At 45.5% G+C, this 72,089-nt stretch overlaps 1 protein-coding gene across 1 annotated transcript; it reads left to right on the top strand.

Annotated features, from left to right (window-relative positions):
- The first annotated feature begins 13,291 nt into the window (after positions 1–13,291).
- Positions 13,292–47,083, top strand: LOC136609541 (opsin-5-like). Its single transcript, XM_066589159.1, has 4 exons — positions 13,292–13,409; positions 31,016–31,309; positions 37,072–37,403; positions 45,699–47,083. Exons 1-4 carry the CDS (start codon positions 13,334–13,336, stop codon positions 46,056–46,058), a joined length of 1,062 nt encoding a protein of 353 aa, XP_066445256.1. The 5' UTR covers positions 13,292–13,333; the 3' UTR covers positions 46,059–47,083.
- Positions 47,084–72,089: the final 25,006 nt, after the last annotated feature.

Raw genomic sequence — 72,089 nt, 5'->3', positions numbered from 1 at the left:
AGTTGTAGTACCTCAGTATTGCACAGCAGAGCCTGCGTGCAGCCTTCATTTAAACATTTTTCTGTCTGCACTTTGCGTTGCGTCAGCTCAGTCTGCCTTTAAATGTACGCCAAGAAACAGCAAATTTTCTACACCGCTCTGTGTTATACGCGTGCTGTCTTGTCTGACAATTGCATGGTGTGTCAGGCGCCCATACATTGAAAGTGCAATACACACTGCATAGCCTCAGCCTGCATTGCCTAGAAAAAACAGGAGATTTAAAAAAGAAATCCTTTTTACGGCTACCAGTGACCCAGTGCATGTGCCTGCGTGGCCTGTGGAACTTCACGTCCATCCAAACTGCATAGTTCACAGCTAGGCCTAAGTGCAGCCTTCATTTAAATATATTTCTGTCCGCACTTTGCATTGCCTCAGCTCAGTCTGCCTCTAAGGGTACGCCAAGAAACCACAAATTTTCTTAATTCACAAACATTTGTACACCGCTCTGTCTCTGCTCGATTCTTAATCCAGCATGCTGAGGGGTAGGGGTAGGGGTAGAGACGTGGACGCGGTCGCGGTCGAGGACGCGGAGTCCCAAGTGAGGGTGTGGGCATAGCACGAGTTCCTGGTCCAGGTGAATCGCAGCCAGCTGCTGCGAGAGTAGGAGAGAGGACAGTTTCTGGGGTCCCCAGCTTCATATCACAATTTTTGGGTCCACGTCATAGACCTTTATTAAAAAATGAGCAGTGTGAGCAGGTCCTGTTGTGGATGGCAGAAAGTGCATCCAGCAATCTATCCACCACCCAGTCTTCTACGCCGTCCACTGCTGCAACTCTGAATCCTCTGGCTGCTGCTCCTCCTTCCTCCCAGCCTCCTCACTCCATGAAAATGACACATTCTGAGGAGCAGGCAGACTCCCAGGAACTGCTCTCGGGCCCCTGCCCAGATTGGGCAGCAATGGTTCCTCTCCTACCGGACGAGTTTGTCGTGACCGATGCCCAACCTTTGGAAAGTTCCCAGGGTCCGGGGGATGAGGCTGGGGACTTCCGGCAACTGTCTCAAGAGCTTTCAGTGGGTGAGGAGGACGATGACGATGAGACACAGTTGTCTATCAGTGAGGTAGTAGTAAGGGCAGTAAGTCCGAGGGAGAAGCACACAGAGGATTCGGAGGAAGGGCCGCTGGACGATGAGGTGACTGACCCGACCCAGGCGCGACAACTTTTCAGCGACGCGGTCACTGGGAAGGTGCATATAACCATGGACACGGGGACAGGACATGTACTGCCTCAAAAACATCCCCCTCCTCGTCCAACAATGAAAGCATTCTTGGCCGAAGCCCACCTGTATTCACATTAGGGAGTTGTACCTGCCTGTGTATACTTATAGAAAACCCCAGTCTGACTGGGGCATGCAGTGTGGGCCGAAGCCCACCTGATTTTAATCTGACGTTAGCTCTGCTGTCCAGGGCACTGCAAAAACTCCAGTCTGACTGGGGCATGCAGTGTGGGCCAAAGCCCATCTGTATTTTATCTGACGTTAGCTCAGTTGTGCAGGGCACTGCAATGGGATTTATTTATGTACCGCCGGTGGCTTCCTGGGACCCACCCATGCTGTCGGTCCACATGGACTTCACATTAGGGAGCTGTAACTGCCTGTGTCTACTTATAAAGAACCCCAGTCTGACTGGGGCATGCAGTGTGGACCGAAGCTCACCTGTATTTAATCTGACATTAGCTCTGCTGTCCAGAGCAGTGCAATGGGATGTATTTATGTACCGCTGGAGGGTTCCAGGGAGCCACCCATGCTGTGGGTCCACAGGGACTTCACATAGGGGAGTTGTTCCTGCCTGTGTCTATGTATTAAAAACCCTGGTCAGACTGGGGCATGCAGTGTGGGCCGAAGCCCACCTGCATTTAATCTGACGTTACCTCAGCTGTGCTGGGCAATGCAATAGGATTTATTGATGTACCGCCGGTGGCTTCCTGGGACCCACCCATGCTGTGGGTGCACACGGAATTCCCATTGCGGAGTTGTACCTGCCTGTGTATACTTATAAAAAAAAACAGTCTGACTGGGGCATGCAGTGTGGGCCGATGCCCACCTGCATTTAATCTGACGTTACCTCAGCTGTGCTGGGCAATGCAATGGGATTTATTGATGTACCGCCGGTGGCTTCCTTGGACCCACCCATGCTGTGGGTGCACACGGAATTCCCATTGTGGAGTTGTACATGCCTGTGACTACTTATAGAAAACCCCGGTCAGACTGGGGCATGCAGTGTGGGCCGAAGCCCACCTGTATTTAATCTGACGTTAGCTCTACTATCCGGGGCACTGCATTGGGACAAACTACAGAAGCAATTCAGCGCTAATGAGATGTGCACAGCTACGCTAGCATTGGAGTCTGCTGTAGGCCCGCGATTGCGGAGGGTTTGTGTAGAGGCCTATGTCCTGGGTGCAGTGAAAGTCCGCTCCCTGCCTAGGATTGCTGAAGCTGTGGGCCGAGGCCTATGTCATGGGCGCGGTGCAAGTCTGCCATGTTTGGCCGCTCAGATCAATTTTTGGTTCATGTCTTGGGTTGCCTAGGACCCACCTATGCTGTTTGTGCAAACTTAGTTCCCATCGCGGTGTTTGACCTGTCTGGCACAAAGACACTGACTGACTTGGGCAGAGGGCAGAGCGCAGATGGCTTTCCCCTTGCAGTGTCGATTGAGCTATGCGACACCTTGACAGAATGAATACTGTGTGGCACATGGATTCCCCATTGCTATGCCCACGTTTGCAGTTCCTGACAGAGGTGGCACAGGATTGGATTTCTCATTGCTTCTGTACAGCATTGTGGGCTATCGCCCCGCCCCTTTTAAAGAGGGTCGCTGCCTGGCCCTGCCAACTCTCTGCAGTGTGTGCCTCCGGTTCCTCCTCATGGCAGACGCACTTATAAATAGACATGAGGGTGGTGTGGCTGTGAGGCCAGCGTGTGGCATGAGGGCAGCTGAAGGCTGCGCAGGGACACTTTGGTGTGTGCTGTGGACACTGGTTCGTGCGGGGTGGTTGGGCAGCATGTAACCCAGGAGAAGAGGCAGCGGTGTGTCCCGCAGGCAGTGCTTGTGCTTTGTTGGAGGTAGTGTGGTTCTTAGCTAAGGTGTGCCTTGCTAATGAGGGTTTGTCCAAAGTAAAAATCGTTAGGGGGGGGGGCACTCTTGCCGCTATTGTGGCTTAATAGGGGGACCTGGGAACCTGAGATGCAGCCCAACATGTTGCCCCCCGCCTGCCCTATCCGTTTCTGTGTTGTTTCCATCACTTTCTTGGGTTTTCCAGATTTTCACCAATGAAAACCTTAGCGGAGCATGGGTGATATACAAAAATGCTCCAGTCGCCCATTGACTTCAATGGGGTTTGTTACTCAAAACGAACCCTTGAGCATCGCGGAAAGTTCGACTCGAGCAACGAGTACCCGAGCATTTTGGTGCTCGCTCATCTCTAATCTTTATCTTATACATTTTGTCTGTTTTGTTGAAAGAATGAAATATACAAAAATAGTAGACATTGAGAAATGCATTTTCATGTCACTGTATAAACGCTGTTTTATGTTTATATGTTTTCTTGTATTCATTTGTGCTATTTTTGTAGGGTAACATTAACAGAGTTGAGCCTGAAATATCCGGTCACGTCAATAGGCTTTATTTAGAGAATAATAGATGCACAGAAGTGGTTTCTACATTAGTCTATTATAGACAGAAGCGACGGCTCGGTATTCATTACTACGGGTACAACTGAGTTTCCTAGGAGGCGAATAATCATGAAAACCATAGTAATTGACTTGTAGAGAGGAACTTAACCACAAGCAGTTTAAGGTCTACGTATAAGAACAGTAAAATAAATTCTGATGTGTAATTCGGAACAACAGGAAGCTTTTATACCTTCACTCAATACAAATGTGTTTTTGCTATTGTTATATGTTTTTGATTTTTGTTATATAAAAATATATATATTTCCCAGCGGCCCTGGCTGTGATCCAGGCTCAGGGCTAACGTCCATGGCCAGATTTCTGTAACGTTTCACGCAGCGGAAATCCACGACGTTATGCCGCAGCTATTAGGTTCTATTGAACCTAATAACTCAATGTTCATGCTGCGGAAAGAAACCGCGGCATGTCCTATTTGCCGTGGGAATACACGGGGCCAGCTTCCATTGTAGTCAATGAAAGCCGTCCGTCACGATATACTTCTGCTGTAGCACAGCGGAAGTATCGTGTGAATACGCGTCCCTGCCAGCCGCGTCATCCCGCACTGCCGATGCGTCACACGATGTACTGTGCATGTGCGCCAGCCCACCAGGCGGGACGCGTACAGCGGATCCGGAGCGGTGAGTATGGGGTCTTTCGGGGGCGCCGTGATGGACTCCGCTGCAATATTCCGCTGGAGGAGTCCATCATGGCCATGAGCATCAGACCTCACACTGAGTCTGGTGGGTCTAGCCACAGTAGTGGACCACAAAAATACTGGGTTAAGTCCACTGAAGCAGTATTCTACTTTGCCAAGATGGTGGAGTCCCAAGCCAAGGACACTAGGGGCGCTGTTTCTGAAAAAAATGTAAGAAATAAAGGCAAACCATTATTTCTAACCTCATTTAACAGCTAAATACTCAATGCTAGTTTAGGTTTTCATTATATTAATTCTTTCCATGTCCTTATCTTAATGGAGTCAACAACCCCATCATCAAAAGAAGGCATACCCTTCTTCCATCCCCAACTAGCACTATGGTCTGGTTGGTGAAACCCACTGGTTGTTACAATGATGCGGCAAGAAAAATGTATTATTACACAATGATCAACCAAGTAATTCATGCTCTGATTGAGCGCACTAGAGAGCAAGTTTATCTTTGCTCTGTGTAAGGCCTGGTGCCCACGGCCGTGACTGGCTCCGCAAGCGGAATTTGTCAGGGCGCCCCCCCCTTAGAGACTCCATACTTACCTCTGGATCCGCGGCCCGACGTCCCGCATGATGCTCCGCGCCGGCAGCATCATATGACACTTCCACAACGTCACATGACGCGCTGGCTACCGCTGTGCAATGGAAGCCGTACGCGCGTGGCAAATAGAACATGCCATGGGTGATTACGGGTGAATTCACAGGGAGGAATTCCACTGTGGAATTCTGCACCGTGAGCATTGCGCTATAAGGTTCAATAGCTGCGGGGCAGCGCCGCGGATTTCGCCCGTGTAACACGCGGCGGAAATCCGCGGCATTGCCCCATGGGAATAAGGCCTATGTATGGCTTCTCTGGGGGCACGCCGTGACGGACTCCGCTGCGGAATTCCGCTTGCGGAGCCCTTCACGGCCATGGGCACTAGGCCTAATAGGCAAGGTTCCAGAACAGTGAACACTATGTGGGACATCTATACACCCCAACAGGACATTTGTAAAGGCGTTCACCTGATGTAACATCATTTGAATCTATTTTAATCTGCTTTGTCATTCACTGGTGATCATTCACAAAGTTCATAATTAGAATGAAAATAAAACCATCCTAGGATCTATCAACAACAGCTCGCCTGCTTGTTGATGGTTTCCACATAGCAATATTTTTCCCCACTGCAAAAAGCACATGCGGATTTATTAATATGCTAATTTCTACAAATATTAATTACAGAGCCAATGTCAAGTGCGGTAAATGTCTTCACCTGACCAATGAACTCTCCATTGTCATGCTATATTAGAGGCTCAGCTAAAGAACAGGGATATAGCTATTTGGAGAAGTTCTGAAGTGGAAGGAACTCTATAAGAACCTTATTAGAGGAAGGAGGGCCATTGGTTTCACTTGGCTTACAATGCTGTGAATAGGAATCCTTCAACCGGCAGTTACACAATAGCCAACGAGGAGCTTATTTGTTGAGTGAAGATGTTTTTCATGTTATTTAGTAAAGAATTATAGTTTCAGATCCAAGGCCACTGCAGCTGCCGCATGAAAGGGGGCCCATTAGGACTAATCATGTCTTACAGAGAGAGTCCATTACATTGAGAAGATACTGTATTCTGCATTGTATATGTTGAGGAGAATCTGGAAATACCTAATAGACTAATTACCACTACTAGACAAATGTACTTGAAAATGTAATAGAATAAGGAAGAAACTTGGCAGATGGCCACCTCTCTATTCCAAGGTTGTATAGTAGAGGCAGACTGTGTGGCTGCTATAGGGCCCATGTAGAGAGGGTGTCTAGCGATATTTGGTTCCACCTCCTTTTCTGTTGGGTGGCTGAAACCAGTGCAGGACTCCCATCTCCAGGGGAACTGAATTGCTCAAAAGCAAAGGAGTTTGCAAATGTCTTAAGGATCATGAAAAGGGAGTGAAAGAAAAAAACAAAACCCAAATCCTTCTGTCCGTGGTGCAAAAATTCAGCACCTTAATAATGGTTCCATTTTATTGTTTGATATGGGCCCCTCTCTTTTATGCATGCCACTGCTCCATTTAATCTTCTCTGGTATGCAGCATTTGTAGGCCATATTACCTGTCTGGAGAGGGACAGCTCAGACCCCAGCTTTCCTGACCTGACCCTTTTATTTGACACTAGCTTACCCGTCGCACGTTGCTGCGAAGACAGACATACATACATACATACATTCGTTTTTATATATCTAGATAACAACCAATCACAAGGCAGCTTTCAAGTTACCTCAGCGGTATAATATATAGCAACCAATCACAGCACAGCTTTCATGTTACCTCAGCAGTATAAGAAATAGCAACCAATCACAGCACAGCTTTCATTTTACCCCAGGATTCTCAATATCCAGCAATTGTCTTGTGAAACGTTCGGCAGATGCATCATTTTGTAGTTGAACGCGCTTGATCGTAATGCCTTTTGCTTTCGTGCTTGTGATGGAAATCAAACGATCTTTGTCTGGGGGGCATAACTGTCGACGATGCTCGCACGCGCATCTATCGTAGGATAGATGTACTATGCCTATAATCTTCCCAGGAGTGTACTCAGCAACTTTCCAAAGTTTCATGGCGATTATATGAATGGTGTAGTAATGCATAAAGGACAGACAGACATACATTCATTTTTATATATATAGATGACATCAGGAAGTGAGAGAATTAGATTACGTACATAAAATTTGGAAGCTAAATCTTTTGCTTTTAGAATTGAATAATCGAGTTGGGCCCCTATAGCTTTTCCTATTTATGACATAATCAATGCTCGTGCCAAATGTCATGTTTCTATTACATTGGGAAGTGAGAGAATTAGATTCCGTACGTAAAATTTGGATGCTAATTGTTTGGCGCTTAGAATTGAATAATCGAGTTGGGACCCATTAGCTTTTCCTATTTAGGCATAATGAATGCTCATGCCAAATTTCAAGTTTCTATTACATTGGGAAGTGAGAGAATTAGATTTCGTACGTAAAATTTGGACGCTTATTTTTTTCGCTTAGAATTGAATAATCGATTTGGGACCCTTTAACTTTTCCTATTTATGACATAATCAATGCTCGTGCCAAATTACATCGGGAAGTGAGAGAATTAGATTCCATACATAAAATTTGGACGCTACTTCTTTTGCGCTTAGAATTGAATAATCAAGTTGGGACCTATTAGCTTTTCCTATTTATGACATAATCAATGCCTGTGCCAAATTTCAAGTTTCTATGACATTGGGAAGTGAGACAATTAGATTCCGTACGTACAATTTGGACGCTAATTCTTTGGCGCTTAGAATTGAATAATCGAGTTGGGACGCATTAACTGTTTCTATTTTTGACATTATCAATCCTTGTGCCAAATTTCAAGTTTCTATTACATTGGGAAGTGAGAAAATTAGATTCCGTACGTAAAATTTGTACGCTAATTCTTTGGCGCTTAGAATTAAATAATCGAGTTGGGACCCATTAGCTTTTCCTATTTATGACATATTCAATGCCCGTGCCAAATTTCAAGTTTCTATGTGAGAAAATGACATTCCGTACGTAAAATTTGGACGCTAATTCTTTGGCGCATAGAATTGAATAATCGAGTTGGGACCCATTAACTTTTCCTATTTATGACATAATCAATGCCCGTGCCAAATTTCAAGTTTCTATGACATCGGGAAGTGAGAGAATTAGATTTCGTACGTGAAATTTGGACGCTAATTCTTTGGCGCTTAGAATTGAATAATTGGGTTGGGACTCATTACCTTTTCCTATTTATGATATAATCAATGCTCGTGCCAAATTTCAAGTTTCTATGACATTGGGAAGTGAGAGAATTAGATTTCGTACGTAAAATTTGGACGCTTATTTTTTTCGCTTAGAATTGAATAATCGATTTGGGACCCTTTAACTTTTCCTATTCATGACATAATCAATGCTCATGCCAAATTACATCGGGAAGTGAGAGAATTAGATTCCATACATAAAATTTGGACGCTAATTCTTTTGCGCTTAGAATTGAATAATCAAGTTGGGACCTATTAGCTTTTCCTATTTATGACATAATCAATGCCCATGCCAAATTTCAAGTTTCTATGACATCGGGAAGTGAGAGAATTAGATTTCGTACGTGAAATTTGGACGCTAATTCTTTGGCGCTTAGAATTGAATAATTGGGTTGGGACTCATTACCTTTTCCTATTTATGATATAATCAATGCTCGTGCCAAATTTCAAGTTTCTATGACATCGGGAAGTGTGAAAATTAGATTCCGTACGTAAAATTTGGACGCTAATTCTTTGGCGCTTAGATTTGAATAATTGAGTTGGGACCCATTAACTTTTCCTATTTATGACATAATCAATGCTCGTGCCAAATTTCATGTTTCTACGACATCGCGAAGTGAGAGAATTAGTGGCAGTGATGGAAATCAAACGATCTACGCGCACCATTTATCATAGCATAATTGTACTATGCCTATAATCTTCCCAGGAGTGTACTCAACAACTTCCCAAAGTTTCATGGCGATCGCATGAATGGTGTAGTAGCGCATAAAGGACAGACAGACAGACAGACACGCAGACATACATTCAATTTTATATATATAGATTCTGTACATTCTAGCTCTGTGACTTATTGCCATGCAGTAACCATGTGACTTCAGACAGTTACATGTTAATCTGAGATCTGCTACATCTGTAAATTCTTTCACAGTACAACCATAGCAGATTATATTATGATGCAATTGTAGTGACGCAGAAGTAGCACTACATAATGGTAATAGTTCTAGGAAAGTGTATACGTGTTTTTTTAATATCTTGTGGAAGGTCTCATCTTGAGTGGTGGCTGACAGAGAGTTTAGTTTAGATAAGGATAAAACAGTCTAGTAATACAGCCTCAAACCCCTCAGCCAATCAGCACTAAGCTGATGGGAGGAGCTAAAGTTATATAAACTGTTGTAATATTCTAGAAAGGTCATAAGAGAGTAGAAAGTCATGCCGCATAGTGTCAGCTAAGACAGCTGGTTTAGGGGACAAATCCTAACAGTCATTAGTGGATTTGACTCCTGCAGTAAGGCAGCAAATAGAGAGGCAGCAGCACTTACAGCCACCATCTTCAGGAAACAACTTTGGAAACTTGGACTGTCATCGTCATTTGAATGTTGAATAAATGAGAGTTAACTGTTAAGGCCCATTTAGACACAACAATTATCACTCAAAATTTGTCTTTTGAGCAATAATCGTTGTGTCATTTACGGTGGATGCAGAAGACTGCTTTTGAGCGATAATCGTTGCGTCTAAATGGGCCTTTACCCTTTCTGTCTCCTTGGATTCTGCTCCACTGGGGGAATTAAGCTACACTGCATCAACATCACACCAGGGAGCAGAGACCACCTCTTACCATCAAACCCCCAATCTCTCACTGTAGTGCAGCCGCGTGGGAGAGGGATATATTCCATCACTCTGACACACCGCACAACAATGATTGGAGCAGCGTATGGGACATGTTGGGTAGAGGGTATGTGGTGGTAACTGTGTGGTAATTAAGGTGTGTATTTTAATGTAATAACTAAATGTAATTACGGCCATAAATACAAATAACTATGCAACAAGAAGCTGAAGAAATACAGCATTGATCCACAGCAGTGGGGCGTTCAGCACATAAGAGATTTCAATCCATGCTACTATTCATATTGAATAGCTGTGAATATAAATGTAACACCAACAGGGCCATACATATAACTCCTGGGTCTTTACAATAAAACCCAGAATTGGGTCTCCCAGATCTCATTCAGATGGTAACATTTTAAGCGCACAAAAGAAGTGCACCTAAAACGATAGGGCATGTGTGAGTGAAATTCAGCAACTGAAATTCCCAGCTGCGTTAAAAGAAAGGACCTGGCTAGAGATGAGCGAACCTACTCGGCCACTCCCCTTTTACGCCCGAGCGCCGCGATTTTCGAGTACTTCCGTACTCGGGCGAAAAGATTCGGGGGGCGCCGTGGGTGAGTGGGGGGTTGCAGCGGGGAGTGGGGGGGGAGAAGGAGAGAGTGCTCCCCCCTGTTCCCCGCTGCTACCCCCCGCTCCGCCACGCCGCCCCCTGGCGCCCTTAAATCTTTTCACCCGAGTACAGAAGTACTCGAAAATCGCGGTGCTCGATCGAGTAATTACTCGAAACGAGTAGGTTTGCTCATCTCTAGACCTGACCTATCTTTGGTGCACTAAGAGCAGGAGTTTCCATAGACTCCTATGGGAACTGGATAACAAGCACATTTTAAATGATCCGCTGTAAGCTTCTGTTAGTCCCTGCGGGAGACATTTAAAATGTGCTGTTCAGCTGTTCGGGAGAGGGGGAATTCCTCTGCCGGGAACCTCTCTCTCTGCAGCAGGGAGAAAGAGATGAGAGAAAGCCCCGGGGAAACCCCATACTTTGTGGGGCTTCCATTCATCTCATCTGGGCTGGAGTGACATTCCCTCCACTGCAAGCCCAGGGTTTGCCTACAGGGGAGAATCTAGCCCCACCCTCTCTATCCCTGTTCTCAGGGAAGGCCTGTAGCCCTGACCCCTCTCTCTCCTTGCTCTCGGGGATTCCCTCGTTCTCCCCTTCAGGGGAATTCCTTCTCTCCCAGCTGCTGGTGAAGCCCTTCTCTTCCTGCTGCTGGTGAAGCCCTTATTCACCCCTGCAGGGGAATGCTGGAATCGCACTGCCATGAAGGGAGTCCCGGTGATGAAAGAGGTTCCCCGGGGACTCCCTTCATTTTTCTTCCCAGCAGGGAAATTCCTCCAGCTCAGCAGCTGGGGAAACCCTCCATCCCTGCTGAGATGAAGGGAGTCCCCAGTGATGAAGGAAAGCCCTTCTCTCTCACTCTCCCACCTCGGAGCAGCAGCGCCCATTTTCTGCATTGTACACTGCTATGCTTTTAGCCGTGCAAATTCCCTTGTGTAAATGGATGAATTTTATGCAAAGCAACTTTGCAGAAAAACTTCCATTCATGCTATTTTTGCGCAGTTGCCCACAGTTTTTTCTGCGTGGCTAACTTTGGCATACTTTTTGCGATCGTGTGAACAAGGCCTTAATGACAGCTTAGATACAGCGACCCATCTCTAGTATACCTCTGAGTAATGCTCAAATATCAGTTCTGCACAGTGATAGTGATTATAGTGCAGTTACCTCCAATGATAATAATTACAGTGCAGCCATTTCCAGTGATCACAGGTAACGTCTTTGATCGGAGTTGTTTTCTTTTCCTTCTCTTCTCAGATCCAGACCACCATGACTGATTTCTCTCAGCTACAAGACATTTCTGCACACACTCCAGGTCTTGTTGGTACCCTAAATCCCCTTTTCAGTACCCCTCCAATAATACTAGTTCCCCTTCTGTAGCTTCGCAAAGTAATAGTGAGTATTTAAAAAAAAAAAAATGAGGAAGATTTACTTAGACTGGCCAGTTTAAAAAAAGATTGCACTGGGATGAAGTGTAATAAATGTATTAGGCTGCGGTCACACGGGGCGTAAATCCTGCGGAGATTTCCCGGATTTTGAAGCGGCTTCGCCACCTGCATTCCACTGCAGCCATCTCTCCCCATAGAGAGGAGAGAGGCCGCCGTGAAGACGGAGATACAATTCACATGCCGCGGCATGTCAGCTTCAGTGCTTACCATCTGTAAAGCAGAATATGAAATCTATACCCACTATGGTCTAGCATAGACTTCAGCTGAAATTTACAGTGGATTCTGGTGTAAAATATAGTAAACCTGATGAATTGTTGCTCCATCAGAAGTGATGAGAAAAGATATCGCACATCTTACACAAAAGTTTGTGACTTTTTGAATGTACGCTGACATGTGCCACTTTTAGAGCTCATGGCTTGTCAGAAGGAGTCTGCCCAACACGGATTATGCAGCGGGCATCTTTCTATTAATTACAGGTAAGTGAGCGGAGTATGTAATATGGGAAGAGGAAGACTCCTTGGCTAATGCCCACGGACGGATTTCTGCGACGTTATACCCAGCAGAACTCCGCGGCGTTATCCCGCAGCTATTAGGGTCTATTGAACCTAATAACTTTCTGCCTTTCAATTTTCACGCTGAGGAATTCTAAAGCAGAATTCCGCAGTGTTCTAATTGCTGCGGACAAACGTGTGGCCGGCTTACATTGTAGTCAATAAAAGCCATCCGTCACGAGCACAGTGGAAGTATTGCGTGATTACACGTCACCGCCCACCCATGGCGTGTCATGCGCTGCACTGCGCATGTGCACCTGCTTGCTGAGCGGGAGTCGCATGGCGGATTTGCAGAGGTGAGTATGGGATCTTTGGGGGGTGCCGTGTCAGACTCCGTTGCGATATTCTGGTGGCAGAGTCCGACACGGCCATGGGCATGAGGCCTAAGGGTTGGCTGCCTTCACATTTGCGGCGGGGATTACCTTTTCCTGCTCCGTTCGGGGGACAGAAAAGGGGAATCCCCTGGCCGAACGGGTCCTTATGACGTAACTGAACAGTGCTGAACAGAATCCATTGACTATAATTTATGCCAGAAACTGACATCCTGGCTGATGTAGATTTCTTTTCAGGCACACGGACGGCCCGAGATACACCTAATGTACAATATGAAGAGCTGTGCGTCTCATACATTTAGAGAACTGTGTGCTGCAGGGATTACATTAAGACTGATGTTTTAAAAACTCCCCCCTTTTATATCCCACCCTATAAACTGCAGAACCATATGCTGCCTCTGTCAGGATAGGAGTTGTAGTACTACACCAGCTGTGGGGCGGCCCCATCATGGTCTACACCTCCTCTTGTAGTGGATTCATTCTCTCCAGCCTCTGCACATCCCTCAGCTCCTTCAGTCCCTGAGCTCATACATACATCACCCGCAGGACCATGAATGCCATCCCAGAGCAGACGGAGTAAGGTTTCCTGCAGCAGCAGCCTGGATGATGGAGGACAAGTATGCTTCTACCTTACATCCTCTGGTGGATTATGCAGCTGGCATCTTTCTACTAATTGTAGGTAAGTGATCGGAGTATGTAATATGTGGAGAGGAGGACTCTGTGCGAAGGGTCAAATATGAGTTTGGCTGCCTTCACCTCTGTGGCGGGGATTACGGTTTTCTGCTACGTTCGAGAAGCAGGAAAGGGGAATCCCCTGGCCAAACGTGGGGACGGAACAACATTTTACCAGGAGAAAAAGCCGTAAAAGCTGTATTTTGTGCCAGATCTGAGACAGAACCTCCGAGCAGAGGATCCAGCACAGATGTGAAGGCAGCTGTGTAACTTTATGGTGTTGTTTTTATTATTGATACTTTTACTATTGTTAATACTATCTCGTATTTTTGTAATTAATAATCGTGAATTACTTCATTCTTATAATTACTGTCAATATCATTATGTTTTCATGTTTATTCTGTGATATGGACAGTAGTGCTAATTGTAATGATCAGGTTAATATTTTAAGTACTGATAATATTTGCAGCAATAATGCAATTAGAATAAACGATAATCACGAATCAATAAAATAAATCATTGTTATTCCCATCGGGTTATACTACAATCTGCCTGTCTACAAATGTAGCAATGTTAAATTGACAGTGATAACTTTCTGCAATAAGTTATCAGAAACCACTGAAAAGCAATTATTGTTAAAACAACAAAACACTGAAAAACTATTGAAATGTCAATTAACATTTGGCACAAAAAGTCATCCGAATATGTAGAGTCGAGTTAAACTTTGTAACATCTATCTATTTATCTATCTATCTCATATCTATCTATCTTTCCATCTTCTTTATGTCTATCCATCCATCTATCTCATATCTATCTATCAATCTATCTATCTCATATCTATCTATCTATCTCATATCTATCTGTCTATCCTTCTATCTATCTCATATCTATCTCTCTATCTATCTATCTATCTATCTAGCTATCGATCTATCTCATATCTATCTATCCATCTATCTATCTCATATCTATCTATCTCATATCTATCTCTCTATCCATCTATCTATCTCATATCTATCTCATGTCTATCTATCTATCTATCTATCTATCTATCTATCTATCTATCTACCTCTCTCATATCTATCTATCTATCCATTAATCCATCTATCTATCTCATATCCATCTATCTATCTCATATCTATCTATCTATCTCATGTATATCTATCTATCTCATATCTATCTGTCTATCTATCTATCTCATATCTATCTATCTTTCCATCTTCTTTATGTCTATCCATCCATCTATCTCATATCTAACTATCTATCCATCTATCTCTCTCTATATCTATCTATCATCTATCTGTCTCATGTCTATCTATCTATCTCTCTCATATCTATCTATCTATCTATCTATCCATCTATCGCTCTCATATCTATCTATCTATCTATCTATCTCATATCTATCTATCCACCTATCTATCTCATATCCATCTATCTATCTCATATCTATCTATCCATCTATCTATCTCATATCTATCTCATATCTATCCATCTATCCATCTATCTATCTCATATCTATCTATCCATCTATCTATCCTCATATCTATCTATCTCATATCTATCTCATGTCTATCTATCTATCTCATATCTATCTGTCTATCTATCTATCTCATATCTATCTATCTTTCCATCTTCTTTATGTCTATCCATCCATCTATCTCATATCTAACTATCTATCCATCTATCTCTCTCTATATCTATCTATCTATCATCTATCTGTCTCATGTCTATCTATCTCTCTCTCTCATATCTATCTATCTATCCATCTATCTCTCTCATATCTATCTATCTATCTATCTATCTATCTATCTATCTATCTATCTCATATCTATCTATCCATCTATCTATCTCATATCCATCTATCTATCTCATATCCATCTATCTATCTCATATCTATCTATCCATCTATCTATCTCATATCTATCTATCCATCTATCCATCTATCTATCTCATATCTATCTATCCATCTATCTATCCTCATATCTATCTATCTCATATCTATCTCATGTCTATCTATCTATCTCATATCTATCTGTCTATCTATCTATCTCATATCTATCTATCTTTCCATCTTCTTTATGTCTATCCATCCATCTATTTCATATCTAACTATCTATCCATCTATCTCTCTCATATCTATCTATCTATCTAACTATCTATTTCATATCTATCTATCTTTCCATCTTCTTTATGTCTATCCATCCATCCATCTCATATCTAACTATCTATCCATCTATCTCTCTCATATCTATCTATCTATCTATCTATCTCATGTCTATTTATCCATCTATCTATCTCTCTCATATCTATCTATCTATCTCTCTCTCTCATATCTATCTATCTATCTATCTATCTATCTATCTATCCATCTATCTCTCTCATATCTATCTATCTATCCCATATCTATCTATCCATCTATCTGTCTCATACCTATCTATCTATCCATCTATCTATCTCATATCTATCTATCTATCCATCTAACTATCTCATATCTAGCTATCCATATATCTATCTATCCCATATCTATCTATCTATCTATCTCATATTTATCTATCTCATATCTATCTATCTCATATCTATCTTTCTCATATCTATTTATCTATCTATCTATCTATCTATCTATCTATCTATCTATCTAATATCTATCTCTCTCATATCTATCTATCTATCCATCCATCTATCTCTCTCATATCTATCTATCTATCCATCTATTTATCTCATATCTATCTATCCATCTATCTATCTATCCTCATATCTATCTCATGTATATCTATCTATCTATCTCATATTTATCTGTCTATCTATCTCATATCTATCTATCTTTCCATCTTCTTTATGTCTATCCATCCATCTATTTCATATCTAAGTATCTATCCATCTATCTCTGTCATATCTATCTGTCTATCTATCTATATATCTATCTCATGTCTATCTATCTATCTCATGTCTATCTATCTCTCTCATATCTATCTATCCATCTATCTCTCTCATATCTATCTATCTCATATCTATCTATCTATCTATCTATCTATCTATCTATCTATCTATCTAACCATCTATCTATCTCCTATCCATCTATCTATCTCATATCTCTCTATACATCTATCTATCTTATATCTATCCATCTATCTATCTTATATCTATCTATCTATCTATCTCATATCTATCTATCTATCTATCTATCTATCTATCTATCTATCTATCTATCTATCCATCCATCAATCCATCTATCTATCTCATATCTATCTATCCATCCATCCATCAATCCATCTATCTATCTCATATCTATCTATCCATCCATCCATCAATCCATCTATCTATCTCATATCTATCTATCCATCCATCCATCAATCCATCTATCTATCTCATATCTATCTATCCATCCATCAATCCATCTATCTATCTCATATCTATCTATCCATCTATCTATCTTATATCTATCTATCTCATATCCATCTATCCATCTATCTATCTCATATCCATCTATCCATATATCTATCTCATATCCATCTATCTATCTCACATCCATCTATCCATCTATCTATCTCATATCTATCTATCCATCTATCTATCTCATATCTATCTATCCATCTATCTATCTCATATCTATCTATCTATCTCATATCCATCTTTCCATCTATCTATCTCATATCCATCTATCCATCTATCTATCTCATATCCATCTATGCATATATCTATCTCATATCCATCTATCTATCTCATATCCATCTACCCATCTATCTCTCTATCTATCTATCTATCGATCTATCTCATATCTATCTATCCATCTATCTCATATCTATCTATCTATCTATCTATCTATCTATCTATCTCATATCTATCTATCTTTCCATCGTCTTTATGTCTAGCCATCCATCTATCTCATATCAATGTATCTATCCATCTATCTCTCTCATATCTGTCTATCTATATATCTATCTCATGTCTATCTATCTAATGTCTATCTATCTATCTATCTATCTATCTATCCATCTATCTCTTTCATATCTATCTATCTATCTATCTCATATCTATCTATCCATCTATCTATCTCATATCCATCTATCCATCCATCTATCTCATATCTATCTATCCATCTATCTATCTCATATCTATCTGTCTATCTATCTATCTATCTATCTATCTCATATCTATCTATCTATCTCATATCTATCTATCCATCTATCTCTCTCATATCTATCTATCTCAAATCTATCTATCTATCTCATTTCTATCTATCCATCTATCTATCTCATATCTATCTGTCTATCTCATATCTATCTATCCATCTATCTATCTCATATCCATCTATCCATCTATCTATCTATCTCATATCCATCTATCCATCTATCTATCTATCTCATATCCATCTATCCATCTATCTATCTATCTATCTCATGTCTATCTATCTCATATCTATCTATCTATCTATCTATCGATCTATCTATTGCATATCTATCTTATATCTATCTCTCTCATATCTAACTATCTCTTTTCTATCTATCTATTTATCTCTTAGCTATCTATCTATTCATCTATCTCTCTCATTTCTGTCTCTCTCATTTCTATCTATCTATCTATCTATCTATCTATCTATCTATCTCATAGCTATCTATCTATTCATCTATCTATCTCATATCTATCCATCTATCCATCCATCTATCTATGTCATATCTATCTATCTCTTTCTCTCTCATATCTATCTATCTCATATCTATCTCTCTCATATCTATCTATCTATCTATCTATCTATCTATCTATCTATCTATCTATCTAATATCTATCTCATATCTATCTATCCATCTATCTATTTATGTCATATCTATCTATCTATCTATCTATCTATCTATCTATCTATCTATCTATCTCATATCTATCTATCTCATATCTATCTATCTATCTATGTCATATCTATCTCATGTATATCTATCAATCTCATATCTATCTATCGATCTATCTATCGCATATCTATCTCATATCTATCTCTCTCATATCTATCTATCTATCTCATATCTATCTCATGTCTATCTATTTATCTTTCTATCTCATATCTATCTCTCTCATATCTATCTATCTCAATCTATCTATCTATCTCATATCTATCTATCTATCTATCTATCTATCTATCTATCTATCTATCTATCTATCTATCCATATATTTATGTCATATCCATCTCTCTCCTATCTATCTATCTATCTATCTATCTATCTATCTATCTATCTATCTATCTATCTATCTATCTCATGTCTATCTATCTATCTATCTCATATCTATCTATCTGTCTCATATCTATTTCATGTCTATCTCTCTATCTATCTCATATCTATCTATCTATTTATCTCATTTCTATCTATCTATCTCATATCTATCTATCTTTCTCTCTAATATCTATCTCATATCTATCTATCTAATATCTAACTCATATCTATCTATCTATTCATCTCATATCTATCTATCTTTCCATCTTCTTTATGTCTATCCTTCCATCTATCTCATATCTATCTATCCAATATCTATCTAGCTATCCATCTATCTCATATCTATCTATCCATCTATCTATCTCATATCTATCTATCTATCTCATTTCTATCTCATGTCTATCTATCTCATATCTATCTATCTCATTTCTATCTCATGTCTATCTATCTCATGTCTATGTATCTATCTCATGTCTATGTATCTATCTCATATCTATCTATCTATCTCTTGTCTATCTATCTATCTCATGTCTATCTATCTATCTCATGTCTATCTATCTATCTATCTATCTATCTATCTATCTATCTATCTATCTATCTATCTATCTATCCTGTTACAAAGCAGATTTTTAATATTCAAGGCATGTCAAAGCTGAGTAATATCCCCTTATGGGCATTGTAGTACCGTAGTAAGCGGACTGCTTTATATGATATCCAGAAGCTCTAAAAGCGATTTTTACAAAACCGCTTAGAAATGAGCATACGAGGAATCTGCCCGTAAGTTCTTCATCAATAATTTGTCACTTCTTATTTTTGGCTGTTTCTGGGGGCGCGCTTTTCTGGTAGTCTATATTTTAACCTCACTTTTGGGACTTTCTCTCAACTTTATCTCCTAACCTCGCTGCTGTCTTACTTTATATGTACATTAAAGGGTTTTTTGTTGCATTTACCCTCTTGTAGACCTCTGTTTTCTCTATAAGTAGTGTTCTTAGAGAAAGGGCCCCCCTCCTTTCAGACATTTAGGAGTGACCCCCCGTTTCCTTGTTGCTTGCGTCCCTAGTCAGTGAGATCTATACTTGAGGACTGGAAATAAAGACCCTCCCCTGTAAGATATAAACAAGGCTAAAAGTGATATAGGCTCACAGTCCAATCTTAAAGGGCTATTCCTGGCATTTAGCCTTTTTTAGTACTGATGACCTATCCTTAAAATAGGTCATCAGTGGTTGATCCGCGGGGGTCTGCTTCTCAGGACCCCTGGTGATCACCTGATCTCAGCCACTGCCCTCACTACAGCAGGCTTTGGGGTCAGAGCCACAAGTGCAGTAGAAGGTATAATTCCCTTTGAAATCAGTAGGAGTTATACCTTCTATTGCTCCGACCCCAATATGGACGTCCGATCTCACTACAATGAGTGCTGGGGCTGAGGTCAGATGATCACTGGGGGCCCTAATAGCAGGATCCTGAGAATAGGTCATCAATACATCAAGGGGTTAAATGCCCAGAATACCCCTTTAAGATCTGACTGTGAGTATCCATCACTTTGTCTACATCTTTCAGTCCTTGAGTATGGATCTCAGGGACTAGGGCAGCAAGCAACAAGGAAAGGGAGATTCACATATAAATGACTGATAGTATTGGGGTCCCATCTCTGGGGATGGACAGTAAATGTTTAAAGTGTTGACGCTAGTTTATACATTTTTATTAAAGTTTTTGCCGTGAAAATGACCATTCCCGTACCGAGGGTCTTTTTGTTTATTTTTATTCTGACCTTTTTGGTGACAATTTTCACATCTCTCCATACATGTTGCCTTGGGATTGTGGTCTGTAACTGGGGGGCTTGTCAACGTGGCATTAGTCATCGGTGCTGACAGAATCAGTCATATATCTGTCAGAAGATAAATAACTGATGGTATCTGAGCAGCTCCTGAGAGAGATAAGTCCGGAGAGAGCAGAAAGCACACAGAAGGGAGGAAATCAGTAAAACGCAAACCAATACAACAATACTTGGCTATTTGGCTAGTTCCACACGGGCGATCGCGATTTTGCTGCAAGAAAATCACGGCAAAATTGCTTCTTTGTTCTCACGATTTTTGAGCATCAGCGATGCATCGCTGCCCACCCGCAATAAAATCGCGCAGTTTTTTATCGTGTAAGACAATAGGACTTTCTAGTGTTAAAATTGCGATGCGATAAAAAGGAGGCTCCCCAGGGGAAACATGGGAGATAAAAAAAAATTAAAAGCCCACATCGCAAAAAGGTCAACATCACATGAGTGAAAACATCGCAGATGGGAAGGAAACCATTGTAAGGCCTCATGTCCACGGACACGCACAGATTCCCAGTGCAAAATCCCGCAGCCATGAGGAAAAAAAAGGCATTTTCTCACCTGTCTGGATGTGGCGCGGGTCTCCTTCGTCGCAGCCAGATCTTTTTTCTTCTGCACAGCAGATGCGCTCGGCATGCTGTCCGGTGTTTTGCGTGCATGCGCAGTGTTTCTTTTATTTTTTAAATCTCCTGCTTTCCCGCGGATTTGTGGCACAGCCGCAGTATCAGCTGTGCCTGTGCCGCATATTGGATGGCTGCTATAGACTTCAATGGAAGCCGTACGTGCGGGAAACCGCAGAAAGTGGATCATGCTGCATTTTTTTTCATCGCACGTGTGATCCGCACGCTGGGGAAAAATTAAATCCGCAGGTAGCGGTATTTAGTTACCTGCGGATGGCCAATGACTGTCTATGGGCACATTGAACTGCGGATCATCAGCGCGGATTCCACAATTCAAGTTTGCCCGTGGACGTGAGGCCTCAATCCTTTGTTTCACAATCTGCGTTTATTACTCACTCTTGCATCGTGCAAAAATTGCACGATTTTCTCTCTTGTGTGAAATTACCCTTAGGCTACATGACTATTATACCATATGTCTATTATACTACATGATTATCCGGATTCGTGCTCATCTACATTAGAAGTTCCATTCGGCGTCTCTGTCAAAATACTGCACTATATCATCTGTGAAAATGCTGGTGGGCCTGATGGATGCCGGATGAGGTCTATTAAAGAACATTTCAGTCTTGTGATGAAGAGGGCTTTCTGTCTTCCTGCTCCCATAACAGAACAAGAACACGGAAAACACATTTTTCCTCATTCATTTAAATGTTTTTTTAAACGGAAAGTAATGCAGAAAAAAACTGAAGCGTTTAATTCCGTTTCTCCGCTCCAAAATTGCGCCAGATCTAAGGCCTAGTGCCCACGGCTGTGACGGGCTACGCAAGAGGAATTCCGCAGCGGAGTCTGTCACGGCACCCCCCAGAGACCCCATACTCACCTTCGGATCCGCTGTCCGAAGTCCCGCATCCCGTGCCGCCCCGCATGCGCAGTACAGCGCATGACGTTCCGGGAATGTGTCATGTGACGCACCAGCAACATCATATGACACACCCACAGTGTCACATGACGCGCCGGCCGTGTCATATGACGCAGACGGCAGTGGGCAGGGAAGCGTTTTCACGCTATCTTCCGCTGTGCTACAGTGGAAGATAGCGTGACGGACGGCTTCCATTGACTGCAATGGAAGCCGTCCGCGCGTACACCCACGGCAAATAGAACATGCTGCGGGTGATTACAGGTGCTTTCACGGTGCGGAATTCCACGGTGGAATTCCGCACCGTGAGCATTGCGCTATTAGGTTCAATAGAACCCAATAGCTGCAGGGCAACGCCGTGGGAATTAGGCCTTAATGCTGGTTTATAACAGGGACACAGTGGAAATAGTTGTTACACTTGTAACTCCATAGCTGTTTGCAGCGTCTCCAAATGGTTTATATAGTGTACGGTGCAGGCAGTTAGCATACCTTCAAGAATCCCTTAATAATGCCCATACATCAGACTCCTTCTGTCCTACTTTCTTACCAGGATTGGCACCTGTCCATAAACGCAGCGTCGGCAAATATAGAATGTTTTTTTTCTGTTATCTGCAGTGTCCAACGCAAAAAATACTGTTGCCAACTCTAAGAAACTCTTCCAAGTCGCTACCACATGCCACAACTTTATGATCAGTGGAGGTCCGAGCTCTGGGAATCCCACGGCTCCTGCGAATGAAGGACATCACTAATTCAGCATTGTGGCTCCTTAACTGTGTTTTCCTGCACATCACCTGCTGCCCAGGTGGACTGCATCACAACTCCATTTAAGTAATCTGGTAATTTATAGGGTATTGCCAAATCCAAGCATTTGGCAATCTGGTGCTCTTGTTGAAATGGATGGAGCAGCAGTGTACCTGCCCAACCTGCATCCTATTCATTCGCAGACTGACTGGACCCCTGTTCTTGGTAGGAGTCCCAACAGTTGGACCCCTACTAGAGATGAGCGAACGTGCTCGGTTAGGACAATTACTCAATCGAGCATCGCTTTTTTCAAGTAACTGCCTAATTGGGTGAAAAGATTTCGGGGGCGCCGGGGGTGAGTGGGGTGTTGCAGGGGGGAGTGGGGGGGGGGGGGAAGGGAGAGAGCTCCCCCCTGTTCCCCACTGCTACCCCCTGCTCCACCCCGCCGCCGCCCCCCACCATCCTCCGAATCTTTTCGCCCGAGTAGGCAGTTACTCGAAAAAAAGCGATGCTCGATCGAGTAATTGTCCTAAATGAGCACGTTCGCTCATCTCTAACCCCTACTAATCGGCTAGTTATCCCTTTCTGGTCGATAGGGAATAACTTGTTGGAACCGAAATACTACTTTCTACTTTCTGGCCAATATCACCATTGTTCAAAGAAAAAACTGTGATCCAGCACTGCAGCCCCTTCATTCTCTCTGAACTAATCAACCATAACATGATTGCCTATCACTTTATGAGATGGAAGCACCCCTTTAACAGTGATTTTTTTAATGTATCAACAGGTACCGGTAGTGTGCACTAGAGACCATAAAATGTGCAAGGAAAACCACACACTTTTTTCAGTGGCTTCATATGTGATGTTGCCGCACGTCTTTCTTCTCTTTTGTGTTTTCCTCTTTTGCACAGTCCATTTTCGTTAGAAGGGCCTCTCGACAATAAGCTGATCAGAATGTTACCACCGCTACCAATTAACACTAATCTGTTGCAGAACACAGCTGCTAATATTCAATTGCTCTGTAGCGCCACTACAGGAGAAATGAAGTATTACACAGTTCCGGTTGGAATAAACAGACGGACCATATAATTCACACACAGGATGAGAGGAAGAGACAATTTTTGGAGCCGCTCACTGTAGATAGATGAGGGTCCACAATAGGGAACTCCCCTCTATTAAGTCAGCGTTACCTAATAGGGTGTTTGAAAATGGGTATTTTAAACCAGTCAAGCCCTTTAATAACACAGTAATTGTGCCCATATTATGAGTTTATAACTCGTCCTTTTTATGGACTTTCAGAATTTGAATTCCAAAGTAATGGTTACCATAAGAAGAAATGAATGTAATAAAACTGCGTAAACGGCCACATGCGCTGCCTACAATACTGTCAAGGCCTAGACTGATGTAATTAGATTTTACAAGTCATGAAATACAATTAACACACAAAAAAGACTAGATTATGAGAACTGAAAATGACATAAAGAAAACATTTAAAGGAAGATTCCGAGTAAACGGTATTCACTGTGTTATGCCTAGTGCGGGGTCTGAGAGGATGGATCATACAGGGGCTTAAGATTTAAGATGGTCTGCCGCTTACAACCATCGATACAATAACAGAACCAAGATCACTACATAGATATGATACAGAACCAAACTCATTACATAAATACGACACCAGAACCAAGTCTGCTGCATAGGTATAGTACCAGAACCAAGCTTACTACATAGTTACAATACCAGAACTGAGCTTACTATATAGATACAGAAACAGACCCAAGCTATGACCTATGTAAATGGCCCTCCCTGCACTCTAACAGGACTCAGGGGCTGCTTCTAGGTATTTAATTATTTTTCAGCCTATTGTTTTATCTGGTCTCTGCCAAGACTCAAACTCTGACCTTCCTGGGAGGAAGAAACATGAACAGGGTTGATGGGCTGCACTGCTATCTATGGGAGATCTTCTTTGCCTGAAAACCTCAGCAGTGTTCTTCACAGCCAGACTACACTGGTATATCTAACCCTATACACTATAGATAAATTAAAAAAGGTGCAAAAGTTAATTTTTTTTTTCTGGTAAAGTTACTAAAAAATAATACTGTAAAAACAAATACAAAAAACACCCTATTAATACCCTTTTTTTGAAGGGCCACTCCAGCCAAAACACATTTATCCATCCCTGCCGCCATCATCTGATTGCTTGTTAAACTCTATATGTTTTCTATGCATATTACAGTTACTTTCATGTAGTGCAGCCTTCTGTTCAGTGCTTATCAGAAACCATCTTCATTTTTAGTTTTCTCCCTACTTTATCTTCCTCTATGCTGTGCTAGTAATCTCATGATGCATCAGCACAACATCACATGACCAGCTAGAAGAAGTACCATCTCTGCCTGCTGGGAGGTCAGTGTGATTGTCATCACCTTCTGCAGTCTAAACTAAGGACTATAAGTGTACAATCAGGGAGGATGAGCTGTGATCTTCTTCATTATAACTCTGTGACAGGAGTCCCCAATCATCTCACTTGTGAAGAGCCTGTGTGGTAGAGTGCATATAATTTCATCATTTAGAGCAGTGGTGGCGAATCTATGGCATGTGTGCCAGAGGCAGCATGCAGAGTGCTCCCTGCTGGCACGCGCGGTTATCGGCTGCTCACCACATCACTGAATACCAGCAGGGGCCGCGGTTCCCCTGCCGATATTCACTCAGCTGTGCTGCTAGTAGCGCTGACGTCTCAGAGTACACCTGGGATCAGTGCCAGCAGCCGTGTTGAGCAGAGGAGGGGGAGTAAGTATATGGGTCTGAGGGAGGGGACGCTATTACTACTGGGGCCACTGTGGGATGTAACTATTACTACTGGGGCCGCTGTGGGATGTCACTATTACTACTGGGATCACTGTGGGATGTCACTATTACTACTGGGACCGCTGTGGGATGTCACTATTACTACTGGGACCGCTGTGGGATATCACTATTACTACTGGGGCCACTGCGGGATGCCAATCCTGGTATATAGGCAGGTAGGAACTATTAGGGGTTGATCCAGGAAACAGTCTGATTGCCATTAGGGAGTCGGGAAGGAATTTTTCCCCCAAAAGGGCTAATTGGCTTCTGGCCTTGGGGTTTTTTGCCTTCCTCTGGATCAACACAGTAGGATAGACAGGCTGGACTAGATGGACAATGTCTTCATTCGGCCTTACATACTATGTTACTATGTTACTATTACTACTGGGGCCGCTGTGAGATGTCACTATCAGTATTAGGGGTCCCTGTGGCATGTCACTATTACTACTGGGGCCGCTGTGGGGATCACTATTACTACTGGGGGCAACTGTGGGATGTCACTATTACTATTAGGGCCACTGTGGGGGATACTATTACTACTAGGGGCCGTTGTGGGATGTCACTATTAATACTAGGGGCCGCTGCTGGATGTCACTATTACTACTGGGGGCCGCTGTTTTGTCACTATTACTACTGGGGGCCACTGTGGGAAGTCACTATTGCTACTGGGGCCGCTGTGGAGTCACTATTACTACTGGGGCCGCTGTGGGGGTCGCTATTACTACTGGGGGGCCGCTGTGGGATGTCACTATTACTACTGGGGCCGCTGTGGGATGACACTATTACTACTGGGGCCGCTGTAGAGTCACTGTTACTACTGTGGACTACTGTGGGATGCCACTACTGAGACCACTGTGAGGTCAGTACTACTACTGGGGGCCACTGTGGAATGTCAGTATTACTACTGGGGGCCGCTGTGGGATGTCAATATTACTACTGGGGCTGCTGTGGGATGTCACTATCACTACTGGGGGTCGCTGTGGAATGTCTCTATTACTATAGGGGCCATTGTGGGGGTCACTATTACTACTGGGGGCACTGTTTGATGTCACTATTAGTATAGGGGCCGCTGTGGGGGATGCTATTACTACTGGGGGCCGCTGTGGGATGTCACTATGACTACTGGGGGCCGCTGTTGGATGTAACTATTACTACTGGGGGCTGCTCTTGAGTCACTATTACTACTAGGGTCCGCTGTGGGATGTCACTATTACTACTGGTGCTGTTTTGGGATGTCACTATTACTACTGGGACCGCTGTGGGATATCACTATTACTACTGGGGTCACTGCGGGATGTCACTATTACTACTGGGGCCGCTGTGGGATGTCACTAGTAATACGGTGGGCCACTGTAGGATGTCACTATTACTAGTGGGGCCCGCTGTGGGATGCCACTATTACTACTGGGGTCGCTGTGAGATGTCACTATCAGTATTAGGGGTCCCTGTGGCATGTCACTATTACTACTGGGGCCACTGTGGGGGTCACTATTACTACTGGGGGCAACTGTGGGATGTCACTATTACTATTAGGGCCACTGTGGGGGATACTATTACTACTGGGGGCCGTTGTGGGATGTCACTATTACTACTAGGGGCCGCTGCTGGATGTCACTATTACTACTGGGGGCCACTGTGGGAAGTCACTATTACTACTGGGGCCGCTGTGGGGGTCGCTATTACTACTGGGGCCGCTGTGGAGTCACTGTTACTACTGTGGACTACTGTGGGATGCCACTACTGAGACCACTGTGAGGTCAGTACTACTACTGGGGGCCACTGTGGAATGTCAGTATTACTACTGGGGGCCGCTGTGGGATGTCAATATTACTACTGGGGCTGCTGTGGGATGTCACTATCACTACTGGGGGTCGCTGTGGAATGTCTCTATTACTATAGGGGCCATTGTGGGGGTCACTATTACTACTGGGGGCACTGTTTGATGTCACTATTAGTATAGGGGCCGCTGTGGGGGATGCTATTACTACTGGGGGCTGCTGTGGGATGTCACTATGACTACTGGGGCCGCTGTTGGATGTCACTATTACTACTTGGGGGCCACTCTTAAGTCACTATTACTACTAGGGTCCGCTGTGGGATGTCACTATTACTACTGGTACTGTTTTGGGATGTCACTATTACTACTGGTGCTGCTGTGGGTTGTCACTATTACTACTGGGGCCGCTGTGGGGGTCACTATTACTACTGGGGCCACTGTGGGGGTCATTATTACTACTGGAGCCCACTGTGGGATGTCACTATTACTACTGGGGCCCACTGTGGGATGTCACTATTACTACTGGGGCCGCTGTGGGATGTCACTATTACCACTGGGCTGCTGTGAAATGTGACTATTATCAGTGAGGTCGCTGTGGGATGTCACTATTACTACTAGGGGCCGCTGTGAGATGTCACTATTACTACTGGAGGCCGCTGTGGGATGTCACTATTACCTCTGGGGCCACTGCGGGGGGGTCATTATATTGGCTGGGGCTGCTATATGGGGGGTCACTGTTACTGCTGGGGCCACTGTGGGGGTCACTATTACCGCTGGGGTATGTTTACATGTAGAAGAAATGCTGCAGCCGAAATTTTTGTGGCAAATTCTGCAGCATTTCTGCATCCAAAAAGCAGTCAAAATCTGCACCCTATCTATTCTGAAACAGCCCTATCCTTTTTAGAATGATGGAGGTAAAATCATATATCGTGATAAGCCCTCTGACGTATTGGCAGTTTGTGATAAATAAGTGGGTTTTGGGTTGCAGTTTGGGCACTTGGTTTCTAAAAGGTTTGCCATCACTGATGTAGGGGGTTCTGGTGACTGAACTAATGACTCCTAGAGAGAACAGAGAAACAAGTAATTCCCAGGTGGTTAGAATGAGACCACATGACCCACCTGAGGCAAAGGATTACAGAAATTCTCAGCTATAGAGAAATAATTAATCAAAGTAATACTAGCTGACTTATATATATTGGGGGGGGCTAGTTACATAATGAATTAAAAAAAAAAAACAATCATCAATGGGCCTTTAAAATAAATTTCCATAGCAGCAACTAACAGACATATTTGTTATTCCCGTGACTGTAATAACCAGTGTTTCACAGTGAACATTATTCATGTTGTTCACTAATTGTTGTAAATAAAAATGGCGCAGCTACTCTTTATTTCAGCATTTAACCCATAATTCTGTAATAGAAATTAAGACAAATGAAACATTTACTTCTGTGAATGGAAAAAATGGTGCCTAAGGAAAATGACAGCTTATATAAAAAATCAGGATCTCATAAAGCTATCTTGATATAAAAATAAGAAAGTTAGGTCTGTTATGGTCATCTCTAAGACCCACACCTATCTTGAGATAATGCCTCCACTGCCCCCAGCCACCCTGATGTGGTGATCAAGGGTCATCTGTAGGATGGAATAGGAATGTTCTGCAGTATACGGTTTCCATAACTCCCATAGAAGTCAATGGCAGTTATTGAAACTGCAAGCTATTTTGTTTCTGTTAGATTACATTGACTTTTATAGGAGCTACAGAAACAGCATAGTTCAGCCGAGCTCCGCTGTTTCTGTCATCCTGGCCATCTCATAATCAGCGGTGCTGAGATGGTGGCACCCTTTAAGGGGGTTGTCCTGATGTACGATGTGACAGCTACCAAGACACCCGGGATGTAGGAAGTGAACACAGATTTATTTGTGTCGACACAATTTAGTTTGCTTTCACAAATTTCTGACTGAGTTATATCACATACGACAGTTTATATATCGAGCAGGCAGGCTTATTAAAAGCTAACACTTATTGGTTTATCTTTACACAAAGACACAGACATATGGTTCTTATATGAATTTAATTTTACTTTAGCAAGTTTAGAAAAGGTAGGGGTAGAGAGTGGGAGTAAAGGGAGGGGGTTAGTGGGTGAACTTCAGTGCTGGGTTCCTGGTATCTGATTACACAGTATCTAAAGGCCCATTTAGACCAACGATTCTCACTCAAATATCACTCAAAGCCGTCTTCTGAGTGAGCATTGTTGGGTCCTACTGCACGGACTTTGTACAGTTTTTGTTAATGAGTCGTTCATCGTTGTCTTTCAGCAAGCTGAGAGAGAACGATGAGCCTTATCAGTCCACGTGCTGAGTTCACAGCGGGATACTATTGTTTCAGCTGGTATCTCACTCGGAGTACACAGTCGGAGTATGAAGAAGACAGCGCTCCAGCAGTGTTCTGCATACCTCGCTCGGAGCGCTCAGCTGTATGTCAGCTGAGCGCTCCGTGAACACAGCAGGAGTATGCAGAAGATAGTGGTCCAGCTGTTTTCTGTACACCCTGCTCGGAGCCCTCAGCTGTATACCAGCTGAGTGCTCCGAGAAGACAACAGCCTATGCAGAAGATAGCAGTCCCACTTGTCTTCAGCATACACCGTGAGCCTTCATTTACACACTTATGCAAAATGAACACTCAAAACTGTTACTTAAACTGCCGTTTGAGCGCATTTTGAGCAATTATTGTGCCATGTAAATGCACACAACGATGATCGCTCAAAAGATGTCTTTTGAGCGATTATCGTTGTGTCTAAATAGCCCTTTAGCTACAGCTAGTATCACACAGGAGGAGATTAGATACACAGAAAAGCAGACTGTATGTACAGACAACTACGTTTCAAGAGAAAGGGAAGCTAATAAGGCTCAAATTAGTATAGAGTAGAATAAACAGAATAATATATGATATGCTTCAGTCTTCCGGCTGATGATAGAGAAACAATAGCTTATAAGTCCTACCACAGTCTAAGTTATGTAAAGAGCATCTTAAGGGGCCTCCTATGGTGTAAAATAACAAAGCAGCTGACATTCACCTCTCCTTGCTCCCCACTCATCTCTCATCGGCGGCTCGGTCCCTGATGACATCATCTTTACAGGCTGCAGTCAACGTAGGCTGCCTCCATACAAGCTGCTGCAGCCAATGACAGTGCTCACCGATTATTGCTGAGTGCTGTCATTGGCTGCAGCAGTAGGATTAGGGGACGTCACAGGCTGACTGCAGCCAGTGAACAGAGAACGCAGTGGAGACCCATAGCGGGGAATGGCAAGGGGTGTGTATAATCTGCTTTGTTATTTTACACCAAAGGAGACCCCTTGAAATGATCTTTACATAAGTCGGACAACCACTTTAAAGTTCAGTGCATTAGCCAGAATTCCCTCTTCTATACCTATGTCTATGTGAGTGATTTGCAGCTATGTATAAAAAAATGGAGCTCTGGGTATTAATCTTATATAATGAGAAAGGTGTATAGAATTATGGACCTATTGAGGTTAAATAACCAAAACGGCGTTCATTCTATTTATGCTCCCAGTTTACATTGTTCTTGTTTGATTTTTGGTAAACAATTGAAAGTTTGTTAATTTTGGCAAATAAACCTAATTTGCAATAGAGGTTGAATAATTTTGATTGCAACTGTATATGTTCTTTCTATTCCAGCTCTGCTGACCGTGGTGGGTAACGTCGCCGTGCTTGCTACAGCAGTGAAATGCTCCCCATACCTGAAGTCGCCGGATCTTCTGTCTATAAACCTAGCTGTAACAGACTTGGGTATGGCACTGAGCATGTACCCTCTGGCCATTGCCTCGGCTTGGAATCACGCATGGATTGGGGGGGACCCCACCTGCCTGTATTATGCCCTCATGGGATTCTTCTTTGGAGTAGCAAGTATGATGACATTAACAGCCATGGCGGTGATCCGATATCTAGTGACTAGCACGACTACAGCTAACCGTGAGTAACTTATCCAGCTAAGCTTAGTTTTTATTGAATACATACATGGAAAGATAAACTACTCCAATTGTCAAAATCAAAAAAACTTGTCATTTGTATGTAAAGAGTAGCCCCTACTTTAAGCATAGCAAAGAGCACCTCTGGCTTTGGTGGACTCAGTGTGACCATGTAGTGCTGCATTTCTCCTGCAGTAGTCACTGCCGAACAATTGTGTCTCCACTCCACTCACTTGTGTCGCCACTCCCAATTCTATCAGCTAATTAGATAGGAATACCCTTGAAGTCAGGGGGAAATTAACAGGAACTGAGGACAGGTATTCCAAGTCAAAGAAGTGGGCCGCAGCATTTCAGAATGAAACAAACATACATGGTGCCAATAGGCATACCTGTCCCATGTTCATGATAACTGTGGTTTGGGCAGCATGAACCGGGTGACAGGTTTCCTTTAAGTGGTCCAAACATCTTCACGTTCAATCTTCTTCGTCTGACATTTCTCCCTATTTCCCCATAAACAATCAGTTCGGATGAGTGCTCGGGTATTCTTAATAGGAAGAGGGGAAGAGGGAAGAGTAAGCTGCTACCGGACTCCTCTGGTGGTGGTCTATCTCCAAGGAGAACAAAATGATCTGGTGTTGATATTCAACATGCCTGATCTTTTTTTCCCCTGACTTCATCAGTAAAGGGGAGTTCGGGTACCCCCCCCCCTCCGCATACATATGTGATAGTTGACCAATACAGCAGGGATCATTGGGTTCAGATGACTTTTCCTTAATGTGTATGGGGCCTGACAGTAAGCTATATGTATTGAAGATCTGATGATAATATGTGTACTGTACACAATGTAGTAATGATTACTTGGTGTCATGGTAGGACTGGCCCAGAGTATCAGCCCTAATGTTGAGGCTCCAGATGTCCAGCAGAACCCTACTTGGAAATGATGTTGGAATAGGGGATAACTTGAAGTTCTGGTAGAACCCCTTTAAACTCTAATATTTTGTAAAAAATGTATACAAATTTATACTTGGGGCTAAAACCAGATATAAATAGAGCCTGAGATATACAGCACCTCCTAAAAATAAAAGCTTTTTCACATCTACGTCAAAACCTCTGGCTGGAGGTTACCGGAAGAAAAACGCTGCATTGGTGGAAAGTGGGTGGACTCCACTATACAGTCAAACCCCTAGTTTCATTGGTAAGCTGCCCGAAATCAATAGGCTAAACTTGAAACCAATGAAACTAGAGGTAATTATTTCCATAGGAATGAATGCAAATCCAATTAATTTGTTCTAGACATTCCAAAAAACACACCAAAGCACATTTTTGTACAGCATTTAGCGCTGCTTTTCAGCACAGCGCTAACTGCTGTACAGCGCTCCCATTCATTTCAATAGGGGTGTTAACACAAGCGTTTTCTGCACTGTGTTGCCCATTGAAATAAATGGGCAGCGGTTTCAGCGCTGCTGAAAATGCGGCACAACTTAGTACTGCGTTATTGGCAGCGCTAAACGCCTTAACTTCACTGCCTGAGAGAAAAAAAATCAATACACTCACCTAGCAGGTGCCATCTGTGTCCAGGGGGCCACGCGCCAAAGCCCCGTGCACGCTTGTCAAGCCGGCAGAGCATCTTGCTAGTGATGGGGATTGAAATCCCCTGCCTCCAGCAAGAGATTGCTCTGAGTAGCTGAGTCCACTGAGTGACAGCCCGCTCAGCCAATCAAAGTCAGCGCTGGATGCTCCAATCACAGTCATTCATTCATGAATGGCTGTGATTGGAGCAATCCATAAATGGCTGTGACATCAGCAGCAAGGTCATGTGGGCCAGCAGCCACCGGCAAAACTAGAAGCAAGCGACGAAAGAAGAGGCAAGATTCTGCACTGAATGATCGCCGAAACTGGAAATTGGCGAAAGACAAAGTTGATGAAAGTAGAATATTTAATGGGGTCTATCCAGCCATGTTAAGCTTCGTTCACAGATGGAACTGATTCCCCTTTCCTGCTCTCCTAACTAAGCAAGAAAGCAGATTCCCCAGTGGAGGTGTGATAGCACCCTAAGAGATTTAGGGTCACAACAAGCATGTAAAGTAATGATGTATTGCCTATGTTCTTGGCTGTGAAAAGGACCCTAGGGTGGTTTCAAACCTGCGTTTAGCGTCCTTTTAAAACTGATCAGTTTTTAACTGAATCTGGACTGATTACAAACCATAACAGAGTTGATGCATGCACCATTTTGGGGCTAGAGTAGCTGATTGGATATGCAGGTCGTTGCAAACGCCACAAGTTTCACTCTGTGAGCTCTGCTAGAGCTCTTCCTCCAAGCCAGCACAATGCACACAATACACACTCCTGGCTGGTGGGTGGTGGCTGAGCTTTTCCCTCTCTCTACTTTCCTCAAGGCTATGCTTCTGTTCTCTTGCCTCCACCTTCCCTCTACCCTCTCAGGTCACCTATTGTTTTGCTTTGCAGTATATTGATTAAAAGGATTATTTCAACACTGAAGGCAGATGGAAGTCCTTCAGTTTGCTTCTCTCTGTCATTGACTTTAAGGCCTCTTTCACACAGTGCAGTGTTTGAGAAGCAGGCTCTCAGCCGAAGAAACAGAGGGTAGAGATGTTAAAGGGGTTGTCCCGCGAAACAAAGTGGGGGTATACACTTCTGTATGGCCATATTAATGCACTTTGTAATGTACATTGTGCATTAATTATGAGCCATACAGAAGTTATTCACTTACCTGTTCCGTTGCTGGCGTCCTCGTCTCCATGGTGCCGTCTAATCTTCAGCGTCTAATCGCCCGATTAGACGCGCTTGCGCAGTCCGGTCTTCTTCTTTTCTGAATGGGGCCGCTCGTGCCGGAGAGCGGCTCCTCGTAGCTCCGCCCCGTCACGTGCCGATTCCAGCCAATCAGGAGGCTGGAATTGGCAATGGACCGCACAGAAGATCTGCGGTCCACCGAGGATGAAGATCCCGGCGGCCATCTTCACCAGGTAAGTAAGAAGTCACCGGAGCGCGGGGATTCAGGTAAGCACTATCCGTTTTTCTTTTTTAACCCCTGCATCGGGTTTGTCTCGCGCCGAACTCGGGCTATGGAAAAAAAAAAAAACAGTTTCGGCGCGGGACAACCCATTTAACCTTGTCACGGGGCTCTAGCGTTTCCTCCCCAAAGGGTAGCTTGGGACCCAACCTCGTTACTGACAGGGGGCCTTCAAACGGGGCGTAACGGTGGTTACCTGAAGTCCTGATTGTCATTTGTGATGCAAATGTTCCATCCTCTGTGGTGAAGCTTTGAGTTGAAATAAAGTAGTCTACGCAAACAGAGTGTCTTTTTTGGACAAGAACCGGGAACGTTCAGCTCTGCCTGTTTACTCAAACATGTATAAATGATAACAACAGTGGTAAAGCAGGGAGGATTCATGGGTAATTGTATCTCTACAGTCCCACTTATCCATAGGCATTAACTCTCCCGGTAACTCTCTTTCTCTTTCTCTGTCACTCACTGTCTCTCTCGCTCTCTGGTGGCTCCTCTATGCTCTCTGGACACACGTGGTTCTTGCACAGCTTCTATGGGTCCGGGCACATGCATTCCTAGTGTCGAGTTATGGTGGGCAGTTGCTCGGGAAGGATAGACCCAAGCTGGAGCAGCGGACCACCTCTTGGTCCCACTCAACTGACTCCCTCTGCTTTCTTTTTTCTTTCCTCCCGCATGACTACCATTTTATATATCACGCAAGACAAAACGATACATTTTCCAGACATCCTCAGACATGACCAGACATTAACCCATTCATGCCTGCAGCCATCCAATACACCTCACTGATGCACCCTACAAACATGACCGTGTACGAGGCAAACAAAAAACATGTATTTTGATGTGGTGTGTTACGGTATACTACCCTTGATACGCCAGCCTGGGCGCCCTAGATCTCACCCACAACCCCTATCCCTGCCTGCTTGCCTCCTGGCTAACCCCAGGCGGGCAACTGGGCGGAGGTCACGACTCTCACTAGGGACCGAAAAGGGATGCTGGCTGTAAGGGCTGCAGAAAATGGACTACAAAGACTCCATTTTGTCTCTTTGCCTGTCTGTTACAATACTAAGCTACACATATATATATTTGTATGGTTTCTAGTTTTCACTGTAAGGTTTCTAACCTTCACTTAGAAATAGGATAAATTTCACCTTGACTAATGTAGCTGGAAAAATTAATTGGGACCACCACAAAGTTTCCTATACTCTTATCTTAAGATATGTCCTGCCAAAACTCACTAACGAGCGTCAGAGGATGTATCTCAAGGCTACGCATATGGGGAGAGAAGGACACTTTTGATAAGAAACTCATGTATTAAAAAACCAATATTAATTGTATTTTTAACTGTATTTGGCATAAAGCCACCCGCTTTGTAAAATCCTATAAAGATTGAGTACTTTGTACAATAAACCAGAATGCTACACAGATACCACCATTTCTGTGTGTCCCTGCGTTCTCATGACCGGTCATATCACTTTAATTTGGAGCCCAGCAGCATATAAGCATTCCTTTGAATGTCCCCAACACTGGCATACCTGGATGGAAAGGGTAGAACACTGACAGAAAAGGCAGATGTAATTAACCAACACGAACAATACTAAGCAGAACTGAGGCAGGTGGAAAAACCTGGCAGACAATAGCAAAGTATAGCAGACAAGATGACAGAGCAGGAGACCAACAGAGGCAGACTAGCTAGCACACTGAGGGAAACCAATAACTGTCAGTGATTGCAAGTCTCTGCCCAATCTTTAAACAAAAGCCTCCGCCCAGGGGCGGGGAGAGGGAGACAGCCAACTCCCAACAGAACATAATAACAGGGAGCTCATGCACAGCAGCTGCACTCACAGGTGCGCGCGCCACCAGCACCACGCCACCCACGCCGGCCAGGCACCCGCGCCCCTGGCAGTCGGACAACAAGCTAGGGGGACGTGACCCGGGAGGACCAGCAACCGCCGCATGGTAACATGGTGTAGTGGACCCCTAAACTCTGGGCCACTACAACAGGCTACAAAATCATAGCTACAAAACGCATGTATGTGAAGCCCATGGTTTCCAATGGGTTCTTTCACATAAGTAATGTTTTGTAGCCTGAAAGAACCCATAGGAAACCACGGGCTTCACATACATGCATTTTTGTAGTGAGATTTTGTAGCCCGTGTGAAACAGGCCTTATTGAGAAAGCAAAACGGAAAGGACCCTTCTGCTTGCTTTCCATTTTGTTGAATGGGAACAATAATGCTTCAAGCTGCGCTTATTTTCCATTCAGAAAAGCTGAAAGTGAACGTAATGGAGTGAAAGCTCTCTATATTGCTCCCTATGGGCCCAATAGCTTTAGGCTTTTTTTATAAAAAAAAAAAAAAGAAAGAAAGAAAACAAAGACTGAGGGACAGACACAGATGTGAAACCACCCTTAAGGTGAAAGGAAGGTGTCTATCAGCCCACTGTTGACCCACGCCCTATTAAAGCCAACCTGTCACCAGGTGTGAGTACCATAAACAAAGTTATGATGCTCATATGAGTTTATTCCCTGGATTACAGGACGGTATTTCTTATACTTACCCGGCTCTCTCATTCAACCTGTCAGTGGGCATTCTCATAGCAATAAATAGTTTATGGTGCCCATACCTGGTTCCCTTTAACACGCTGTTACCTACGGGAAGTCATTTAGCAGAAAATAATGCTTCTCTGATTACTGTTGCTTTCCCCTGAACTAAACATTAACTCTTCATTTACTCCTCCAGGCAATACAATAAAGAAGCAAGCTATATACATTGTGATCACGTGCATATGGCTCTACGCATTCCTCTGGGCAATATTCCCATTGGTCGGTTGGGGTCACTACGGCCCAGAACCATTCGGCATTTCTTGCACCATTGCCTGGGCTGAGTTCCAGAACTCCACCAATGGATTCTCGTTCATTCTCAGTATGTATATCCTGTGCACTATTTTCCCGGCTCTAACAATCATCACTTGCTATACGATGATAGCCTGGAAACTTCATAAAGCCCACCAGGAGATTCAGAACTACGACAAGATGCCAAATGCATCTAAAGTGGAAAAGAAACTAACACTGGTGAGTGGTCGGTCTTATTCTTTGTAAACCTCGCACTTGTTGATCAAAAGGATGTGTTTACTTTATTCTGCGCATCAGTATGAAAACAGCAATACCAAATGTATGTAGTCATCGTTATGTTTTACTACTTTAGCTAAATTTAAAAAAGCTAAAAAAATGTGCTTTTTTTTAACCAATTGTGCATCACTATAAATTTGCATGACTTTAAATTTTTCTGTTGATTTTGCTGTGTGAAGGCTTGTTTTTGCAGAACGAGCTGTAGTTTTTATTGGCACTATTTTGGGGTGCATATAACTTTTTGATTACTTTTTAATCCGTTTTTGGGGATGAGTAGTGTCCAAAAAAAAGAGCAATTCTGGCACTGTGGACTTTTTGCACCATGTGGGATAAATAACACGATATTTTAACAGTTTGGACTTTTATTGATGTAGCAATACTATATTTTTATGTAATAAATGGGAATACGTTTTAAACTTTTACATTTTTGGAGTTTTTAATCAATATTTTGAACATTTAATTAAAGGTTTACGTTTTATTTCTTTAGTCCCACTAGGTGGCTTAAATATGCAATTACTTGATTGCTTGCATTATATCCTACAACACCTCTGTAGGGGCCTAATAGGTTAGCAGACCTGATGCTCGCCTTCCAGACTATCTACTATAGCCCTGACTACTAAGAAACAGGAAGAAACCAAGACTCAAAAGAAGGGTCAGTTGGACTTGATTTCCCCTTTAGGAGACATTTGATGGATATAATTATGCCTACTACTTCAGTTTTAAATACATAAAGGTCCTTTTACACTGATCGCTGGGCCATGGCATCTATGAACCACGGTCTGTTTATTGTGAATGGAGGTAGGCAGCTGGAACGCTCTGTGGTGCGCTTTGCCTCCATTCACTGAGCGATTCTTAGTCCTATGTGAAAGCACAGGAGCGATTATCACTGGAAGGACTGTATATGGATGGAAACTAGGGAAAATATCTTGCCCTAAACTAATAACCAGGAGAGGGAAACTCCTGCCTATAAGCAGAGCACTCATCCCAATAAGGACGACCCTACGGTCTTCTAGGTGCTGACTGACCCTGACAGGACAGAACACCTATAAAACAAAAAACAGAACAATACCGGGGAGTATGGAAACAAAGGAGGAACAAGCCGACAAGGCTAAACAGAGAATCAGACTCATAAGGATAACAGACAGCAGAATACACCAACGGAGGACACAGAACACAAGCAGAAAGCAAGGTAGCAAAGTAACTGCCAGAGCAGCGGCTAAACATGGAATTATGGACAAGAATCACACAACAACACTACAGCATTGTCTGAAAGGCCCAGGGCAGCTATATAGGGAGGTGATTAGAAAAGATGCATCAGCTGAGCAGGAGGCCCAGAAGCAATTAACCCTAGGAGTACTGGAAGAGAATAAATGTAAGTTCAGTGAACAGGGAGAGCAGGACGACACCCACATCTGCCAGATACAGAAGCAGAGGATTGTGTCTTAACAGTGCAACTAACAGTTATATTCCAACAGTTTCTTTCAGGTACTATAATTTCTTTTCCCAATATTACTACATAATATTATTGCATAATAAGTCGGATTTTGCATAGTGTTTTGTGAAACCAGTGTTGGTTCAGTCTTGGATTCTGTCCTCCATACAGAAATAGGTATTTTACTCTGGACAGAAAAGTGCCGTGCTCATCGTAAAAGACTGAGAGGGACAGAAACTATATAAGACGGGAACCAAAGAGGTCTCGGTGTCACATACTGTTCCCAATGGCCCCGTCCAGATTCCATTCCCTATGAAGTTTTCTGCGTAGAAGATTGAACCAGCCTAATAAATAAGAATTGAAACTCCTACTGAGGAGACAGCCAGGTCACAGAGATTAACAATGTATCTATTTATCTATGACACTAATTAGTCTTGCATGTACTATAATGCAATCAGAAGTCTCTATAATGAATAGCAGTGTCCGTAATGAATTATTGTAAGCATGATATCAATTAGGGCTAAAGATATTCAGGTGATGGGGAAAAGGCTTTGCTCCCTTCTACAAATACCAGGAAATGAGCAGTCATTCTAAATAGGCAGCATTCATCCAAGAGTAGCTGATGATGACATCACAGGACAGAAAAATCATCACCATGGATAAAATTGTGGAAACATTCTGAAAGCATTTGACATGCTGAATTATCAATTCTCCATACATTATTTCAAGAGTATATATTGTGGCCACTGAAATAGAGAGATGTGTGTCTACAGCTCCTATACAGACATGAGTGTCTCCATGGTTACAGACTACAAACAAACCCAGTGTAGTCTGGTCTTGTAGGCTGTTACTCTACTTCTTCATTTCAGTCTTCTTACTAATCTATAGACAGTATATGAGGAGGCAGAAGAAAGAAAGTACAATTGGAGGATCAGACTACGCACGGTTTGTTTGTAGTCTATAACCATGGAAATACATAGATCTGCATAGGAGCTGTGTACTCCAAATGGTTGGATGTTTCATTCAAGAATAGTTGCAAAGTTGCTTCATTTTAAATGCATTGGAGAAATATAAATATTGGTTGTAAAAGTGTACAAACAAATGCACATACTTTTCTATATTACTGACTTCTGTTTTTCTACACTATTTAGAGATTTGGTTTTAGGATTATGTGTAAGTTACTTTCTGAATTGAACACAAAGTTGTCCATTCAATGAAGAAACACACAAAATTGAAATATTAATGACTCGTGTTAGTGGTTCAGTTTTATGAATAGAATTTCTGTCACGGCATGTGGATCCGCTGAGCCTTAGAACTGACTTGACTTGAGGCTAGATCCATGGGCAGAACCTGAGGTGCCCTTGTTTTCACCTTTTTATCCCACCCCCAATCAGGATCTGGTCATCTCAGCGGGGACCTCCAAACCATTACCCTAGAAATAGTCTCAGTTAAGAGGCAGTTGATGCACTTGGTCAGGTTTTCTGTAATGCGGTCCAGAGAGTTTAGATAGGGATGTAGTTGTAGAACAGAGCTGGAGTCAGGGCAGGTGGAATACTTTCACATCCTAGATCAAACCAAAAGTTACGGCAGGCAGCAGACAAGAGAAGCTGTAGTCAAATAATAATCCAGGGTCAGGATCAGAGATTTTAGGAAAGCTGGGCGATTCAGGCATGGATCAAATACCAGCTCATCAAACAGAAACACGCTTGCACCTTCACACAATATAGAGGCTGATTGCTCAGGCACTTGCTAATGGGCAGAATAGCTCAGGACCTGTCAGGATTGGTTGAGGACTAGAAAGTCCAGCTGGCCCTCTAAGGCCTCATGTCCACGGGGAAAATGAGGCCCACTACGGATTCTCCATGGAGAATCCGTAGCGGGTCCCTCCTGCCCCGCGGACATGAGCGCTTAAAAGAAGAATAAACTTACCTCTCGCACGCTCCGGATCTTCCCTTCGCCGCGGCTTCATCTTCTCTCCGTCGCGGCCGGATATTCTTTCTTCAGCCCGACGGATGTGCATGGCACGTCGGTTGCGTGCCACGCGCATGCGCAGGCCCGAAGAAAAAAGATCCGGCCGCGACGGAGAGAAGATGAAGCCGGGGCGAAGAAAAGATACGGAGCGGGTGAGTATATTCTTATTTTAGGGTGAGCGCACACATACCCTTTCTGCCTCTTAGGCCTCATGTCCACGGGCAAAAGAAGAATTAAAATCCGCAGCGGATTTTAACTCTTCTCCTGCCCGCGGATCCGCATCCCATAGGGATGCATTGACCACCTGCGGGTAGATAAATACCCGCGGATGGTCAATAAAAGTGATTTTAAAAAAAATGAAGCATGAAAAAATCTGGACCATGCTCCATTTTCGTGCGGGTCTCCCGCGGGGACGGCTCCCGAAGGCTTTTATTGAAGCCTATGGAAGCCGTCCAGATCCACGGGAGACCTAAAATAAGAATATACTCACCTCCTCCGGATCTTCCCTTCACCGCGGCTTCATCTTCTCTCCGTTGCGGACGGATCTTTTTTCTTCGGGCCGGTGCATGCGCGCGGCACGCAACCGACGTGCCATGCACATCCGCCGGGCCGAAGAAAGAAGATCTGACCGCGACGGAGAGAAGATGAAGCCGCGGCGAAGGGAAGATCCGTGCGAGAGGTGAGTTTATTCTTATTTTAAGCGCTCATGTCCGCGGGGCAGGAGGGACCCGCTACGGATTCTCCATGGAGAATCCGTAGCAGGCCTGATTTTCCCCGTGGACATGAGGCCTTAGGGACCAGGAAACTGACAGGAGATATGGTGCCTGCAGCAGACATCATGGAAGACATGGCACTGGCCATGCCTGACAGCAGGAGGAGGTAGGAGACACCACCGACCATGATCAGTGACCATAACAATTTCATTTAATCAAAGAGCTCCTTTATAACCGCAGTAATTTATGAGTCTGTGACAGTTCCCACACAGGATGGACATCCGACAGGCGGTTCCCACAGTCATCACAGATTTTCTAGATTTCATTTCTATCTGACCATGTGAAGGATAATTTAATAATCCTTAATCTCATCAAGGTCGGTCCTGGGGGGGTCAATGGTACTCTGCCACCTGGAATTTATCCATAATTATAGTTCTAACAGTATCCACAAACCTCTAATAGTCTGGAAATGCAGCAGCTCCAATAGATGCACAAATCTAGAATTCAGTATGCCAGACCATTAAGTGACTGCTATCAGTATCCAGATTATCGGACATTATGTACCTGGAATCGAATAGTCCAGTTGAGTTATTGTACCAGGATTTAGATATCTGCACCTTATATCACAAGTACTTGAGTTGCCTTCTGCTGTAAAATTGTTTCGAAATCTATGCACCCACTCCTTAAAGGTAACCTGTCACCTGCCTAAAGCACCATAAACTACATTATGGTGCTGTTAGACATTGTAACAGGGTGTTGTATTTTTTATACTTACCGACTATCTGATGCCCGCTGCTGAAACCTGTGCGTCGGACAAAGATCTAGCTCTTTTCAGAGTCCTGTACAAGTCAATGGGAAAGTGGGCACATGCGACTCAAAGAAGATTTTGGTGCAGCCCATGGTCTTCAGCAGCGGGAATCAGGAAGCTGGTGAGTATAAAAAATACAGCACCTGGTTGTGGTTTATGATGCTTTAGGCAAGTGACAGGTTCCCTTTAAAGGGTATGTAGACTTTTGCAACTTTTATTTTTGATTGCTCCAAAGCCTAAGGTAAAGAAAAAATGAGGTATCTGAGCAATTAGTCTTGATTAAAAATTTTTTTAAATGTTTTTGTATCCAGTTTCTACACTGATCTATGTGTCTCTATGGTAACAGACTGCAAACAAACTCTGTATAGTCTGATCCTGCATTAAAATACAATCCAATTGAATCTATGAGAATAGTGCAGAATGCAGACACAGTACATAGAAAGTGATGCAATCAGCTAGTTACAAAGTATCAATATAAACTGGTAGCTGTAACCAACCACAGATTATTTGAGATGGCAACAAATACCCTGTTTCCCCGAAAATAAGACGCGTCTTATATTAATTTTTGCTCCCAAATATGCGCTACGTCTGATTTTCAGGGGGTGTCTTATTTCGCCGCGGCAAATCCGTCTGTGGCCACTAATCCCTCAATTGGCCAGCTTTGTGGACGAAATTTCTCAGAAATCTCGTCCATATGGGACAACGAATCTGTCACGGCAAAGCTGGGAGAAGCCGGTGTTGTGCTGCGGATTCATCGGCCACAGAAACGGAAAAGCGTGCAGCCAGGTCGCTTCAAAACAAGCGGCTGAGTGCCGTGGGTTTTGAAGCAGCGCTTTCCCGGCAGAAATCTTGCTGTTTATCGCTGTGGCCAAACTGCGAGATTTCCGCTGGAAATACGCTCTGTGAGAACCCAGCTTTAAGAATCACACACTGGTTGCCTGACTAACACACAGAGCCATAAAAAAATAAGGGCTGTAAAGTAATGTACCTGTCTGCAGACAGAAGTTCCTGTACCGCTTGTAAGCAGGGATGGTATTGCAGCTTCCGGCCACCAGGGGGAGCTCATCCCAGCAGACATGTACAGCAGGAACAGAACGTACAGTATGGACTTTTCCAGCCAGCAATGGGAGCTCATAGCAGCACACTCGTACAGCACAGCAGGGACAGGATAACAGCAGACTGTCTGCAGATCTACCTATACATCTGGAGGTAGGAGACAACGGCGATGGCAGCAGGGGACAGGCCTCTTGACTTGCCTGCACACTTTACTATGCCTTACTATTGGGGGGTGCCTTATATTTGGGACTTCTGCAAATTTCAGGGGTGTCTTATTTTCAGGGGGTGCCTTATTTTCGGGGAAACACGGTAGTTCCCTGCACAGACACATTCAATGAAACTCACACTCTATCTTCATAATCAGAATAAAAATAAAAGATCTACCAACATCATTTAATGGCACTGGCTGGACACAAGACAGCAGAACTGGATTTCACTTAAAACAGTCGCCTTTCCTGGGTATTAGTGGTGTCTTCTAGTACTCAGATATCCCTATTACTTACAGTAGGGACAGTTGAAAAGAAGCACTTATCAACGCTAGTATGTAACAAAGAAGGAAGAGTAGGAACTCACTTGTAAGGCCACCGTCCTTCCTTTCTGCTTTTGTTCAGCACTGAGAGGGTTAACCAGCACTGACAGGGTTACCCAGGTCTCTGCCTCTCAGTTCACCTGTGGGGTTAATTAGGCATCACTCCCCTATTTAAGGTGAGCTGATGCACTTCCTGGTTGCCTTTGAATTGGTGTTTGTTAGTTCATGACAATCAGCCTTCATTGGTCATTCTGTTCTGTCAGTTCTGCCTGCTCTCTGGGTTCTGTCTTCCTCTCTGTCTTGGGTCTGTTTACTGACCTTCTAATCTGTCTGAGGCATCTCGCATAGCTGCATCTGTCCTTATGTTTTTTTTGTCATTTTGTCTTTGCTCTGTCCTGCATATGTCTGCTGCCAGTTCCGCCTTGTTCTGTGTATTTCCCCTTCAGGGATAGACAGACCCGAGGTTCCAGCACAGGCCCGCCCTTATCGGGGCGATCGCTTTGCTTATAGGTAGGGGTCGGCGATTTTCCCTGCAGCCAAGGGTCAGTCTCCATTTTCCTGAGTTCTATCTATGCCTTTCCAGTTCTGCCTGTATTCCTGTATCTGAGTTTGTTCTGAATGTCCATCTATCTGAGGAGTCAGCCTTCAACCACTCCAGGACTGCCCTCAGCCTTAGTGGGTTGGATCAGTGAATCCACATTTTCATTAATCCATAACATCACTCTTAGATGACATGAACAGAATGGTGATGGTAATCAGGTGATGACACAAATGGATGATGATAGTCAGATAATGGAGCCAATGGGTGATAGTGAACAGATAATAGCAAACGTAACAATACCTGATCCTAATTCTAACTTTCCCCAAGTCTTCCCTTAATCAGTACCGGATGCTCACCCTAACACCAGCAAACACTGTCCCTGAGTCTCCTTAAAGACATCTCTAATGGATATCCTATCTGAAACACTGACCCTGACAAATCATGAGATGGCACTATGACCCAGAGACAAGGAAACCAAACTGAGCACACCTGTATTAAGAAGACAAGAACAGATACAAACAGGTAAAACACAAACAACAACAAGATGACTAGGAAGCAAGGACTGGACTAGATATAGCCACAGGAAGAAGACTACACTAACAAGAAATAAGCTGGATGAAAAATAAGATCTTAGAAGCATTGAAGGAATTTGGGATTAAAATACATACAGTTTGCCCTATAACCAGCAACACACAACAGAAGGCAGGAATATATAAAGAGAAGCTAACCAATCAGGAGCATCACTTCAAATGAGACTGACCTGTAGCAGTGTGGTCAGCAGCCCCACTCTTATGGATCAGCTGTGAGACAGTTGCATAGCAGAAGCATTTCTTCTATTTGTAACACATCACCTTATTGGTGGCTTCTAGTCAATGACCATTTTTTTCTCTACTCTCTGAAGAGAACTATTTATCTCTATCTAATACATTGCATAAACATGCCACTGAACTGTGTAATACTTGATCTCACTTGTGGTAAGGCTGTAAGCAAACTGAACATTTGCTGCTGGGTTTTCCCACCAATTACATCTGATCACTGGGTGTCCCAGTAGGGGGACTCTCTAGTGATTCCTTTATTATAGAGTGATCTTTCGAACAAAACTAGCATAAAGCGGACAACTATTTTTAGTTCAGAATTTCATGCAAATTTCATCATGTGAGTAAACTGTGGTATTTTTCTCTTGTCTAGATGGCGGTACTGGTGAGTTTGGGATTTCTGGTGTCTTGGACGCCCTATGCAATTGTCAGCTTCTGGTCTATATTCCACTCAAGTGCAAGCATTCCTCCGATTGTCTCTTTACTCCCCTGCCTCTTTGCGAAGTCATCCACGGCCTTCAACCCCATCATTTATTATATGTTCAGCAGAATATTCCGGCAAAAAGTAAAGCAGCTTAAGTGTTGCTGCGGCTGGAGAATCCATTTCTTACAACAGGACAACTCAGGAGAAAATCCAGCTGTGTCCGTCATCTGGTCCGGCAGAGAGAACATACAACTCTCTTCAGTTCTTAAGTTCAATAAAGGGCAAACAAGCTCAACGATTACCCAATAAAGGAACTATAAAACTGATCTGGTCATTTTCACTGATTGGTGGCAGCTATTTTGCAAACTGCAGAAATACAATGGTATACAATGGTGGGGCCACCATGGTACTTGTACCTCATGGACATCTGTTGGTTCCTGTTGATGTAAAAGTATCTAACGAACAATTGATAGACTGCAATAAGTAAAAAGATCTGCCCATAAATGGTTGCCTTCATGTTATGTTGGGTAAATGAGAAAATTTAAAGGGCACTTGTCACAATAGAATCTTTGTCTTGGCACACCAATAAGATCTCCTTAGAGAGAGTACATAGTGGAAGTAACTTCAACTGTGAAATGATACCCAAAGTGCTAGGGATCACGCCAAAAGCTAAAGCACTCCTACAGCAAAACTCCTCATCTCAAGGCTCTTGGACAAACAGAAGAATAAATATGCACCCAGGCAACCTATAGACATGCTTGAAGCAAAAATTGTTTCAAATGAGTTAAGGATGAACCACATGAAATCTCAAACACCTTCTGATTGGATGCAATAGGTCACAGAGGACAATTAATAGATGCCCTGTGTTTGAGGATTCTTTCGGAGTGACATACTGTATGCCCATGAACATGAAATATGGTACCCTATATGACTTTGTACAGTATCTCTGCTGGTATAGGTTTTGCTCCTTTGTTGTTTTTTTAATTATTTTTTTCCCCTTTTTTGGTATTTGCTTTAGTTTTTTCCCTCATTTTTATTTCTTTGTTGATGACAAGGAAGACCATTTCTATATGAAGTTTTAAGATTTCCACCAAATAAAAACATTATTAGAATAGTAAAGAAACTTCAGCCCTGTCGCGAATGATGTTGTACAATTTGTAAAATGTTTTCCTGGATTCACTTGTTTCAGAGATTGCTAGGGATAATAATAAAAAAAATCACAATTTGGGCTCAAATTTTTGGAACATTCTTTTTACTGCCATAAAGAGAGAGCGTAAAACATCCCCACTCGTATATTTGATAGTATGAGCTCATGAGACATGTTAAACCTATGACAATACCAACCTATTCTGTGTAATCATGGTTGCTGTAATCTCCTGGCTAAGGCCTTAGTCACACGGGCGTTTTTTCACGCGATTTGCGCATCGCATGACGGATGCGCATGCGCAAATCGCGTGACCGGCGCCCAAAAATCGGCCCAAAAATCGCCCGAAAATCTGCTCCTAGCCGCGTTTCATTAGAAACGGGCCGGAGCTGTCCAGCGCATTGCATTCAATGGAGACGGCAATACAGCGGCTCCATTGAATGCAAGCGCTGCGGGCGAGTGTGGGATGAATTGTCGGGAAGGGGTTAAATATATAACCCCCTTCCCAGCAATGCATCCTGAAAAGTGAAAAAATAAAAAAAATGTATGTACTTACCTGCTCCCGGCAGCTGGAGATCCCGGCGGCCGGCCTGCAGTGGGTGTGAAGGGGGTGTGACTCAGGCTTGCCCCTGATTGGCTCAGCGCTGAGCCAATCAGAAGCAAGTCTCAGTCACACCCATTCATGAATTCATGAATGGGTGTGACTGAGATCAGCCTCTGATTGGCTCAGGCTGAGCCAATCAGGGGCAAGCCTGAGTCACACCCCCTTCACACCCACTGCAGGACGGCCGCGGGGATCTCAGGCTGCCGGGAGCAGGTGAGTACATCCTTTTTTTTTATTTTTTCACTTTTCAGGATGCATTGCAGGAAAGGGGTTATATATTTAACCCCTTCCCGACAATTAACCCCGCGCACGCCGGCAGCCCATTGCTTTCAATGGAGCGGCTGTATTGCCGCTCCATTGAATTCAATGGGCAAACATCGTTCTTCTCTGCCACAGCTGTTCCAGCTGTGGCAGAGAAGAATGATTTGTCTTCTATATGTTCTCATTGGGGTCGGCGCTGCTTCCGCCGGCCCCATTGAGCGCATATAGAGAAGAGAACAGGAATCGCAGATCGCAGATAGGTGCGATCTGCGATTTCTGTTCTCTAATTTATCGGACGAGCGCATAAAAAGCGCTCATGTGTCCGATACCATTGCAAAGCAATGGTTTTAAAAAATCACCGGACGCATGCGCATGCGCAAATCGCGGCAATAAACGCCCGTGTGACTGAGCCCTAACTATGAACAATGTCTATTAAAAAAACAGTTGCAAGAAAAACTAAGTGAACCCTTCGGAGTAACCTGGACTTCTGCATTGATTAGTAATAAAATGTGGTTCAAGTCAGAATTATGGACAAACACAAGCTACTGTTGTGGTACTGTTCATGTTTTTTTATTGCGCACATTTAGCAATTATCCCCAGTGCTGTGAACCCTTGAACTTAACAACTTGTAAGTACTCCTTTAGCAGCAATCAATTCCACTAAACATAGAATCATAGAATGGTATAGTTGGAAGGGACCTCCAGGGTCATTAGGTCCAACCCCCTGATCAGTGCAAAAATTTGCACAATGTTGAGGAATTTTGGACCATTCCTCCTTGCAAATGTGTTTCAGTTCATCAATATTTCTGGGATGCCTTGTGTGCACAGCCCTCTTCAGATCATGCCACAGCATCCCCATAAGGCACAGGTCAGGACTGTGGTATTCTTGTACCTTGACGCCACCGGAAGCTAGGGGTCTGACAGGAGGAACACCGTCACACCTCTAGCTCCCGATTGGTGGAATACCTAAAGATCCTAGAAGCTCCTTCAGTGGATGAGGGGCAGAAGCGGAGTACCATGTCAGTCAGCCGTGCCCCCTCTCTGTTTCCAGCCACTGTGCTGCAGCCCTGTTACCCACCTCAGTTAAACAGTCCCCCGCCGCTGTTGCCTTGAGAGAGGCTAGCTCCATGTGTCTTTCTCAGTGCTCTGCTCCAGCGCCAACATAGGGGAGTGTCCCGCGCTGCACTGGGATCCGTCCTGTGCCCCTGCACTCTGCGGCTGCCGGCTGTCACACTCTCTCTGCCCCTGGAGCTGTTGCCTCCCTGCTGTCAGCTGTTACGTTACACTAACATCGAGGGGAGGTGTTCAGCCGGGAGGGGTTGCGTGTCAGCAGGCCGCCCCTAGTATAACTTTCGAAAACTTCATTAGTGGCCTGCCAGGACCTGGCGCTGAACAACCTGTGCAGCAAATAAGGTTCAGGGGACTGTGACTTGGCCCTTTCAAAACACAAATCTTTTTCATCATTCTTCAATTGATTTACGTTTATGCTTTTGATCATTGTCTTGTGGCATCACCCACTGTCTCTTCAGCATGAGGTCATCAACAGCTGCCCTTATTTTCTCCTGTAAATGTTCTTATTCAGCTTAGAATTTATTCCCTCAATGATCACAAGGCATCTAGGTCCTGAAGTAGCAAAGCAGCCCCAAACTATGTGGTTCTCTCCAACATTCTTCACAGCCGTATGAGGTTCTGTTGTTGGTGTACAAGATTATTCTTCCTCCAAACATGGCACTGTACATTTATGTTAAAAGTCCAACTTTTGTCTTATCTGTCCATAGAATATTTTGCCAAAGGACTTATGGAACATCCAAGTTCCAAACTGGAGATGGGCAACAACGTTTATTTTAGACAGCAGCAGCAGCTATCTTCATGGTGTCCTTCTATGAGCACCATTCTTGTTTAGTGTTTTTCTAATAGTGACACATGAACAGAGGTTTCTGAAGTTTGTCGTTTTCTGTAGGTCTTTTGCGGTTCACCTCTTTCAGGATTTCCCGTTGCTCTTCTTGGGCTGATCTTATCAGGAAGCCCCACCTAGGGAGAATAGCATCAGTCCCGAATTTTCTCCATCATTTGGTTGTTTGTCTGACCATGGTACGTCAAGGTACACCCTTTAGCTTTTGTAGCCTTTTCCAGCTACATATTTCTTTGTAAGACAGCTTCTGAAAGTTGTTCGCATTGAGGCATGGTTCACAATAAGCAGTCTTTCTGCAGAACAGATTTACCAGTAACCAGGCATTGCGTGCCTTTATTTAATGGGAAAAGCAACTGTGAAATGTGCACTTCTAATCTCATCATTTTAACTGAACCACTTTTTGCCACCTTTGAGAACTCATTACAATAGGAGGTCTCTTTATATTGTAAATCAATAAAGCTCAATAAAGTGTTCAAAAAAAGCCAATCAGCACTGGTTTCGCACATAAATACCAGACCCTCTGACTCATAGGTGAGTACATCTAATAAATACGGGGTATTGGTTTGTATTGTGGCCAATATATTTGAACTCATAAGCACAGAAAAAGGGTCTTTGTATGCCGAATCCCTACTCTAACAAGACAGCTTAACCCCAGGAGTACTGCCTACAAGCAGGGCAATCGTCCCAATGCGCACAGCCTCACGATGGAACCTAGGAGCCTGGCTAGCCCTAAATGATAAGACACAGGACACCATTCATACACACCAACAGACAAGAGACATCCACCCTGAACAGGACTGTTCGCACTTCATGTCTGGTCAGCTACACAAACACTGTTCACACCAACAAACAGAAGCTTCATACATACAGATATTAAATAGAAGCTAGAGCAAGAGTCCTCACACCAAGGGGAAATACTGTGCTATATACATTTTTGCGCCAAAGGAGGCACAGGGTCTTATTTTCCGGGGGGTGTCTTATGCTCCCCTAACAGTCGCTGTCCAGTCCTTCTTCCTGGCCTCTGGTGCTCCTGCAGGCTTCCTTGCAGTCCTCAATGGCGACGGAGCATCTCTTGCTGGTGACGGGGCTTGAATACCTTGCCTCCAGCAAACGATTGCTCTGATTGGCTGAGGCGGTACTCATGAACCAATCAAAGCTGGCGCTTAATGAATCAATCACAGCCATTCAATGATGTCATTAAATGAATGTCTTTGATTGGTTCATTGAGTGCCAGCTTTGATTGGCCGAGGCAGTGTTCGTGAGCCAATCAGACCAATCGCTTGCTGGAGGCAGAGTATTTAAGCCCCGTCACCAGCAAGAGATGTTCCATTGGCATTGAGGACTGCATGGAAGCCTGCAGGAGCACCGGAGAGCAGCGGGAGGGACACGGACGGTGCCCGCTAGGTGAGTATTGCTTTTATTTTTTCATGTAGTGCTAGGGCTTACTTCTAGGGGAGGGCTTATATGTCAAGCACCTCCCTCTCCCCCTGAAAATCAGGGTAGGGCTTCTTTTCGAGGAAACACCGTAGAATCAGACACAGAACGGACTTTAAGGGAACTGTGTCAGGCATCACCCACCTGACAACACACATAACATGACATGACATCAGACGTCTGGAGGCCACACCTCTCAAAAGGGGAAGGGCCTTGCTTACTGTGTTTCCCCCAAAATAAGACACCGTCTTATATTATTTTTTTGCCCCAAAAGAGGCACGGTGTCTTATTTTCGGGGGTTGTCATACTCCTAGTAGGCGGTGTCTGGGTCCCTCACACTGGGCTGCAGCGCTCCGGCAGTTTTCCGAGTAATCCTCAGCACTGAGAAAGCAATCTCTTCCTGGTAACGGGACTTGGATACCCTACCTCCAGCAAGAGATTGTTGTGATTGGATCACGAGCGCCATGGCTCAGCCAATCACAGCCAGTGCTCGATGAGCCAATCGCAGCCATTCAATGTCGGCGAAACACGGTAACATGCAGACGGGAAATATAGGTGTCCAGACTGTCCTCAGGGAAGGTGAGAGAAACACTTCAGACTAAACATGCATAAGACTGAGTGGAAATGATATAAAAGATAAAAGGTGAATAAATGACTAGCACTCTCTAGTAAAAGGGGCTGATATTTATATGCAGCAGATTGGTTGCGATTAGCTGGCTGGAGAACTCCACATCATCTGGAAACCCATAGAACTACAGGTCCCAGGAGCACAATGTGACACCAAGCCATTCCAAAGGGTTTAACATATACAGCTGAAAGACAGTATCTAGAGTATTTCCAGATACTGTACATTTTTCCATACTTTTTGAATTGAAACTTCACAAGCAATAATATCCACTTGTACGCAGCAATATTCAATGCACTTGGGTTTTTAGTAGCGTTTCCTTTTATGTGCGATTGTGTAAATTTCATGTTTTCCCCATATATGGTCTTCTTATTACACATGAATAACCCTGTGATGAGAGGGCAGATATTTGTCTTACGTTATGTGCTATTGTCATGTTATTGCAGGCCAGATGTCTACACATAGTAAGCGTCCTCCAGTCTGCTGCTAACACCTAGTGCTGCCTAACATGGATCTAAATGTGGGAATTAAAAACACGTGGGAACCAGTAAAACACGTGATTTCATCTTTCCTGCTTGAAAATGTACCAATTCAAAGACCATTTCCCATTCCCTAGATTACAAAATAGAAAATACGCTTACTTATAAAGGGGAATGGCAGATTTACCTCTCAGGATTATGGGAAAGATGTGTCTGTTAGGGCACGCTAGGAGAAGTCTTGTAACAGCTGGGACTCTACAGGCTGGAGAACACGGCTATAACAGTGATATGTAGGTTGGAGGCACACGTGGGTGATGATACCTGAGGATGTCCAAGGAGCCCCCTTGCTACCTATAAGGGTAGTTCTATGGTAGAGTGCATCGCGCCATCACAGCGGGCTGACTGTTCGGCTCATTTTAACCCCGTTGCACTAGAGGATGTACATGTATGTCCTATGTGCACAAGGTAAATATGACACAGACTCTGAAGCCAATCCCGCTCCATAAATGGCTGGTGTCAACGGTCCTTAACCCAGCCACAACAGATGTGATTGGAGTTCACACCAATTGCGGCTGCTAAACCTTTTAAATGGCCTGATCGGTAATCGGAGGTCCCGAAGGAACACCCTACGATGAAATTGTGGGCTGTCATCCGAACGTTAAGGCATCCAGGACTGCTATGCATTTTTGCCTATTGAGACTTACCTGCAGCACATCTGAGTAGTTTGCCTTCAGAAATACTATATACTGCAATACTAAAGTAGGATATTCCTCCGGCAATATTTTTTTTATAAAGAAGTTGTTGAAGTGCCAACTTCCAATACAGGGAAGGCGTAGTCCATCCACGGGGTCTAGATACTCAAAAATCTGCCATACTTGTCCTCTAGTATAGTTGTCAATTTTTAATTGATCAGTACAGTCGGCATTTAAGCTCAGAAAAGGAGGTTTTCCGCCAGGAATAAGTAATAGTTTGTTTCGTGGCGAAGAAGAAAATCAATTTTCTAGAGTTTGAAGATGTATTTCCACAGGTCAATTTTTTTCCATTAAACCCCACTTAGGAGTTTGTAATACCTTCAGTACATTATACGATACATTAAATATCATTGAAGAATATAACTCGTCGCGCAAAAAAGTTGCAGACAGTACGTTGATGAAAAAATAGGAGTTACGATTTTTTTTTTAATTGATGAGAAACCAAAAATGAAAAAAAAAAATGGCCTTGTCCTTAAGGGGTTAATAGCTAAGCCAGCTCTTTCCTCTGTCTACATCGGCTGTGAAAGAGAAGGGGTAGGGCATAGTTATTAAGCCGAGCTGAGTAGCCCGTCCCTGTGATAACATGACGGGCACAGAGAGGGGCCATATCATGCGCTCCAGTGTCAGAAGCGTGCTGGAAGTGGAGGTTCTGACATCACAGGTTCAGGTAAGGATTTCGTCTCCCTAGATAACCCCTTTAATGCGGAGTGTGACTGCAAATACTTTACCTTACTTAACAATATTGATTTTCACATACCTGTTTTTCTCTTCCATTGACAACCAAAGCAGCTTCCTAGACAACATTATGGTGGTGACTACTTAAAATCTATCAGTCAAGTGACCCGCAGTAATGTAATAAGAGCATATTAGGTAGACAAATAAGAACAGAGCTGAGAGCAGACAGGCCAGGCTATTGGGAGGTACTATGTATGTCCGCCACCTGCATACCTAGTAGCGGAGCAGCAACCCCTCCTTGCCATCTCTGCTACCCAGGTAAGTCCTGAGCCTGAGGAACACCAGTGGCTTAGTCCCAGAGAGGGTAGGGGTCCCAATAGCCCCATACCTGCTATTACATATAAAAGCTATACCACACAACTGTATGAAGCATGTTGGCATTTACAGAAATTTTAGGATTGAAGGTATTTGAGATTCGTACATTGTCTACACCTTGCAGAACAGTTGACGTGTTTTAAGGAACATTCCAGGAACCCTGTATAAGCTGGTTATGTAGCCCTGCCCTAACGACACCCCCATAAGAGTGCCCCACAGAACGTAAGATGCCTCCAGTAAACTGATCATGGCAATGTCTTTTAAAATTGAAGCCACACAGTGATTGGGCAGTTATTGGAACCAATCCAATGAACATTTATCACAGAGGGAAGCTCTGGTGGGCTGGCCATACAAAGACGTCTGCACCAGGGGAAATGTGGGCTTCCTTAGCATATACTACATGGATGCACCAGGTCGATCAGAATCATGAGATCATTTATGTGATTGGTCCATCTTTTATGCAACTAGATTATCTCATTTTATTTTTTCACCCTCAAAGATTTCAGTTTTCCAATGGAACTGTACAGACAACGGGCCACATTGAAGGTGGAAATAAAGGTTTGTCAGATTTTTGCGTCAAAAACATGGCATTTTAACAGGGGTGCGTAGACTTGTTACATCCACTGTAGCATAAAAGAGAAAATTCCATTGCAGCCTTTAATTCCAACCCATATTCAAGATGATGCTTTGTAAATATTATAGTTGAATAGAGATGAGCGAGCATGATCGGATAAGCCAGTTACTCGAGCGAGCCTCGCTCTTCTCAAGTAACTGCATTCTTGTCCGAGTGTGCTCGGGAGGGGGGGGGGGGGCGGCGGGGGATAGCGTTAGAGAGAATGAGAGAGTTCTCTCTCTCTCCCCCCCCCTCCTTGCTACCACCCGCCGCCCCACTGCTCACCCCCCTGAGCACGCTCGGACAAGAATGCAGTTACTCGAGAAGAGCGGTTTTCGCTCGAGTAACTGGCTTATCTGAGCGTGCTCTTTGTTTAAATGAGGAGCTCTTTGTTTAAAGCCAGAGCTCCAAGCATCATAAATATACAAGACTGTGCAAAAGTCTTAGGCAGGTGTGGAAAAAAAGTAAGAGTACTTTCAGGAGTGGAAGGACACTCTCACTAACTGTCAGAAAATTCTGGCATTTTACTGGGATTTTTTATTAATGTTGTTGAATGCAGTTTTTTCTTGTACCTAGAAGAATTGATGATGCTTTGAAGGCAAAGGCCGGTCACACCAAATAGTGCTGCGATTTACATTTCTCTTCTGTTCATTCACTTTGCATTTTGTTCATTGACAAAAACTATTAACACTTCTATTTTTGAAAGCATTTTTTTCATACCCGCCTAACTCTGTTGCACAGTACTGTACTTAAAGGATTGTCTACCCTGGAACGCCACTTTAAGGGGTTTATTCTGCACGATTTGCCTCATTTTATAAAACTACTCCTAATAACTGCATTTATGGATAAAATAACTTAATCAGCGTACATGGTGGTTTCAGTATTTAAGTGCCGAGTATTGAAAGAGTGTTGGAACTGCTATTATGGACTGCCACAGCGGCTCCCCGCTTCCCAGGAGTTATTACATACAGTACACAATGGGAACAGAAGAGACATAAATAGTAACAGAACAATAAAATTAACACATTCACTCAAGGACGAGTTAGGAGCAGGCGGTAAGTGGATTCACACCAAGTGACAGTAAAAATAAACCCATTTTCTATTATTCTCCTAAGTATCGACATTATTATTGTGATAATGGGCTTGTGAAAGTGCGGTCTTTCCCGCTCTGCTGTCACATTGGTCTATAACACAAGAAGGTAAAGTGTATGTCTTTTAAACCTTAAATTTAAAGGGGTATTGCAGCAAAGGAACCAGCAGCTCCATTCATAGGAATGCTAGGCTGAAAAAGGACGCACTTCAGACTGCTTCAACCGCCCCTTATTGATCTAGAGGAAAGAAAAAAAAAGAAAAAAAAAACACAATAAAGCAGAATCCAATTTTCCCCTATTTTGGGGGGAAAAAAATCCTTCCTGAGTCCATAATGGCAGTCAGAATAATCCCTGGATCAACATTAGAAAATTTTCTACCTGACTTCCCCACTCCACTACAGAAATGGGAGACTATAACTTGAACCAAATAGGAAGAGTATGGATCCCCCACTCTCAGGATGTATGAAGGGTCCCAGTGCTTGAACTGCCGCTGATCTATCAGTTTTCACTAGAGATGAGCGAGCACTAGAGATGAGCGAACGTACTCGTCCGAGCTTGATGCTCGGGCGAATATTAGGGTGTTCGGGATGCTCGTTACTCTTAACGAGCACCACGCGGTGTTCGGGTTACTTTCACTTTCATCTCTGAGACGTTAGCGCGCTTTTCTGGCCAATTGAAAGACAGGGAAGGCATTACAACTTCCCCCTGTGACGTTCAAGCCCTATACCACCCCCCCTGCTGTGAGTGGCTGGCGAGATCAGATGTCACCCGAGTATAAAAATCGGCCCCTCCCGCGGCTCGCCTCAGATGCGTTGTGAGTTAGCTGAGGGAAAGTGCTGTTGTGTTGGAGCTGCTGTAGGGAGAGTGTTAGGAGTGAGTGTAGGCTTCAAGAACCCCAACGGTCCTTCTTAGGGCCACATCTATCCGTGTGCAGTACTGTGGAGGCTGCTGTTAGCAGTGTTGCACATTTTTTTTTTTTCAAAATCGGCTGTGCAGAGCATTGCGCCCTGCAGTAATACTACAGGGACAGAAGTGGAGGTTAGGCAGGGAGAGTGTTAGGAGTGAGTGTAGGATTCAAGAACCCCAACGGTCCTTCTTAGGGCCACATTTAACCATTTTGCAGTAATACTACAGGGACAGAATTGTGTAGGCAGGGCCAGAAGACATATATTATTGATTGAATATAGTCAGTGGGCCTTTTCTTTAAAAAAAAAAGGGAAAAATTCTATTTGGCCTGCCTCTCTGACAGTCCTCAGCGTTCTGGGTATGTGTGTGGTGGGTGGAGAACGTAAAAAAATCATATGCAGCCAGCTACGTTTAACAGCAGGCTTGCGCCAATTTATTTCCTGGCTGGGAAATCACCGCTCTGCTGCAGTTCATATAACACTGCAGTTCTGTGACACACAGCAGGGCCACAGAACACATTTGTTATCTGATTGAATATAGTCAGTGGGCCTTCCCTTTAAAAAAAAAAAGGGAAAAATTCTATTTGGCCTGCAGGCTTGCGCCAATTTATTTCCTGGCTGGGAAATCACTGGTAATACAGCATGCTGAGGGGTAGGGGTAGGCCTAGAGGACGTGGACGTGGCCGAGGACGCGTAGGCCCAAGTGAGGGTGTGGGCACAGGCCGAGCTCCTGATCAAGGTGTATCGCAGCCGACTGCTGCGCGATTAGGAGAGAGGCACGTTTCTGGCGTCCCCACATTCATCGCCCAATTAATGGGTCCACGCGGGAGACCTTTATTAGAAAATGAGCAGTGTGAGCAGGTCCTGTCGTGGATGGCAGAAAGTGCTTCGAGCAAGCTATCATCCACCCACAGTTCGGCGCCGTCCAGTGCTGCAAATCCGAATCCTCTGGCTGCTGCTCCTCCTTCCTCCCAGCCTCCTCACTCCACTACAATGACACATGCTCAGGAGCGGGAAGACTCCCAGGAACTGTTCTCGGGCCCCTGCTCAGATTGGGCAGCAGTGGTTCCTCTCCCACCAGAGGAGTTTATCGTCACTGATGCCCAACCATTGGAAAGTTCCCGGGGTCCAGGGGATGAGGCTGGGGACTTCCGGCAACTGTCTCAAGACCTTTCAGTGGGTGAGGAGGACGATGACGATGAGACACAGTTGTCTTGCAGTGAGGTAGTAGTAAGGGCAGTAAGTGCGAGGGAGGAGCGCACAGAGGATTCGGAGGAAGAGCAGCAGGATGATGAGGTGACTGACCCCACCTGGTGTGCAATGCCTACTCAGGACAGGTCTTCAGAGGGGGAGGCAAGGGCAGCAGCAGGGCAGGTTGCAAGAGGCAGTGCGGTGTCCAGGGGTAGAGGCAGGGCCAGACCGAATAATCCACCAACTGTTTCCCAAAGCGCACCCTCGCGCCATGCCACCCTGCAGAGGCCGAGGTGCTCTAAGGTCTGGCAGTTTTTCACAGAGACGCCTGACGACCGACGAACAGTGGTGTGCAACCTTTGTCGCGCCAAGATCAGCCGGGGAGCCACCACCAACAGCCTCACCACCACCAGCATGCGCAGACATATGATGGCCAAGCACCCCACAAGGTGGGACGAAGGCCGTTCACCGCCTCCGGTTTGCACCGCTGCCTCTCCCCCTGTGCCCCAACCTGCCACTGAGATCCAACCCGCCTCTCAGGACACAGGCACTACCGTCTCCTGGCCTGCACCCACACCCTCACCTCCGCTGTCGTCGGCCCCATCCACCAATGTCTCGCACCGCATCGTCCAGCCGTCGCTAGCGCAAGTGTTTGAGCGCAAGCGCAAGTACGCCGCCACGCACCCGCACGCTCAAGCGTTAACCGTCCACATAGCCAAATTTATCAGCCTTGAGATGCTGCCGTATAGGGTTGTGGAAACGGAGTCCTTCAAAAGTATGATGGCGGCGGCGGCCCCGCGCTACTCAGTTCCCAGTCGCCACTACTTTTCCCGATGTGCCGTCCCAGCCCTGCACGACCACGTCTCCCGCAACATTGTACGCGCCCTCACCAATGCGGTTAGTGCCAAGGTCCACTTAACAACGGACACGTGGACAAGCACAGGCGGGCAGGGCCACTACATCTCCCTGACGGCACATTGGGTGAATTTAGTGGGGGCTGGGACAGAGTCAGAGCCTGGGACCGCTCACGTCCTACCCACCCCCAGAATTGCGGGCCCCAGCTCGGTGGTGGTATGTTCGGCGGTGTATGCTTCGTCCACTAAAGCACCCTCCTCCTCCTCCTCCTCAACATCTGCCTCGCAATCTAGATGTGTCAGCAGCAGCAGGACGTCGCCAGCAGTCGGTGTCGCGCGGCATGGCAGCACAGCGGTGGGCAAGCGGCAGCAGGCCGTGCTGAAACTACTCAGCTTAGGAGATAAGAGGCACATGGCCCACGAACTGCTGCGGGGTCTAACAGAGCAGACCGACCGTTGGCTTGCGCCGCTGAGCCTCCAACCGGGCATGGTCGTGTGTGACAACGGCCGTAACCTGGTGGCGGCTCTGCAGCTCGGCAGCCTCACGCACGTGCCATGCCTGGCCCACGTCTTTAATTTGTGGTTCAGCGCTTTCTGAAAAGCTACCCACGCTTGTCAGACCTGCTCGTAAAGGTGCGCTGGCTCTGCGCACATTTCCGCAAGTCCCACACGGACGCTGCCACCCTGCGCACCCTGCAACATCGGTTTAATCTGCCAGTGCACCGACTGCTGTGCGACGTGCCCACACGGTGGAACTCTATGCTCCACATGTTGGCCAGGCTCTATGAGCAGCGTAGAGCTCTAGTGGAATACTAACTCGAACATGGGCGGCGCAGTGGGAGTCAGCCTCCTCAATTCTTTTCAGAAGAGTGGGCCTGGTTGGCAGACATCTGCCAGGTCCTTGGAAAGTTTGAGGAGTCTACCCAGGTGGTGAGCGGCGATGCTGCAATCATTAGCGTCACCATTCGTCTGCTATGCCTCTTGAGAAGTTCCTTGCAAAGCATAAAGGCAAATGCTTTGCGCTCGGAAACGGAGGCGGGGGAAGACAGTATGTCGCTGGATAGTCAGAGCACCCTCCTGTCTATATCTCAGCGCGTTGAGGAGGAGGAGGAGGAGGAGCATGAGGAGGATGAGGAGGAGGGGGAAGAGACAGCTTGGCCCACTGCTGACGGTACCCATGCTGCTTGCCTGTCATCCTTTCAGCGTGTATGGCCTGAGGAGGAGGAGGCGGAGGAGGAGGAGGAGGATCCTGAAAGTGATCTTCCTAGTGAAGACAGCCATGTGTTGCATACAGGTACCCTGGCACACATGGCTGACTTCATGTTAGGATGCCTTTCTCGTGACCCTCGCGTTGCACGCATTCTGGCCACTACGGATTACTGGGTGTACACACTGCTCGAGCCACGGTATAAGGAGAACCTTTCCACTCTCATTCCCGAAGAGGAAAGGGGTTCGAGAGTGTTGCTATACCACAGGACCCTGGCGGACAAGCTGATGGTAAAATTCCCATCCGACAGCGCTAGTGGCAGAAGGCGCAGTTCCGAGGGCCAGGTAGCAGGGGAGGTGCGGAGATCCAGCAGCATGTTCAGCACAGGCAGTGCAACACTCTTTAAGGCCCTGGACAGCTTTATGGCTCCCCACCAAGACTGTGTCACCGCTCCCCAGTCAAGGCTGAGTCGGCGGGAGCACTGTAAAAGGATGGTGAGGGAGTACGTAGCCGATCGCACGACCGTCCTCCGTGACGCCTCTGCCACCTACAACTACTGGGTGTCGAAGCTGGACACGTGGCCTGAACTTGCGCTATATGCCCTGGAGGTGCTTGCTTGTCCTGCGGCTAGCGTCTTGTCAGAGAGGGTGTTTAGTGCGGCTGGGGGAATCATCACAGATAAGCGTACACGCCTATCAACCGACAGTGCCGACAGGCTTACACTCATCAAGATGAACAAAGCCTGGATTTCCCCAGACTTCTCTTCTCCACCAGCGGACAGCAGCGATACCTAAGCAATACGTAGGCTGCACCCGCGGATGGAAGCATCGTTCTGTATCACCATCCAAAACGGTGACATTTCTGCTTCATCAATCTGTGTATAATATTCCTCCTCCTCCTCCTGCTCCTCCTCCTGAAACCTCACGTAATCACGCCGAACGGGCAATTTTTCTTTGGGCCACAAGGCTCACTCATATAATTTTTCCAAACAATTTTTATACGTTTCAATGCTCTTACAAGCGATGAAACTTTAACTTGAACCAATTTTTCGTTAAACTGGGCTGCCTCCAGGCCTAGTTACCACTTAAGCCACATTAACCAAAGCGATTAATGGGTTTCACCTGCCATCTTGGTTGGGCATGGCCAATTTTTTCTGAGGTACATTAGTACTGTTGCTACACCAATTTTTTTGGGCCCTCGCCTACAGTGTAATCATTGTAATTTCTATGTTCTTCGCCTGCACTCATGGTACAGAAAGGTGTGTGGGGTTGGCCTACACTTTTGCTACATAAATGTAACTGGGGCCTTGTCTATACTGCAGCTACTGAAATGTGAAAGAGACTGTTATCTCCCTAAACTGCTGCAATGGGAATTGTTACTGGGGCTTGTCTTGAGTGCTACTATTACTGAAATGGAACTAAGACTGCGCTCCTCCTATATTGCTGCTTCGGAATTGTTACTGGGGCCTGTCTTGAGTGCTACTATTACTGAAATGGAACTAAGACTGCGCTCCCCCTATACTGCTGCTAGTGATATGTTAGTGGGGCCTGTCCTAATGCTACTGCTGAAATGTTAATAATTCTGGGCTCTGCCTATACCGCAGCTAATGGTATGTCACTGGGGTGTGGAAACAGAGGCTTCACAAAGACATGATGGCGGCGAGGCCATTTCCCACCAACGCTGTTACTGTTAAGGTGCATATAACCACGGACACGTGGAGAGGACACATAGTGCCTCCAAAACATCCCGCTCCTCCTCCAACAATGAAAACATTCTTGGCAAATACCTTTGCATTGGTCCGTCTGGTGGCAGTCCAAGAATTTCACCTTTAACGACACAACAAGAGAGCACCACCACCATCCCCCCGCCAAGGACCACTTAATCATGGCCACATTCCGAAAACCAACTACATTAAACCGCGCTACTAGGTCCGCAGTCACCACCACATTACCACCAACGAGGTTACTGTTAAGGTACATATTACCAGTCTGACTGGGGCATGCAGTGTGGGCCGAAGCCCACCTGTATTGTATCTGACGTTAGCTCTGCTGAGTAGGGCACTGCAATGGGATATATTTATGTACCACCGGTGGCTTCCTGGCACCCACCCATGCTGTAGGTGCACATGGAGTTTAACCTACATCTGTCCACTTCTAAAGAACCCCAGTCTGACTGGGGCATGCAGTGTGGGCCGAAGCCCACCTGCATTAAGCACGACATTACTACCTCAGCTGTGTTGGGCAATGCAATGGGATATATTTATGTACCGCCGGTGGCTTCCTGGCACCCACCCATGCTGTAGGTGCACACGGAGTTTAACCTACATCTGTCCACTTCTAAAGAACCCCAGTCTGACTGGGGCATGCAGTGTGGGCCGAAGCCCACCTGCATTAAGCACGACATTACTACCTCAGCTGTGTTGGGCAATGCAATGGGATATATTTATGTACCGCCGGTGGGTTCCAGGGAGCCACCCATGCTGTAGGTGCACACGGAGTTTAACCTACATCTGTCCACTTCTAAAGAACCCCAGTCTGACTGGGGCATGCAATGTGGGCCGAAGCCCACCTGCATTAAGCACGACATTACTACCTCAGCTGTGTTGGGCAATGCAATGGGATATATTTATGTTCCGCCGGTGGCTTCCTGGCACCCACCCATGCTGTAGGTGCACACAGAGTTTAACCTACATCTGTCCACTTCTAAAGAACCCCAGTCTGACTGGGGCATGCAGTGTGGGCCGAAGCCCACCTGCATTAAGCACGACATTACTACCTCAGCTGTGTTGGGCAATGCAATGGGATATATTTATGTACCGCCGGTGGGTTCCAGGGAGCCACCCATGCTGTAGGTGCACACGGAGTTTAACCTACATCTGTCCACTTCTAAAGAACCCCAGTCTGACTGGGGCATGCAGTGTGGGCCGAAGCCCACCTGCATTAAGCACGACATTACTACCTCAGCTGTGTTGGGCAATGCAATGGGATATATTTATGTTCCGCCGGTGGCTTCCTGGCACCCACCCATGCTGTAGGTGCACATGGAGTTTAACCTACATCTGTCCACTTCTAAAGAACCCCAGTCTGACTGGGGCATGCAGTGTGGGCCGAAGCCCACCTGCATTAAGCACGACATTACTACCTCAGCTGTGTTGGGCAATGCAATGGGATATATTTATGTACCGCCGGAGGGTTCCAGGGAGCCACCCATGCTGTGGGTGCACACGGAATTCCCATTGCGGAGTTGTACCTGCCTGTGACTATTTATAAAAAACCGCGGTCTGACTGGGGCGTGCAGACACCTTGACAGAATGAATAGTGTGTGGCACATAGGTTCCCCATTGCTATGCCCACGTGTGCAGCTCCAGATGGAGGTGGCACAGGATTGGATTTCTCATTGCTTCTGTACAGCATTGTGGGCTATCGCCCCGCCCCTTTTAAAGAGGGTTGCTGCCTAGCCGTGCCAACCCTCTGCAGTGTGTGCCTGCGGTTCCTCTTCATGGCAGACGCACTTATAAATAGACATGAGGGTGGCGTGGCATGAGGGCAGCTGAAGGCTGGGCAGGGACAGTTTGGTGTGCGCTGTGGACACTGGGTCTTGGGGGGGGGGGGTAACGAGCACCCGAGCATTTTGGTGCTCGCTCATCTCTAGCGAGCACCAAAATGCTCAGGTGCTCGTTACTCGAGACGAACTTTTCGCGATGCTCGAGGGTTCGTTTCGAGTAACGAACCCCATTGAAGTCAATGGGCGACCCGAGCATTTTTGTATATCGCCGATGCTCGCTAAGGTTTTCATTTGTGAAAATCGGGGCAATTCAAGAAAGTGATGGGAACGACACAGAAACGGATAGGGCAGGCGAGGGGCTACATGCTGGGCTGCTTCTCAAGTTCCCAGGTCCCACTATTAAGCCACAATAGCAGCAAGAGTGCCCCCCCCAACAACTTTAACATCTGAAAAGCCCTCATTAGCAATGCATACCTTAGCTAAGCACCACACTACCTCCAACAAAGCACAATCACTGCCTGCATGACACTCCGCTGCCACTTCTCCTGGGTTACATGCTGCCAAATCCCCCCCCCCACAACCCAGTGTCCACAGCGCACACCAAACTGTCCCTGCCCAGCCTTCAGCTGCCCTCATGCCACGCCACCCTCATGTCTATTTATAAGTGCGTCTGCCACAGGAAAAGCAGGCACACACTGCAGACGGTTGGCACGGCTAGGCAGCAACCCTCTTTAAAAGGGGCGGGGCGATAGCCCACAATGCTGTACAGAAGCAATGAGAAATCCAATCCTGTGCCACCTCCATCTGGAGCTGCACACGTGGGCATAGCAATGGGGAACCTATGTGCCACACACTATTCATTCTGTCAAGGTGTCTGCATGCCCCAGTCAGACCGCGTTTTTTTATAAATAGTCACAGGCAGGTACAACTCCGCAATGGGAATTCCTTGTGCACCCACAGCATGGGTGGCTCCCTAGAACCCACCGGCTGTACATAAATAAATCCCATTGCATTGCCCATCACAGCTGAGGTAGTAATGTCATGTTTAATGCAGGTGGGCTTCGGCCCACACTGCATGCCCCAGTCAGACTGGGGTTCTTTAGAAGTGGAAACAGATGCATTTACAACTCCCTGTGGACCCACAGCATGGGTGGCTCCCTGGAACCCACCGGCGGTACATAAATATATCCCATTGCATTGCCCATCACAGCTGAGGTAGTAATTAGAGATGAGCGAACGTACTCGTAATGAGTACTTACGCACCCGAGTACCGCCATTTTCGAGTACTTCAGTACTCGCGCGTAAAGATTCGGGGGGCGCCGGGGGGCGGGGAGAGGTGCGGCGGTGCGGGGGGTAGCAGCGGGGAACAGGGGGGAGCCCTCTCTCTCTCCCTCTCCCCCCCACTCCCCGCCGCAACCCCCCGCGCCGCCACGGTGCCCCCCGAATTTTTTCGCCCGAGTACGGAAGTACTCGAAAATCGCGGTACTCGGGCGAAAAAGGGGCGGGGCCGAGCACGTTCGCTCATCTTTAGTAGTAATGTCATGTTTAATGCAGGTGGGCTTCGGCCCACACTGCATGCCCCAGTCAGACTGGGGTTCTTTAGAAGTGGACACATGCAGTTACAACTCCCTGTGGACCCACAGCATGGGTGGGTGCCAGGAAGCCACCGGCGGTACATAAATATATCCCATTGCATTGCCCATCACAGCTGATGTTATGTCAGCTGTAATGCAGGTGGGCAAAAAATTAATTGGATTACACTGTAGGCTAGGGCCCACAAAAATTGGTGTACCAACAGTACTAATGTACCTGAAAAAAATTGCCCATGCCCAAGCGAGAGGGCAGGTGAAACCCATTAATGGCTTTGGTTAATGTGGCTTAATTGGTAACTAGGCCTGGAGGCAGCCCAGTTAAAATAAAAATTGGTTCAGGTGAAAGTTTCAATGCTTTAATGAGCATTGAAACGTATAAAAATTGTTTAGAAAAATTATAAGACTGAGCCTTGTGGGCCTAAGAAAAATTGCACGTTCGGCGTGATTACGTCAGGTTTCAGGAGGAGGAGGATGAATATTATACACAGATTGATGAAGCAAACAGGTCCCCGTTTTGGATGGTGATAGAGAACGATGCTTCCATCCGCGGGTGCAGCCTACGTATTGCTTAGGTATCGCTGCTGTCTGCTGGTGGAGAAGAGAAGTCTGGGGAAATCCAGGCTTTGTTCATCTTGATGAGTGTTAGCCTGTCGGCACTGTCGGTTGACAGGCGGGTACGCTTATCCGTGATGATTCCCCCAGCCACACTAAACACACTCTCTGACAAGACGCTAGCCGCAGGACAAGCAAGCACCTCCAGGGCATACAGCGCGAGTTCAGGCCACGTGTCCAGCTTCAACACCCAGTAGTTGTAGGGGGCAGAGGCGTCAACGAGGATTGTTGTGCAATCGGCTACGTACTCCCTCACCATCCTTTTACAGTGCTCCCGCCGACTCAGCCTTGACTGGGGAGCGGTGACACAGTCTTGCTGGGGAGCCATAAAGCTGTCAAAGGCCTTAGAGAGTGTTCCCCTGCCTGCGCTGTACATGCTGCCTGATCTCTGCGCCTCCCCTGCTACCTGGGCCGCGGAAATGCGCCTTCGGCCACTAGCGCTGTCGGATGGGAAGTTTACCATCAGTTTGTCCACCAGCGCCCTGTGGTATAGCATCATTCTCGAACCCCTTTCCTCTTCGGGAATGAGAGTGGAAAGGCTCTCCTTATACCGTGGGTCGAGCAGTGTGTACACCCAGTAATCCGTAGTGGCCAGAATGCGTGTAACGCGAGGGTCACGAGAAAGGCATCCTAACATGAAGTCAGCCATGTGTGCCAGGGTACCTGTACACAACACATGGCTGTCCTCACTCGGAAGATCACTTTCAGGATCCTCCTCCTCCTCTGGCCATACACGCTGAAAGGATGACAGGCAAGCTGCATCTGTACCCTCAGCAGTGGGCCAAGCTGTCTCTTCCCCCTCCTCCTCATGCTCCTCCCCCTCCTCCTCCTCCTCCTCTGGCCATACACGCTGAAAGGATGACAGGCAAGCAGCATCTGTCCCCTCAGTAGTGGGCCAAGCTGTCTCTTCCCCCTCCTCCTCATGCTACTCCCCCTCCTCCTGAACAAGCTGAGATATAGACATGAGGTTGCTCTGACTATCCAGCGACATACTGTCTTCCCCCGCCTCCGTTTCTGATTACAAAGCGTCTGCCTTTATGCTTTGCAGGGAACTTCTCAAGAGGCATAGCAGAGGAATGGTGACGCTAATGATTGCAGCATCCCCGCTCACCATCTGGGTAGACTCCTCAAATTTTCCAAGGACCTGGCAGATGGCTGCCAACCAGGCCCACTCTTCTGTAAATAATTGAGGAGGCTGACTCCCACTGCGCCGCGCAAGTTGGAGTTGGTATTTCACTATAGCTCTACGCTGCTCATAGAGTCTGGCCAACATGTGGAGCGTAGAGTTCCACTGTGTGGGCACGTCGCACAGCAGTCGGTGCACTGGCAGATTAAACCGATGTTGCAGTGTCCGCAGGGTGGCAGCATGCGTGTGGGATTTGCGGAAATGTGCGCAGAGCTGGCGCACCTTTCCGAGCAGGTATGACAAGTGGGGGTAGCTTTTCAGAAAGCCCTGAACCACCAAATTAAAGACATGGGCCAGGCATGGCACGTGCGTGAGGCTGCCGAGCTGCAGAGCCGCCACCAGGTTACGGCCGTTGTCACACACGGCCATGCCCGGTTGGAGGCTCAGCGGCGCAAGCCAGCGGTCGGTCTGCTCTGTCAGACCCTGCAGCAGTTCGTGGGCCGTGTGGCTCTTCTCTCTTAAGCTGAGTAGTTTCAGCACGGCCTGCTGATGCTTGCCCACCGCTGTGCTGCCACGCCGCGCGACACCGACTGCTGGCGACGTGCTGCTACTGCTGACACATCTTGATTGCGAGACAGAGGTTGCGTAGGAGGAGGAGGAGGGTGGTTTAGTGGAGGAAGCATACACCCCCGCAGATACCACCACCGAGCTGGGGCACGCAATTCGGGGGGTGGGTAGGACGTGAGCGGTCCCAGGCTCTGACTCTGTCCCAGCCTCCACTAAATTCACCCAATGTGCCGTCAGGGAGATATAGTGGCCCTGCCCGCCTGTGCTTGTCCACGTGTCTGTTGTTAAGTGGACCTTGGCAGTAAGCGCGTTGGTGAGGGCGCGTACAATGTTGCGGGAGACGTGGTCGTGTTGGGCTGGGACGGCACATCGGGAAAAATAGTGGCGACTGGGAACCGAGTAGCGCGGGGCCGCCGCCGCCATCATGCGTTTGAAAGCCTCCGTTTCCACAAGCCTATACGGCAGCATCTCTAGGCTGATCAATTTTGCAATTTGCACGTTTAACGCTTGAGCATGCGGGTGCGTGGCGTCGTACTTGCGCTTGCGCTCAAACAGTGGCGCTAGCGATGTCTGGACGCTACGCTGAGAGACATTGCTGGATGGGGCCGAGGACAGCGGAGGTGAGGGTGTGGGTGCAGGCCAGGAGACGGTACTGCCTGTGTCCTCAGAGGGGGGTTGGATCTCAGTGGCAGGTTGGGGCACAGGGGGAGAGGCAGTGGTGCAAACCGGAGGCGGTGAACGGGCATCGTCCCACCTTGTGGGGTGCTTGGCCATCATATGCCTGCGCATGCTGGTGGTGGTGCCTCCCCAGCTGATCTTGGCTCGACAAAGGTTGCACACCACTGTTCGTCGGTCGTCAGGTGTCTCTGTGAAAAACTGCCACACCGTAGAGCACCTTGACCTCTGCAGGGTGGCATGGCGCGAGGGGGCGCTTTGGGAACCAGTTGGTGGATTATTCGGTCTGGCCCTGCCTCTACCCCTGGCCACCGCACTGGCTCGGCCTGTGCCCACACCCTGACTTGGGCCTCCGCGTCCTCGCCCGCGTCCACATCCTCTAGGCCTACCCCTACCCCTCAGCATGGTGTATTAGCAGTAGTGCAGAAACAGAACGCTGTAATTAAATGTGCCGCTTTTTGGCCTGTGGTTGGAGGCTGACTTCGTTTACGGAACCCCAGGAAATAATTTGGCACACGCCTGCTGTAACACTTAGCTGGCTGCGTATTTATTTGGAGAACTACTACCCCCAGCAGACACGGACCCAGAACACTGAGCACAGTGACAGGCAGGCCAAATAGATTTTTTTCCAATATTTTTTGGAAAAGGACCACTGCGTATATTCAATCTATTATATATGTCTTCTGGCCCTGCCTACACAATTCTGTCCCTGGACTATTACTGCAGGGCGCAATGCTCTGCACGGCCGATATACCAAAAAAAAAAATGTGCAACACTGCTAAAAGCAGCCTCCACACTACTGCACACGGTTAGATGTGGCCCTAAGAAGGACCGTTGGGGTTCTTGAAGCCTACACTAACTCCTAACACTCTCCCTACAGCAGCTCCAACACGATACCACTGTACCTGATCTCTGTCACAACGCATCTGAGGCGAGCCGCGGGAGGGGCCGATTTTTATACTCGGGTGACACCTGATCTCCCCAGCCACTCACTGCAGGGGGGTGGTATAGGGCTTGAACGTCGCAGGGGGAAGTTGTAATGCCTTCCCTGTCTTTCAATTGGCCAGAAAAGCACGCTAACGTCTCAGAGATGAAAGTGAAAGTAACCCGAACATCGCGTGGTAATCGTTACTAATATCAATGGAAAGCCGGAAAATGTTATTTTATTCCAAACTGTAAAGAGCAAATGACTGGAGCAGAGGGCATTTTGGCCGGTATATGGGAAGCTTCTTATCTAAATCTCCTCCAGAAGGAAGAAGACATCGTCTGGGGGTTCTTTAGATTGGCTGGTTAGAAGGGCTCTTGTTCTACATAGTCCCAAAACTGCCTTCACACCACTCTATTGTATTGCTGGTTCTTTAGTCAAAGAATCTTCTTGGCCAGATCAAATCTGTCAGAGACAAACTGATGTGACCTTGGCTCCACCAATCCATGGACATAGTCTGGAGACCATCGACCAACCCATCCGTCAGCATAAACTGTTTATGATGTCCTAATAATTAATGACTATTCCTTTCATTTTTATTTTATTAAAGCAGATCTGCATTATATCCCTATTATTGAGACTTTGTCCATTTATTAAGACTCCTCCCCTTATTGTGGCTCCTCCCTCTCAGTTTATATGCTGTAGTCACCAGACCATCCACTTCTTCTCTCTGGTAATTTAGTTATTTGTAGTTTATAATCATCTGTTTAAACTGCAATGTTATAATTAGAGATGAGCGAGCATAATCGCTAAGGGCAATTACTGGAGCGAGTATTGCCCTTAGCGAGTACCTGCCCACTTGGAAGAAAAGATTCGGGTGCCGGCGGGGGGCAGGGAGCGGCGGGGGAGAGCTGAGGGAATGGAGGGGAGATCTCTCTCTCCCTCTACCCCCCGCTCCCCCTGCTCACTCCCGCATGTCACCGCTCACCCGTGCCGGCACCCGAATCTTTTCTTCTGAGCGCGCAGGTACCCGCTAAGGGCAATACTCGCTTGAATAATTGCCCTTAGCGAGTATGCTCGCTTATCTCTAGTTATAATCTTTTCTTGTATTGACTCCCTGCTGTTCTGCAGAGCTGCAGCGTAAAGCATGGAGGAGAAACAAAGCATTAGCCTGGACCTCTGGTAAGACAGAAATTAAGTGTTCTCATTACCTTAAACTCAGCTATAAAAAGTGCCTAAGCTGGAGCCATTGGTGTGCCTTAAAGTAGAAAAGCTGCAGTGTAAGATCCCCTGTCTACAGGCGAGGCAGAATATCGGAAAATCTTCTGGGACTTCTCCTGTTCTCCAAAATTATTACAAGAGGTGCAGCAAGTACCTCTGCTGCTTCCTTCAGTACCCTAGGATGTAATTCATCTGGACCTAAAGACCTGAATTTATTTAAGTTAGGTCATCTCTCTGCTTATAAATAGCCTGTATTCTTTTATTCCTTCAATAGTACAGGGAAGCTCAGCTGATGTTACATTTACTTCCTGAGTGAAAACAGATACAAACTAGGAATTTAAAAGTTCAGCCTTCTCAACATCATTTTTAACCAAGTCACCATTTTCATCCTGTAAACATCCAATAGCATCTTTGACTTTTCGTTTGCTTTTAACATACCCCCAAATCCTTTTTATTGCTTTTGGTCCCTCTTGCAAGTTTCAACTCATTATTACCTTTAGCTTTTCTGACAATTTCCCTACAGTTTCTGCAGATTGTATTATATTCTTCTTTAGATATCCCTCCCCCCTTTACATTTGACACATCTTTCTTCCTTTTTAGCATGTGTGCAACCTCAGTGTGCAACCATCCTGGCCTCTTTAAATGCTTCCATTCTTCCTTCTTTTAGGGATTGTTAACGGTTGTGCTTTGAGGATCTCATTATGTAATATTACCAACCTTCTTGGACATTTCTGTCCTTAAGAACATCCAGCCATTGGATCCTTCTTACCCTGATTCTGAATCCATTAAAATCTGCCTTTGTGAAAACCAACCCTGAGGTCTGGGTTTTCTCAGGCCTTCCTCCCCTTGTTATTCAAAATTCAAGGATAGCATGATCACTGCCTACTAAAGGCCCTTTTATACGTAGCGAGTGTTGGCAAATGATGCCCGACACTCTTCCCTGTGTTTCCTCACTCTCAGGCCTCGGTCACACGGGCGTTTTTTCCCGCGATTTGCGGATCGCATAACGGATGCGCATCTGCAAATCACGTGACCAGGGCCGACGATTCGCTGAAAAAGCTGCACCAAGCAGCGTTTTCAGTGAAACCGCCCCGCACTGCCTGCTGAATTCATGAATGGGTGAGTGAGAGCTGCCTCTGATTGGTGAGGGCTGTGACCAATCAGAGGCAGCCCATTCAGCAGTCGGGGATTTTAAATCCCCGCCTGCTAAATACTACACAGAGCAGCTCAGGAGAACTGCCGGCCGGACGCAGCTGAACTCTGGCTGCAAGGAAAAGGTGAGTATCCTTTTTTTTTACTTTTACACATTTTAGGATGGTTTTCAGAGAAGGGCTTATATTTTTAAACCTTTCCCGAAAATTCATCCCGCGCTCGCCAGCAGCCCATTGCTTTCAAAGGAGCCGGCTGTATTACCGGCTCCATTGAATTCAATGGGTGAGCATCGTTCTTCTCTGCCACAGCTGTAACAGCTGTGGCAGAGGAGAACAATCTTTAAGTATATGTTCTCAATAGGGCTGGCGCTGCTGCCGCACGGCCCCATTGAGCGCATATATAGAACACAGCGATACGCAGATAGGCGCGTTCTGCGAATCGTTGTGTCCTATAATTGATCGCACATCCGTATAAAAAGCGGACATGTGACGGATCCCATTGGGATGCATTTGGTCTATAGATCTGCAGATTGCAAGCGTGTCTGCAGATCGGACCAAAAAACGGTCGTGTGACCGAGGCCTCATGCTGTTACACAGGAGGGAGTATCACTGAATTGCTGCCAGCAGGGGGCCTTGGGGGCTGAAGGAGAGTTCTCTCTCTGCCCCTCTCCATTTACTGTAAGCAGCGGCCACTCAGTACTAAATGGCTGCTGTTTACACTAAACGATCGTCGTTCAGGATTTTAAGCAGTTTTTGTATGCTTTTACATGGGACGATTATCGTTTAAAAGCCCCCGGAAGCGAGGGTTTTTGAATAACCAGAACAATATTCATCCTGTGTTAAAGG

This window comes from Eleutherodactylus coqui, chromosome 1, assembly GCF_035609145.1.
Source record: "Eleutherodactylus coqui strain aEleCoq1 chromosome 1, aEleCoq1.hap1, whole genome shotgun sequence".
NCBI lineage: Eukaryota > Metazoa > Chordata > Amphibia > Anura > Eleutherodactylidae > Eleutherodactylus > Eleutherodactylus coqui.
Note: the sequence above shows the minus strand (reverse complement) of the source record. Positions and strands in the feature narration are given on the sequence as shown.

What these genes read in the sequence shown, in the direction of transcription:
- LOC136609541 (XM_066589159.1), top strand. Translation starts at nt 13,334, where the DNA reads ATGATGGAGGACAAGTATGCTTCTACCTTACATCCTCTGGTGGATTAT. An exon ending in TAGCACGACTACAGCTAACC is followed by an intron (nt 31,310 to 37,071) that starts GTGAGTAACTTA and finishes TTACTCCTCCAG; the next exon opens with GCAATACAATAAAGAAGCAA. An exon ending in TGGAAAAGAAACTAACACTG is followed by an intron (nt 37,404 to 45,698) that starts GTGAGTGGTCGG and finishes TCTCTTGTCTAG; the next exon opens with ATGGCGGTACTGGTGAGTTT.